Consider the following 70,438-nt stretch of genomic DNA (forward strand, 5'->3'; position numbering starts at 1 on the left):
TCCCAGAATAAATGAAACCCCTTTAATGGGTAACTGCGAACTCACGGCAACTTTAACATGCCCCGTTATTACGGGCGAATGGAAATGCACCTTGTGTAGCGGCGCCCGAAGAACGCTCATCTTAATTCCCCAGACTAACACGTCTGAATCACAAGCAGTTTTATCTGACAATGGCAGTACACTGGCCAACATAAATGACTGATGCGCACCTGTGTCCTGAAGAATAGTAACAGGCACCTTATCCTTCTCTTCTCCCGTCACAGAAACAAAACCGTTGGTGATAAATGGATTAAAACGCGGCTCTATTTCAGCATCCGTATGGTGCAAATCACGGGTGGAACGCATTTCGGGCAAAGGCACAACTTTAATAAGACCTACGCCGGCTGGATTTTTAGAGCCTTTTCGCTGCTCTTTCCTCCGGAGCGCGGGACAAACAGCGATCAGATGTCCGGGTTCGCGACAATAAAAACAGTCGCGATTTCCACCATCCTCCTGTCTATCCTTCCGTCCTACCTTTGGTGACTTTATTTTCCTCTCCTGTCCCACCCTGATTTTATGTGCGACAGCGGCTGAAAATATAGTTTTGTGAGTGAGAGTAAACTCATCAGCCATCACTGCAGCTTTGGCAAGTGACGTCACCTTCTGCTCATTCAGATAGATGACTACTTGGTCCGGCAAACATTTTTTAAATTCCTCTAACAAGAGAAGTTCCTTCAGCCCCTCAAGATCCTTCACTTTACTGGCCTGCAACCATCTTTCAAACAAGCGACTCTTTTCACGGGCAAACTCCACAAACGTCTGATTGGCAGTTTTTTCACAGTCTGTAAATGATTCTTTAAATCAGCTGTGTTTAAGTATGGAAACATCTGAAACTGGGAGGACAGGAGCCTTGAGAACCAGAACTGCACATCCCTCCATTGAACATGGCACAGCCATTTCATGGGGTGATTTACACTATTCATAACATGGAGCTGGCAGATAGGATAAGTAATGAGAGAAATTAGCTAGACCGCACAGTGTAGTGTAAGTGCTGCCTTATGGTCAACTTTGGTAATATTGATGTATAAAGAACAACACTGGCTGATGATGAAATACAGTCAGCTGGCATGGTGACACTGCCAGTATTAACCTGCAACCAAATCTGCAGCTCCATACAGCAATGTTATGACTTAGATTATATCTTATAACTCATAACTCTTATGCTAGCTCCCCCCAGTAGCCTACTGTCTGAAATATTCGACGGTTGCAATAATTCTTTAAGTGTTATTTTTTCCTTGGTATTGTAATTTCACCGAAGTTTACTAAACTCAACAAACTTAAGATTACTTACTGGGACATTTATTCTCTCCTCATTTTCTTTCACCGAAAAATTGTTTTCTGCGGTGCCGTCTTTCGTGCTTCGCTCTCCTTCCTTTGCTAACGTGATGCTCATAGCGCAGAAGCCGATCCTGCATTCACTTACACTCAAATCCCTGAGCTTCACTGTGAAAACATAATCGTACATTTGATATTTGATTGAATTTTACTGTTTTAGCTTCGGGGTGGCACCTGGGGTGGCCAGTCTGGTTGAGGGGGTGGCCTGTGCCCCCCCAGGCCACCCCGCTGGACACGCCACAGGAGACAGCGGTGGATGTACTAGGATGACTAGAGGCAGATGTGGAGGGCTTTCGCTCTAGCTCCAAAGCTCTGACACGGAGGTGCATTGCCTGTACCTCAAGCTCTTTAGCACGGGTTTCCACCTCCCTTATACGGAGGGTCAAACGGAGATCCTCCGTAGACCGCCCCGCCAGGGGTTCCCCGGCCGTACCAGACTCAGGCGCTTCAGACACCGCCTCAACCGCATCAGAGTCCACCTCAGCTGCATCAGACTCCACCTCAGCCGGGAGCACGTTAACAGGCCCTTTGGCATCCGGCTCCGGCCCAGTCTCTGGAGCCACCTTCACACCCCTGCCGCCAGGCTGCTCTACAGCTGCCTTCGGGGCAGAAAGGATGCCTTGCTCCACCAGACCTGCACACAAAGCGTCCTTAACCTCCGCTTTACGGGCACCATAGGACACTTGAACATCATAAAAAACTAGCAATAATCAGCAAATTCGCTTTCTTGCACCTCACTATTTTGTCCCATGAAAGCGAAGTAACAAAATCATCCAAAGAAAACTCCATAATCACACACACACACCTACTACCCCCACAACAAGAAAACTGCCAAACAGACCAAACCACATGAGAACAACCACAGAACAAGGCAGAGGACGAGCCCCCAATTCATGTTACGACCCGTCTAGGGCCAGGCAATAACATGAATGAGGCACTCGCTTCCCCCCCAAGACCCAAGCAGCCACAGGAAACAAATCCGTTGGTTATATTGTGATTTATTTACAAAGTGGAAGAAAGAAGAGGAACAACAGAACGGGAGTGTCAACACTTCAGGGTGAGCCAAGGCCAAAATAATAAACAAAACAAATCTACACAAATCCCGCACCCCTGACCTTACCAAAACAAAGTCAAAAATAAAGACAGAGTCTGACCTCCTTAACTAGTTCAAAACAGGAGAAAACTGGTGATCAAAAGAAACGGCAGCTCACCCCTACCCACTCCACTTCCAACACTTTCAAGCCGCACTGCAGCCAGCGGCTGCCACAGTAACACTGCTGGGTAATGAGGAGAAACGCGAGGACCTCTCCAGCCATAGCACTCCAGCCTCCTTTTAATGGGCGGGTCCTCCAGCTGGAACCAGTCACGTCGTATCCACGCACCAATCGGAGCAGAGCCCTGGCACAGCTGAATTAACATAAACAGATATTACCTGCCCAGAACAAACACATGAAAAATACAAGATACAAGTTTGTAACAAGTATGAGAAACAAAAAAAGAAAATCAGGAAGGGGACAAACACTTTTGTAAATATGTAAATCTGAAGTGAAAAAAGTCATTACAATAAAATAAATCATCTTAGTTAAGTATTCCTTGCCGGTGTATTCTTGTCAGTCTGAAAATTATTGTTAAATTAAGTAGTCCATTATAATATTATAGTGACTTTGACCTTCAAATCAGTCTATTGACCTTAAAGGAAAAGTCAGAGGTCAAATGTGATATTAAATATTTGAATCTTTAAACCTGGGCTAATCCACTAAAATTTAAAGAGGTGTACTTGGAAATTTATTGATCATAATATCAACTGTTAGAAAACATGTGGTTATCCTAACTGGGCATTCATAAAGTCAGCAAAGATGCACAGAAAAGAAGATCAGACACCAGCGAGGGAGGATAAGAAAGACAGACGCAACAACGTTGTCATCCCCTATGTAGCCGGTGTATCAGAGAAACTCAGGAGAGTTTTCTCCAATCACGACATCCCAGTGTACTTCAGACCCAGCAACACACTCAGACAGAAACTGGTTCACCCGAAAGACAAAACTGCAAAACACAGACTGAACAACGTGGTGTATGCTGTACAGTGCAGCGAGGAATGCCCAGACCTCTACATTGGAGAGACCAAACAGCCACTTCACAAGCGCATGGCACAACATAGAAGAGCCACCTCCACAGGACAAGACTCAGCAGTTCATCTACATCTTAAGGATAAAGGTCACTCTTTCGAGGATGCCAATGTTCACATATTAGACAGAGAGGACAGATGGTTTGAAAGAGGAGTGAAAGAGGCCATCTATGTCCACTGTGAGCGACCATCTTTGAACAGAGGCGGGGGTTTACGACACCAACTGTCTGCCATCTATAATCCAGTTTTGAGTTCCCTCCCCAGACGCCTTAACGCCCACTCACATCCTGGGCCATCTGACCTCAGGAATTCACATGACAAGGTGGGGCCAGGTTTCACAATGAGCTCACCCGAAACCCTGGCTGATTAGGTCCCACACCCGCTTTCACACCTTGGCGCATGTGATTAGAGGATCACCAGGGGGTCCTTTGTCCCTCCTTGGGGGGGATACTCCCACTGGGTTTAAATCTGGGACTCTCGGCCATTTGACCTTAGAACTGAAGAAGCTTCTCGGATGAGAGGTGAAACGTCTTCAAGCAACGTAAAGAAGTCCAGACGCTTTTCTTTGCAAACTCCTTTGACTACGATGACCTGGATGACTGAGAATCTTCACAGACATCAACTGTTAGATTACATACACACGCACTTAACAACAACATTTGACAAGTAATTTGACAAATAGTTCAAAAACTATTTTTCATCACCCAACATAGAAGTGAACAAATTTCAAATTGTGGATGTTCAAATGAAGTGCGTAACTTCAGAAAAATGAAACAAAAAGGGAGGAAAAGCTTGAATTTCCCTCTTTTCCACTTTCTGATTAAACAATCTCAACCAACTTTGCAGATAATAAATCTCAACAAAGCTTAGAAATTTGAAACGTGTCAGAGCTTCTCTTTCTTCTCTCCCTGTTAATTAGAGAGAAACGACCACACGTAAAAACTATTTTACAAATGCTATGCTCAAACCTGAATACTGATATTTTATGCAAAATTTATTAAGTTCAGCTTCATGAATTTGATCATTTTCTCTTCTAAAACCCTTTCTGTCTATAAATGATCTACGCACTTTGTTCAGTTCAGAGAGAAGAAAAATATGCTGAAATTACACATTTTCACAATTTTTTGTTAAACTGTTAGAATAGAATTTAGTTTTACATGGCACCATTGACCTCCAACTCTCCAAACTGCTCAGAGTGACAAAAGCTGCCGCACCCAAGCTGTACACACTTTAATTGCATGTGGTAAATAATAAAATAATTGCGTGGTAAAAGCAGAATTTTTATTATCATTACTATTATTTATTATCTTTTTTTTTTATTGGTCACAAAGTTGGGGGAAAACCCCAGTTTCCCTTATTTGGTTTGAATCCAGTGTCCAGCTCACGTTTCATGTCTTGCACCTTTCATATCGGGATGACGCCTCTCACATCACCATGGCAACCATAGTACAAACCTGCCTAGCCAGGCAAGATAAGAAGTCTTCCGTGCATGATGCTTATCATCAGTGTAAAGTGGCATTTTTAACTGATATTTTTAACTGAGTGGTGTCCAGTTTAGTATGCATCTTTCTGCCATACAGGAGTTCATAGGGACAGAAGGAAATAGTTGCATGTGGTGTTCCACAGTAAAATTGAAGCCAATCCAAAACAGTCTCCTTCCATGGCTGTGACTGCTAGATTGCTGTCTGGATACAAGTGCAGAGAGCATGATGAAATGGTTCAATCGCTCCATTTGCAGTTGTGTAGTAGACAGATGTTCTGCTGTGAGAGATGCCTGTATTTTGGAAGAATGAGGCAAACTCTTTAGAGTTGAACTGTGTGTTATCGTTATCTGTTACAATGTTTTTTGGGTTGTCATGATGGCATGATGACTATAGACACTATAGACAAGAGAAACTGAATAACACCATTAGTACTAGCACAAGGTAAAAAGGCAAGCTCGGGTCAGACAGAGAAGTAGTCAGTCAATTATATGGCAAATCTATAGGCAGGAATTGCTGCATCAGAGGGTTCAACAATGACGAAACCTAGTTTTATTTCATGGTCCATCAGCCAGTGGGATGGGCTGGAGAGGAGCAGTGTGTGTATATGCAGTTTTGTCATTAGTCAGGAAAAGGAGACATGAGGTTATGGCAGACTGAACTTGTGAGTCTATTGTTTAGCCGCCAGTAGACGTCTCTTAATCTTTGTTTCGTGCACAAAACAAAGATCTGAGGATCTTACATGGTCAGTACACATAAACAAAACAGTGAAGAAGGCGCAGCAGCGCCTCTTCTTTCTCAGGAGACTGAAAAGATTCAGCATGAGCCCCCGCATCCTCAGGACCTTCTATCGCTGTGCCATTGAGAGCATCCTCACTGGATCCATCACCACCTGGTATGGCAACAGCACCACTTACAACCACAAAGCTCTCCAGAGAGTAGTGCGGTGCTCTGAACGGATAATTGGAGGTGAGCTTCCCTCCCTCCAAGACATCTACAGGAAGCGGTGCCTGAGGAAAGCGGGGAGGATCATCAAGGACTCCAGTCACCCCAGCCACAAACTGTTCAGACTACTTCCATCGGGAAGGAGGTTCTGCAGCATCCGGTCCCGTACCAGCAGACTGAGAGACAGCTTTTTCCACCAGGCCATCAGACTGCTGAACACTTCATAGACACCTCACCTTCACTTACCAGAACTTCAACATTATGCACTCCATGCTGTATATAAATGCCACTTGTATATAGATATTTAGTATACACATTCAGTAATGCACATACACTCTTATATTGTACATATATTTATTCATATAATTCTCAGATTTACCCATTCTTATATTTTGCTTGTTCTTATGTTACTGTATTTTTGCACAGCTCTGTTGCTTGTTAAGCTTGCACACAAGAATTTCACTCGCATGTGCTGTACCAGTGTACCTGCACATGTGATGTAACAATTAAAGTGATTTGATTTGACTTGACAATCCCTTTGGTGACTTTCATGTGCTAGTGCAATCAGTTTAGGTCTCATTGATTGTGGAACAATGAGCCTCTGAGAACATAATCACTTAGAGTTGAGAGTTCATTAGGGACTTTGATATTAAGGTGCAAGTCTAACCTCAAGTGATTTGACTGAGGCAGGCCAGCCACTTTGTATTTGTAAGCACAAAGCAAACGATGATTGAGAATGCATCAAGACACAAAGCAAACAGTTCAGGGCAAGTCGAACAGGCAGAGTCAAAATCAATAACTGGAAGTGAGGACATGGCAGCAGAAATTTGAGCTGTCATTCCACTCTGCATCTGATGTAAGATGGGAAGCAATCAGCAGGGGCAGGTGAGACAGGGAATCATCTCTATAGTTCTAAAAATTTGAGTTGCAAATAACATCATAATCAAAACACAGCAGGTGGGCAGTCCAGCGGGCGATATATATGCCAACCCTATTAATTCCTTTGATGCACAGCAGCGTTGACAAAGCTTGGTGGTCTGTCCACAGAGTGGAACGCTGGCCCCACATATTCGTTTTGCATATCTCTGCAGCCCGCACATAACCAAGCGATCTCCTTTTTAACAGGAAGCAATGCCACAGGCTTTTATGTGCCATCAGATTGGACTTGAGCAAATACAGTAACAAGCCCATAGTCACTTGCATCGTAGAGATCACAACATGCAAGGAATGTCAAACAATGCTAGTGCAGGACTATTCACCAGAGGTTTTTTAACTGCTTCAAAGCTCGCTTGTGTATTTGAAGTTGATGTGAAAGTTTTCTTGTCACTGGCACCAGCATGCATAGGAGCAACAACAATCGCAAAGTTTGGCAAGAACATGGAGTACTATGACACCAAGCCGAGAGATCTCAAAGTAGCATCATCATAGGGGGAGGGGCTCTCAAAAAAGAATCAATTTGCTGTTTATAAGGAAGAATGCCATGTGCAGTGAGGTCAGGTCTCTGCTATGCCATGGTGATGCATCAATTCATTTATTAACACCAGCTTTAAGTAGACGATCCAGTTGCGCTGAAAGTGAAAGCTTCACAGCAAATGGGACACATTATGGCTTCTGGTGGACAGGTTTGACTGTGGGGTCAATTTCCATTTTTCACTTGCACACAGTCAATATCTGGTGCAACAGGAATGCAAAAAGCAGGTGATGGGTTAGTAGACATCATAGACGCAGCAGGACACGGGAGTACAACAGTTTTTTTCACAACAAGGAACACAGCTGAGTTGTTCTGCTCGCTGTGACATGTAAGCAGCCTTACACAGGAAATATTTTCTTTTTGTATGTTGAAGGTAGAAGGTTTTAGTGGTGCATCGCTGAAGTGTTCTTTGTAGATGAAGCAAAACAAGTACTGTTCGTCAGTTTACAAGTAACTTTGCAGCAGGACACTGAGGAACGTTAGCTTGATGACTTATCCGCATCTAAAACAGGTCTAAGATTATTTTGCAGCATGAGATCACTTTGCAGGTTGAGGACTGTATGTATTTTCCCTCTGCATGGAGTGTGAATGAGACTGAACAGCTTGAGTCCCTGTCTCTCTGTTCCTAAGTAGTCAGTAAAATAGGTCTTATTGTGCTGTGCTTCGTGCCAGGCCTCCCTGTTGTATTGATTACCAGCAAATAACTGTTGAACATACACATCTGCATTTCGAAGGTCAAAACAGGCCCTCCAGGGCAAGGCAGAACCATTGGCAGTGGATGAACATTGCAGCCATGATTACTCAGAAAAAAAATCACAGTAAACAGAAAAAAAAAAACATGCAGGGTCATTCGTCGTCTAATGGTGGCTGATAATGGAACAAGTCCTCAGTAAGGAACAAGTCCCTTTGTAATGAATGCAGCACATATGTTGCTATAGTTAAATGTAGCAGTGTCTTACATGCATGTTTATTTGCCATTTTAACTATATTTGTGTTTTTCCTCTTTGTTTTTACAACAGCACCATCTAGTAGTGTAAGTTGTTATATAACATTACAGGACAACAAAAATAAATGGTGACTCACATTCAAGAAGAAATATGAAATGAAACCAACTAAATATCCAAACAATTACTCTGGCAAATTAAACATAAAATGCCCATCTTATCTCATGATGAAAATGATTGTTTGAAAGAAGAGTGAAATAAGCTATCTATGTCTAGTGCAGGGGTCTGCAACCTTTTACACACAAAGAGCCATTTGGACCCAGTTTCCACGCAAAAGAAAACTCTGGGAGCCGCAAATACTTTTTAACATCTAAAATGAATATAAATGAGTATATATTGCTTTTTGCTTTTATGCTTTGTGTGAACAAATAAGGTGTGTTGCTTATGAAATCCACGAAGTGCTACAGCGAAAATTACATTTTATTTATGTAATTAACACATTTTGAACTCTTAAAGAAATATAACAAAAGGAAAAACACCCAGCTGAACTAAAATGATCCATGTAGGAATGTCAGGCTCAGGAGAGACTCAGAAGCAGACCGTCTCAAAAGTTCACAATTTTCACTTTCTAGAATCGCCTGCACTGATAGTTAAGTTATTTATTCTCCAGGATACAGTCATTTATATTACTTCGTTAGAGTTATTGATACTATGTCTTGCACTATCCTACTGCTGTATATTAATTCAATTTTCAATTCGATTTTATTTATATCACAACAATCAGTCGCCTCAAGGCGCTTTATATTGTACAGTAGATCGCACAATAATAAATACAGAGAAAAACCCAACAATCATATGACCCCCTATGAGCAAGCACTTTGGCGACAGTGGGAAGGAAAAACTCCCTTTTAACAGGAAGAAACCTCCGGCAGAACCAGGCTCAGGGAGGGGCGGGGCCATCTGCTGCGACCGGTTGGGGTGAGAGAAGGAAAACAGGATAAAGACATGCTGTGGAAGAGACAGAGGTTAATAACAGATATGATTCGATGCAGAGAGGTCTGTTAACACATATTGAGTGAGAAAGGTGACTGGAAAGGAAAAACTCAGTGCACCATGGGAATCCCCGGCAGCCTACGTCTATTGCAGCATAACTAAGGGAGGATTCAGGGTCACCTGGTCCAGCCCTAACTATATGCTTTAGCAAAAAGGAAAGTTTTAAGCCTAATCTTGAAAGTAGAGATAGTGTCTGTCTCCCGAATCCAAACTGGAAGCTTGTTCCACAGAAGAGGGGCCTGAAAACTGAAGGCTCTGCCTCCCATTCTACTTTTAAATACTCTAGGAACAACAAGTAGGCCTGCAGAGCGAGAGCGAAGTGCTCTAATAGGGTGATATGGTACTACAAGGTCATTAAGATAAGATGGGGCCTGATTATTTAAGACCTTGTATGTGAGGAGCAGGATTTTGAATTCAATTCTGGATTCAACAGGAAGCCAATGAAGGGAAGCCAAAACAGGAGAAATATTACTGTATACTACTATTCGTATTGTATATATTGTATATCCTATTTATCTGTTGCTCTCTCTCTCCTGCTGCTTTGAGCATGTACACGACAAAAGAATTTGCCTCGGGATAAATAAAGTTATTCTTATTCTTAATTTGTTCACAAAATGACACCAAGTGCAGATATATACAGGTGAAGGTCACAGGAAGGGGGTCAGGTGTAAGGGAAACTCACAGGGCTATGTACAATGATCCTCCTCTGACGCTCAGGTTAGCTCTCTCACTCTGGCTTTATAGCTCACCGAACACCCCTCCCCCACCGCTGAGAGTCCATAATGCTGGTGATGTTAAACACTTCCTGCCCATCCACGAGCCGGGCGGGCGGAGGGGGCCTGAAAGTAGGGCACAACGGGCTGGAGAGCACGTGTTTGACCTGGGAGACATGAAATACATTATGTATACACATGTTGCGAGGCAGCTTCAGATGGACAGACACAGGGTGGACCAGGACCTCAATCTCAAACGGGCTGATGAATGCTGGGGAAAGTTTCTTTGTCTCAGCACGAATGGGAATGAAGCATGAGGAGAGCCATACCTTTTGCCCAACCGTATAGTCAGGAGCAGGGACCTGGCGGTGGTCAGCGTCTTGTTGCACTCCGCTGTCTGTAGCAGAGCGGCTTCGGTGGCACGCCAGGCCCGGTGGTACCTGCAGAAATGGTGTTGCACTGAAGGGATGGTATGCTCACCCTCCACGGCTGGGAACAGTGGTGGTTGGTAGCCCAGAGAGACTTCGAACGGCGACAGTCCAGTGGCCGATGAGGTCAGGCAGTTATGCGCGCAGGAGGAGAGAGAGAGAGACGCAGCACAACAGGAAACACTTCTAGCAATACAGAGTCAGCTGAGAAGGCACAGGGACCATGACAAGCAAACAAAAACTGTTGTGAGCCGCCACCCTTATTTCGCCTTTGGACTTTTGGAGACTTGACCTGGCTTTCAAAAGATATGGGGAAAAAAAACATCATGCAAACATCGTCAGGTCTGCCGTGGTATGTTTACAATGGGACTTCTGCTCCAGAACCTCTACACACAGCGTCTGCAAATCGGGGCTGTACTTTCATCTTTACGCAGGACTGTAAGCTGCCATCTGTGAGGCGCGAGCGGTGTTTGTTTTTAACATAATTCACGGTGGAGAATAGCTGCTGACATAATGTGGATCTGAAGATCCATAATAGACCCTGTGCACAAGAAAATGCTAACTTCCTGGTTTGAGACCGGATGTGGGGTTGTACATTTCCGGTAGCTTTACTTTGCGGTCAATCGCTACTGCGAAGATATACTCCAAAATCATGTCCAAAACTCAAAAACGGAAAGATTGCGTTACGTTACAAAGAGCATAAGGTGGGAACACTCACAACTGTTGTGTCATAAAAAATCTAATGATCAATTTTGACATTTAAAGAGTGTAGATCGATCAGTTGTTTACATCACTCAACACAAGCAGAACTGCATTACAAAATCAGAAGACACATCGTCCACATTCAGAAGCACATCTCTGTATAGTGACTGGTCTTATGACTTAAACAGGCAAATGTTCAGCATTCAAACTACAGGTGAGGAATAGTCAAACCAGATGTTTCCCCCGTTGTGTCGATATCAGCTAGTCAAGTACACACCTACACAGCATGTTGACAAACAAAAGCCACACAAAAAATGAATGATTGCTGGTAAGGGTTTCTATACATTAGTATTTACGAAGGGTATGTTGTGACTTACCTTCAAAATTACAGTGGTCCCTCGCTATAACGCAGTTCACCTTTCACCTCGCTTTTTCGCAGATTTTTTTAGTGCAAGTTTGCATTTTTTTTACATCACATTGTGTCCTGCGTCCTGATCGCTGCAGACGATCTCCTCCGTGACGTCTCTCCTGTACAGTACAGAATCGCTGCATCGATCGCTAGCAGTGTGACTCTGAAGTGCAGTACTGTATGTCCATGATGTTGACGAAACATTTTGCACCGTCAAAAAAATAAAATTGGCTGCGGGATACATCAAAGAGAGGCCTGCTCAAAATGAGACCCTTGAGCGAAAGTTGGATCACATCGCAGAACGGATCACTGCAGTTGTGGGGTCTCAGAATCAAAAGAATGACAACACCACGGAACAGAAGTTTGATACCATTATGGGGAGGCTCGCGGCTATCCAACGGGAGATTGAGAGACCAGTGTCGGAGTGTTAAAGAACAGCTTTGAAATTCTCCTGAGCTGCTCGCAGAAAAGAAAAATCAATGACATCAACATGCGGACACCACGGCGCCAGCTGCAGGTCCAAGGCTGGTGCCGAACAAAATAATTCCCTTATAACGACTGTGTGTTGACTATTCTTCCCATTCTATGCAAGGCCACCTGGGTTGGCTGGCAGACTGTTTACTTAGCCTGATAGGGCGAAGGACACTGTCCCAGCTGAGCTCTGGACACGCACACACATACATTTACACTGAAAAGCAAACACTAATCCCCCCCCTTTCCAAACGCCTTCGATGCTTTTTTCCTGTGGGGGAAGACGGCGGGTCTGTGTGCCGCGCTGGAATGGTAGCGCTGTGCAGGATGACTGCTGTGTTTTCCTTCGGACTACTCCTCACCCCCTGCCCAACCCTGTGGCTTGTCACGTGCGTTCTCATGCTGTCCTTCCATAGGTGCCCAGCATGAGCAGAGGTCTCTTTTTTCCTCTTGTACTTTCCCCATTGTTGTGTACTTTTTCAGTGTTTTTTTTTTTTTCTGTAACGCTGCCGATCTCCGACCTGTACTCCCATGTGTTGTCTATGTTGTGTGTGTAAGTCGGGGGGGGGGTTCTATTCCTCTGTGGGGCAACCTGCATATGGCCAATAAAGCATGCATTCATTCATTCATTCATTCATTCATTTCACCTATCACTGGTTATTTTTAGAACATAACACCCGCGATAAACGGGGGACCGCTGTTTACAGATACTGAGAAATATAACATTTGAATCCCTTTTGTCTTTTGCTCTGAGGCGCGGGGGAAAAAATATCGACAAGTCGATGAACATCATTTACAGATATATTGGGTAAATGCCCAAGACATCTAGAGAAATGTAAATCTCCGCTTGATTCATTCATTTGCTTAACTTGTTTTGGACCGTAAACAAGGTGCCAATAGGACACCGGAAACAAAGCTCCCCACAGGAGTTTCCGCACCGGAAGTAGCATATGCTAACGTGCACACAGTCTATTGGCCTACCTGGGGTTGAAAGTCTCGATAAATGCACGGCGTTTCGGCGGGTATACCGGCTTCCGCGAGTGTGATGCTTATTTTGAGCTATGAAAAAATAATATAACATAATGCACAAGTAAAAAGTATGTACGTAACTGCTTTCTTTTACAACAGCTCCTACATCAGTCCCGGGAAAGGCCGGTGCAGTCAAACTCTTGCTGTGTGGCAACAGTGTTAATCACCACACTGCCGTGCTGGAGTAAACTGCTAAAGCTATTTACGCTAATAAGAATTAATATTCATATTTTTACTTTTACATTTTCAAAAAGGGTTAAAAAGAGAATGTCCAAAATGTAGACTTTAGTTGAAGGATTTTTATTAAAGAAATTTAGCAGCACCAGAGCTAAAGCAGAAACAAACGATAATAACAGTGACAGAACAATAATGAAATAACATCAGTTATACTTGTCTAACTAACCTACTCTGAGCTAATGCTGACTCTGTTCCTATCTTTGAGAGGAAAGAGGTTGGCGAGGAGAGGGGCACCTGAAGATGTCTCAGTGTTTCATGTTAAAGAAAATAATCCAGGAGGAAAGCAATGGATTCTTTCTGAAAAATTCAACATGTCAACTTTGATGACAAAATGCAATCGAAATAAAGTGTCCAATACGAGGATATCGAGTCAGTCTAAGCAGAAACAGGACATGAACAGTACAATGTTTTGGTATCCATCCTGACCTCTTACGGTGTGTTCACACCGAACGTGATAGACGCGATTAAAATGCGCCAGAGGCCCCTAGCGTTTGAAGAGACGGTTGGTCCAAGCATCGCCTGCCTAGACACCAACTACAGGCGCTCTATCCCACCTGCAGAGCGCCTGTCCATCTGCCTGCGGTTAGTAAAAGTGTTTAATTCGGTAGTTCTTTATTGATGCCTGTGCCAATATATGCTAAACTATCGTTTATACACTGCTAACATGGATGTGGTATGCTAACAGTGAATGCCGTCGGTGTTTACTGATAGCAAACTGTGGTATGGAGACGACTGTTTATAATATTTCTAGTGATACTCAAAAGGTCTCATCAAGTCCTGATTTAATTCGATTTATGTTGTTATCAGTGTTGGCAATGATAGCACGGCTGTGGTGTCATATCAATGTATGCTCTCGGTGTTTGCTGATATCAAACTGTGGTATGAGGACCACTGTTGGTAATCTTTGTAGTGATAGTCAAAAGATCTATCTTATAAAGTCCTTTTTTTTTAATTTAGACTTGGTTTAATTCTGGTATAGAACCAGTTGAATATTTGTATATAATCCCTGCAGCTGTCAGACTCTATAGCAGGGGTCAGCAGCCTTTCTTAAAATTGAGAACTAGATTAAAATTGTGAACCGTTTGATTTATCTTTAGTTTTATAGTAACAATTCTATCTTGATATGGTATGTCTTATTACAGGTTAATTTTTCAAAAAAGGCCTGGGTCGTGTAGCAGCCAACAAGCCCTCCAGAGAGGCTGTCCTGGTGAGGGCCCACTTCTCGGCCGAGGGAGCAGTGTATTGGCAGCCAAAAGAATAGCTCATTTGAAGTCCCAGTGACTTCCCCACAATGGCTCTGATCCACCCGCAAACCTCTAAAGAGCGTTCCTGCCTTTTTAAAATTTTCTTAATAAATGGAGCTCTACTCCAAAATGAACTAACCTCTGTTTATTCTCTTAAATAATTAGTCTTCACTATGTTCCTATATAGTAGTATATGTTTTCATTAGTATAATATGAAATAAATTGCACATCTGTCAAGCTGTGTGCCAATATTTGCTGTGTAGTAGAACTGAGACTGAGAAAATTTATTTCAAATAATATTAAAATTCTCAAACAGAAAAACATTAAACATAAATATATAAATTATAACTATTTACAGAGAGACAGGAATAAAAAGGACCCAGCTTAAAGTGGAAGAGCCTCAGGGAGAAGGAGGAGAAAAATAAGAACATTGTTTCTGCCCTGGAGAGCCTGCTGCCTCATCAGAAAACTGAGTACGCAAATATTGTCAAAAAAAGTAAGAAATCTTTGGGGGTGCTTTGATTCATTCATAAAATCGCCCCCGATTATCTCTTTAATAAAGTTCATGCGTTTATACAAAGAATACCCTGATTATTGAACAAAAACCCAAAGATCGGATGTTAATCTGATTTATTTGCTCTCTCTCCTCCTTAAACATGTTTTTAATGTTAGTTATAATTCAGAATTGGCGACTGAAACATGTAGGACATATGGGCAGACATCTCCGAAATCATCGAAGCACTTATGCAAAGAGGCTCTCTCTTGACAAACCAGCCAGATATCTGAAGATTAAACGAGTGAGAGGAGCCAAAAACACACATTTACAATCCATTTCACTTTTAAAAGTCTGTCACAAAGTACATCCACCCTGGTTGTGAGCCTGGATTACACTCCCAATGCTGTGGAACCTGAATAATAACCAGAACAAAGTCTGAAATAAAAAACTGCCAAACAGCTGCACCACTGAGTCACACTATGTTTTCTGAGTTTGAGAAAAGGTTTCGTTTCTGACCTGCAATATCACTCTGCGCTCTGCTGTCACACTCACACATTTATAAGAGGAAGTTGAATGAAGCTCCGCCCCCCACATTACTCAAATGCAACAAACCAGGAAACAGGCTGTTTTTCTTCCTCAGTGAAGAGAGAGGCACAGACGATCAGACTGAGTTCAGACCAAACTAGCAGCTTCATCTGAGTGAGTCCAGCTACAGGAGAGAAAAGTGGAAAAATCCAACACTGCTGCTTCAAGCTGCTGACGCTCCACACACTGAATGTGAGTTTGAGCAAAAACACGACTCAAAGGAAGTTTCAGTGAAGGTAGTAGAGGAGGGAGGGGAGCCAGGACTGACTGCACTGCCTGTCTGCTGTTTTCAGCTTCACTCACAGACTCAATGGCTTCCAGATCAGAGGAGGATCTCTGCTGTCCGGTCTGTCAGGAGGTCTTCAGAGATCCTGTTCTTCTGTCATGTAGCCACAGCTTCTGTAAAGACTGTCTGAAGAGACGGTGGAGAAAAAAGCGGGCACGTGAGTGTCCAGTTTGTAAGGAAATATCTTCAAAGGAAGAACCACCTTTAAATCTGGCTTTAAAGAACCTGTGTGAGTCGTTCTTACAGGAGAGAGATCAGAGAGCTTCAGAGGCTCTCTGCAGTCTGCACTCTGAGAAACTCAAACTCTTCTGTCTGGACCATCAGCAGCCAGTGTGTGTCGTCTGCAGAGACTCAGAAAAACACACCAACCACAGATTCAGACCCATCGATGAAGCTGCACAACAACACAAGAAGAAACTTCAGGAAACTCTGGAGCCCTTAAAGAACAAGTTAAAGGTTTGCAAACGAGTTCAAGTGAAGTTTGATCAAACAGCAGAACACATTAAGGTCCAGGCCCGACACACAAAGAGGCAGATTAAAGAGCAGTTTAAGAAGCTTCACCAGTTTCTAGCAGAGGAAGAGGAGGCCAGGCTGGCTGCACTGAGGGAGGAAAAGGAGCAGAAGAGTGGGATGATGAAGGAGAAGATGGAGGCTCTGAGCAGAGAGATAGCAGCTCTTTCAGACACAGTCAGAGCCACAGAGGAGGAGCTGAGAGCTGAAGACGTCTCATTCCTGCACAACTACAAGGCTGCAGTGGAAAGAGTCCAGCGCTGCCCCCTGCTGGATGATCCACAGCTGCCCTCAGGAGCTCTGATAGACCAGGCCAAACACCTGGGCAACCTGACCTTCAACATCTGGAAGAACATGAAGGACATGGTCTCCTACACTCCTCTCATTCTGGACCCAAACACTGCTCATCCACACCTCATCCTGTCTGAAGATCTGACCAGTGTGACTGAAGGAGGAGAGAGGCAGCAGCTTCCTGATAATCCAGAGAGGTTTGAGTTATTCAGCTCTGTCCTGGGCTCTGAGGGCTTTAACTCAGGGACTCACAGCTGGGATGTTGATGTTGGAGACAGTAAATGGTGGGGACTGGGTGTGTTAGCAGAGTCTGTGCAGAGGAAGGGAATCATGCTGTCTGGATTATGGAGAATAGGTTTCTTTTTAGGTAAATATTCAGCGCGTTCACCATCAGCAGAATCTGCTCTCTCAGTAAAGAAGAAGGCCCAGAGGATCAGAGTGAATCTGGACTGGAACAGAGGAAAGCTGTCGTTCTCTGATCCTGATACTAAAACACACATACACACCTTCACACACACTTTCACTCACAGGATGTTCCCATGTATTAGCACTGTTGGTAAAGTGAAGGTGTGTCCACTGAAGGTGTCAGTGTCAGTGGAGCAAATGAGTTGAGGATGATGATATTTCTAATGTTGTTTCCTGTCAGTGAATTGAAGCTGTTAAACTGCAGCTGTCCTCCTGCTGCCTTGTTGTTCCAAAGCTCTTTGTTTCTCTTTTAGTTCTCACTGTTTCTTTCTTTCTGATTTAGTTTGCTGGGATATGGACTGACATGTGTTGAATGGGAGGAGCAGTTTCTTGTTTTCTTCTTGTTTGTTTATGACAACAATAAATAAATTGTTGAAACAATGATTCATGTTTAACTCCATACATGAAATGTTTCTGATATTTGAATTGTGGTTGTTTGCATTTGATTTACTTTGTCTGATTACAATGAAATAGAGATCCTTCTATTGTGGAAGTAATGAGTCAGTAAACTGCAAAATGAAAAGGAAATCATGTTTAGGCAAAACCTGTTAAAAAACAATTTTAAAAAATCAAGTGCTTTCTTTGAACTTTCAGGTGTTTTCTTTTGTGTCCTCTATATTAAAAGTGTTAACATTACAACAATATGAATTGGGACCAATTTGAAAACCCAAGAAAGCTTAACAGTGTTTAAAGGGAACCCCGACTATTATGACAAGTTACTCTAACTATGTTATTCTCCACTACATAAAAACATACTTGAGAATAACTACAATTGTTTTGTTATTCATGAAATTGTTGTTGTTTAAAACTATTTTGGAGCTGTGGGAGCAGCCATGTTTTTTTTAGCGCACGATGCATTCTGGGACATGACGTGTTTTAGTTGTCGGCAGTATAGGTGATTATGTTCAGCTGATCTGTTTTGTTCTATAAAGTGTAGCAACGATACTATTTAACTTGCCTATTAGTTACCTGGTTACGACGTGGTAGACCAGCACTATCCGGTCTTTGAGTCTGACGTTATTAGCCATGTCTGTGCCCAAACTCCACTGCAAAAGTCAAATGATCACTGCAGCATTACTGAGAGTTGAAAAACTGTCTAAATTTGTTCATCTGTAATAATATGATCAGTGTGGCTGCTCTGCCAGGTGTAACAATTAAGTTTAACATCCAGGCATCCACGAAAACAGAATTTATGAAATTTAAATGAGTTAGAAGTTAGCAGCGAGTTAGCTCGCTAGCGAACGGTGGACTTTTTTCTACTCGATAAAAGTTAATATGAGAGTTCCTAATAGTTAGGAGCAATGCTCCCTCTAAGCTGCGCGCTTGCGCTAGTGATGTGTCGGTCACGAACAAAAAGGCTCTTAAAGCCGGATCTTTGACGTGAACAACGAGAGCTGGCTCCTTATTGGGAGCCGTGTTTTTTTTTTCTTTCTCTCACCCTCTCTCTCCCGCACTTTTTTCCACGTCACTCCGCACGCGAGCCTTGTGCTTTGCGCTGGGCAAAGGGGGAAGGGGCGGTAGTTACACTTGCAATAGCACAGGAACAGAGCGGGAGGGAGAGAGAGAGAGCCAGGGACAACAATGTCACATTAGAAGGGTATATTAATCATACACAACTATTTTCAGTTGCAGATGATAAAGGATTCAGAAAGTTTATTCATGCAGGCCCATATGACTCAGGCCCTCAGGGTCCGCGAGGGTTCATATGGTAAAAGCAGATCTGAGAGATAAGAAGGCCCAAGACCATTAAGACATTTAAAGACCAATAAAAGAACTTTAAAATCGATCCTGAAACACAGGGGGAGCCAATGCAGCGATTCTATAACCGGTGTAATGTGGGCCCGCCCTCTGGTCTTCGTCAGCAAACGAGCTGCAGAGTTTTGTAAAAGTTGTAAAGGTGAAATATTCTTTTTGGGGAGACCAGAGAGCAGGGCATTACAGTAATCAATGCGACTGGTAATAAAAGCATGCATCAGCATCTCCGTGTTGGCCCGAGAGAGAATAGGGCGGACTCTGGCTATATTTTTGGTTACATGTTTAATATGTGGGATAAAACCAAGCTCAGAGTCAAAAATAACACCCAGGTTTTTCAGTTGTAGCGAAGGACAGTGAAAATGCCTGTACTTTAGACAAGAGTTTCTCTCTCTGAGCCTCAGGACCGATGATTAAAACTTCAGTCTTGTCCTGGTTAAGCTGTAAAAAATTTTCTACCATCCAAATTTTATATCTAGAATACAGTTAAAAAGAGCATCCATTGGTCTGGTATCAGGAGACACGGAGATGTACAGCTGAGTGTCATCAGCGTAACTGTGGAAGTTCACTCCATGCCTCCTGATGACGCCGCCAAGAGGGAGCATATACAAATTCAAAGTTCAGGGCCTAAAACTGACCCTTGGGGCACACCACATGTAATTTTATGGATCTTAGAGGAGCATGTATCCATATTCACATAAGTTCTGTCTGAGAGATAGGAAGTGAACCAGTTGTGTGCGGCACCAGAGAGGCCCACCATGTGTTTCAGTCTGTTTAAAAGTATAGCGTGGTCTACTGTATCAAAGGCTGCGCTTAGATCCAGTAGCACCAGGACTGAGAGCTTTTGGGAATCCCAGTTACATCTAAGATCATTTAAAACCTTTAGGAGAGCGGTCTCTGTGCTGTGGTTCACCCGAAATCCAGACTGAAATATCTCTAGGATCTGTTTATCATTCAAAAAGTCATTAATCTGAGTAAGAACAGATAAGTTGGATACAGGTCTGTAGTTATTAAAATCATTACAATCCAAATTGCTCTTCTTCAGAAGGGGCCTCACCAAAGGCAGCAAGGAAGACATCCAACTGAAGAGAGCAATTCATCATGTATAAAAGCTCCGCTTCAAAAAATCCATAAAGTGTTTTAAAAAGTGAAGAGGGGATTGGATCTAAAAGACATGTGGTGAGTCTCACTGTGGAGAAAACTTTCTTAAGGTTCTCAGCATTAACCAGGACAAAGCTGTCCAGTGTCTCCTCAGGTACAATCGAGCCCTCAGATGTGTTTAAAATCATATCACAAGAAGATTAAAATATCACATCTGATGGTGCTTAATAAAACCGGTGATGTTAAAAACACACAGTAGTGGTCAGAGACCGCCAAGTCAACAACAGAGGACACACTGGTGGACAGCCCATGGGTGACCAGGTCCAGAGTGTGTCCTTTGTTGTGAGTCGGCTGCGTGACGTGTTGGGTAAAATCCATACAGTGAAGAATGTTTAAGAATTCTTTTGATGCAGGGTCAGAAGGATTATCTATGTGCAGGTTAAAATCATCGGTTAAAATTATCATATTATATTTTGAGTATATGTTTGTTAAAAATTCTGAAAATTCCTTGTTAAAAGCAGCACTGTCTTTAGGTGGTCTGTAAATTGTGACAGATAAAACTGGAGGGCTGCAAAAAACAATAGCATGGAATTCGAAAGTGGTAAAATGGTCAAATAAAATTAAATTTGGATATCAGCTTGTCTCACAGCTGCTAATAGGACCAAAGCCCTATTAGGCTAATCGTTGTGTCACTTCCGGTATTTCAGACAATCCCTTTCCGTCAAGGATTTTTAATTTTTTTGCAGTTTTTTAATTTGTTGCGGTTTTTTAATTTGCTGTGGTTTTTTAATTTGTTGCGCCACCCAGCCACCGTAGAAAACGCTGGAAAGCACTCTCCGCCTGTGAGCAAAAAGAAAACCAAAACCCCCACCCTTTCCTATTGGTAGAAAAATGTACCATGTTGACCAATCAAAAAATGATTTGGCAACATGCCATTTAGTAGTGATGGGTAGATGAGGCCTCGTGAAGCGTTTCAGCACATTCCCCAAACTGTATCGGCACTGTGTCGATACAGTTTTGCTGTTTTGCTCCATACTGACACCTGCTGGACCTTAAATATCATTGCAGGCAACTTACTTGAGACTCACAACATTTCACAACAATTCAATGACCTAGTCATACTTATACATTGTAAGGTATTGTACTTTCTATGGAATAATGTTATATCTTTTATATTGCAAGTATTGTAGACATCACCAGTATGTGAATGGGTGGATAACTGGATGTGTAAAGCGCTTTGGGGTCCTTATAGTAAAGTGCTATACAAATACAGGCCATTTACATCTTTAAAATATATTGTGAATGACATTAAGTGAAAATTAAAATGAAAGTATTGTGAATGTAATATTACCCATTCGACTCAGAGTTTATTATAAATTTCTATTCAGAAAAATAAGTTTATCCAATCTTTTTGCATTCAGTCGATTGCGTTTTTTTTTTTTTGTTTGTTTGTTTGTTTTACACCATTTCCCCAGGTTTGGAAAACTCACAGGCACAGATGAAGCTGGGGTACACAAAAGCTGTAAAGTCAGGTGGAAAAGGTTCTGATAAGATGTCTTCCTATTCCCCCAGTACGTTAAAGGATCCTCTGATCTTGGAATTTTTCTCTCTGACACGCTCCACAATACTAAGGGGTTGGCAGTCCTTTATAATAAAATTCAGGACTGCCTGGTCCAGAGCAGTCTTCCTAGATGCTTGATTTGAAAAATAAAACACATATTAATAAAAAAAATGATGATAAAGCTGTTCAGTGTCAGTATAGGCCGACCTGTGTTCATTCTCAGTGTGTTTGTCTCCTCATTTTCATGTTTGGCTCTGTAATGCCTCTGTAACACTGAGGAGGTGCTTTTGTTTGTAAGAAAGCTCCGCAGAACAGGTGCAACATTTAGCCTGCATAAAATGAAATAAATAATTTACACAAGTCACATTGCTGTTTTTCCTATTCTGATAGATTACACTGAAACAAACAGTTACCTTATTTGCAGTTAAAAGATCAAAATGATCCCACACAGCAGAAACGTTTCTTTTTCTTTCAGGCTCCATTTTATTATAGAGAGATGTGTATTTTTTTTTTCTTTGCCAGAGTAATTTTGTGTGTGTGGGGGGGGTTTGGTGGCGACTCATTCCGTTGACAGATGCGGTACCTTTTAAACACAGTTTGGCGCGTTGGCAATGAGCGATACAGCAGCTGTATCGATCACGTGACCTTTTCTTAAAGTGACGCACGCACCGATACAGGCATCGCTAGGTGAGCTTGATACATGCGTCGGTGCGTCAGTCTTGCAGGACCCATCACTACCATTTAGTTGTTTAGGGAGGAAGGAAGTTTTAGGAGTAACGGTGGTGTTTTGAGATGTAAGAGATTTGAGACGTTTAGAGCAAATCTTGTGTAGTTAGTGTGTAGTGTAGTCAATAGTTCTGTTGTGTGTGTTAGAACAATGAGGCGACTGTTGAATGTCACAGGTGCTAAAGGATTGATACAGGTATCAGCCTGTTGTTCCCCTTTATCTCATAGCGGACAGAAATAATTTTTTGGAGTGGCACAAATAATTTGATGCAGAACAGCTGATTGTTCTGTAAATAGTTTGAAATGTTTATTTAAAAAACCGCCTTGGCTGCATTTTTAGGTAAACAGCTGCAAAAAACTTTGTTGTTTGCATAACTCAGTTACTTTTTTGAAGAAGTAACTATATACTCATGTGACGGATTGTTTTCATCTTCATCTAAACTAAGTGCTGGTTGACTGTTTTCATTATCTCTGTTGGTTTGCTCTGGTTCAAACTGGAAAGGTTGAACAGAAGTCATTTCCAGTGCACTGCTAACTGTGAACTGGATGCGGTGCAACTGTATGATGTCACCACCCAGAGTGCATTGAGAAGTAAATAACAATGGTGGCCTACTGGTAAATTGGTTTTATATAAAATGTGCTTAAAATGAAAACATTTGGCGTATTTTAATACCACATATGTGTTATTGAAAGCACAGTACATATTTTAGCGCAAACATGTCTTAATAGCCGGGGTTCCCTTTATGAGAGCACTCGGACACTTGGTGGACTGACAGTACAAGCTCTTATGAGCTTAACAGGAAAACTTCAAAGTGTAAGAAGCGATTTGTAGATCACTGGTGCTTACACACTTATCTGTAGTTTGTCACTCATCAAGCCTGGAGACAGGGAGGAGAAATCTGATGCTATCCAAGAATACAACGACCGGCGCTTTGAGGATATAATTATGAAGAAAGCCCAGGATGCAGATTCCTGGGCCAAAAATGCAACTTCGTCATTAAAAAGAAGTCACCCAGCAGACTCCCTTCTAACTGAGAATGTGACCCATCTTAATATAGAAAATTAAAAAATAAAATGGACTGCTATTGATCTGTAGGCCCGCAGCATGAGAGATAACTTTTCTGGTATCTCAGAGTCTGCTGGAGAGAACGCAGAAGCAACTAATTAAAATCTGCGATCGAATCCATCGTCTCAGACCTAAGAGGCTGGGTGCCGGGAGACCGCATCCTATTGTGGCCAAATTCGGACATTTCAAATAGAAGAACCAGTGAAGAGTTGTGTCAAGGAGGTGAAAGGGTTGGACTTTAGCTTAAACCACCATTTCCCTAAAGAGATACTGGAGCAAAGCAATGCCCTGTTCCCAGTCTGACACACCTTCATTAATAAGGGCTCTACGTGGACAGACAGCTCTATTGACGAAGGCGGTCACACTTTCTCACTCTCCCTTCCCTTATCTTTCCTGCTTGACTTTCTTATGTCTCTGTCTAGTCTTCTCTAATTCTCTCCCTTTACCCTGGAATAGTCTCACAGTCTGTTATGTAAAACCTAAAAGAGGAATTATGAATTTGATCAACTGGTCCCTGAATGCAATTGACACCCTGACGAGAAGCCTGGGTTTGGGAGAGCTCGCGACAAGACATTATAGACATCTTTTCGGAACCATGATAACAGGGTTCTTGCTGATTGGCCCTGGCTTATTGAAGAATAAAGAAAGCGGAAATGGCTGTTCAAATACCATTAGCATGCTGCCTGCTGTAACCCATTATTTCCTTCGGGATTAATAAAGTATTCTAATTCTAATAAGAATCTGAGATGTTGCTTCAGACATCAACTACACATACACTTCTTGTTGTAGAAACAATTAAAAAATATTCAACTTAAGGCAAGTCAACCACTTCACTACAAATTAGTTTGGTTTGGTGGCATCCTAGTGTTCATGCAATGCGATACATTTTACGGTGCAATACTGTTTTTCTGCCCAGCCGCTCGCAGGCGGGCACCGGCCTCTGGTGGAGGTGAGGCCGTTCTGCCAAGCCCGCTAACCTCGGGCTATGGTGGTGCGGACTCCCCTAGCACGGGCACCTCCGACTTATCCCGCGGCTTCTCCGCCCCTCCCGGCTGGAGCAGCTCCCCGCACTGCGCTTCCACCGCTGCCTGCTCCTGCTGCATGGCTGCCAGCTCGGCCACCATTCTCGCCAGCTCCTCCCTCTGCTGGCCCACTCCTGGATCTGCCGTGCCTCCCGTCCTGGGTTTCGGCACCACTGTAAACGAGCACGGCAGACCTGGTGACATCAACATGCTTTGCAATCCTTTTATTGACACACGGTTGCTGTTTACAAGGCACACAGAGCTGCAGCTCTCCCGCTGCCAGCTCAACATAACGACCACAACAACAACGCCAACCACAAGACCCAGTATAATATTTAATTCGGCGGGTCGTGATTGCGGATGCCGTGCAGGTGCGTCCGCCTCCTCTGCACGGCACCGCAGGCCACGCCCACCACAGACACCCCTGATTTACACCAGCGGTCCCCAACCTTTTTCGTGCCACGGACCGGTTCATGCCAGACAATATTTTCACGGAAAGGCCTCTAAGGTGTCGTGGATAAATACAACAAAATAAAACTAGTACCGGTACCGAAAAAAGAAGATTTATTCATAACACACGTGAAATCACCAAGGAAAACCGAGTTAACGATAAAAACGATAACAAAATAACGCTAAAAACCGATAAAAATCCTGAAAAACATTCATTTCACACCTGAGCCTCAACTCTCGCGGCCCGGTACCAAACGACTCATGGACCGGTACTGGTCCGAGGCCCAGGGGTGGGGGACCGCTGATTTACACTATAATAACCTGCCTGGAACGTCAGCATCTGTCCTCTGGGAAGCAGGGAAAGCTGTGATGAGGTAAAATAATTTCATTTTATTTTACAAAGAAAAAAGAAAACAAAAATACTCAAGCATTGGAAAAAAAACCATAAAATCCTTTAAAGAAGCCTATGTGTCTCACCAGGAACAGGAAATACTAAACAAAATATATAAAACAAAACTAAAATTAAATGAAATCACTATTTTGAGAAAAAACACAATTCTTTGCACAAAGACTTTGCTTGCAAAATTTCGAACATGGTAACAAATCTGGTCAATTTCTAACTAACCAGTTAAAAATAAATACTAAAAAACAACTATAAGCAGGGTTTCACATAAGTGGTCCGCAGGTGCGCATGCGCTGTCAAACTAAAAAATGTGCAACGCGCGTTGTGTACATAAGATTTTCTGGAGGAGGACAGACATTTCTTTAGAACTCTTAAAGATGTCGAAGAACCAAGCTCCTTTAAGCAATTACTTTGGTGTTCCTCCACCTCCAAAGAAATGTCAGAAGGAGTCCGAACCGCAAAAGAAGCGCCTATTCTCAGAAAATACCCCAAAGTAATTGCCGGTAATCTGGTGTGCGTTTTTTGTTTTGACAGTGCATGCGCACCTGCGTACCACTTATGTGCACCCCTGACTAAAAGTTCTTTTAAAGATTTATCTGGGAACAAAGTGTGTGTGTGACCCTGAAAGAATGAACAACACTGTTAGGGATTTTTACAACTTCAGATTCAATACAAAGTAAACAGACATCGAGCAATAACACTGGATTCACCGCTGATATCAGGTGAACTCCAGCAGGAATTAGACAACCTATAGTGATTGAGGGCTTAAGATGCAAGAATGTGGAACATAAAATCAGTCTTCAGGCAGATGATGTGTTACTTTTTCTCCCAAACTCACAAACCTCTCTCTGGGGTAATTACATTAATAAACTCTAATTCATTGGGGGGGTTTTTTCAGATCATTCGATGAACTGCAGTGATGGGTCAATCACGACCGAAATTGCTCTTAGAGCCGGATCTTTGAAGTGAACGACAGGAGCCGGTTCCTTAATTGGAGCCATGTTTTTTTGTTCTTTCTCTTACTCTCTGAGGGGGGAGGGGCAGTAGTTACACAGCAGCAGTAGCTGAGGAACAGACCAGGAGAGAAAGAGAGACAGGGGCAACAACAAGAGACAACATCGACACATTAGAAAGGTATAGCAAAGAAAATAAGTGACAACAAGAAAAGATGCAAAATCTGGCACCATTTCAATTTTATTGACAAAACAAATGGCAGAGTGTAGAGTCTGCAAGAAAAGGAGCTGACATAGAGTAACTCCACAAACAACCTGCACTGACACCTGAGAACAGTCCACCCATCAGTGCACTGGGAAGATAAAACACAGTCAGTTATGTGTGATATGACAGAGAACGTGCATCACTGCGAGAGGGTTAAAAGAGCTACAGCAGTCTGTCTAACAACTGACAGCTGGACATCCCAAACCACCACATCCTTCTTGTCAGTTATGTGTCACTTTATTGAAAATTATAAAACGGTGTTCTGTCTTCTAGATTGTTTTGAGATCAGCAACAGACAAACTTCTGAGAACTTAGCAGAACAGCTCAAAGTGGCAAAAGAGTGGGATGTGGAAAACAAAGTGGTTTTGCTTATAATATACTGCTGAATTTTGAAAAAACAAACATAAATAACTTTGAGACTTGTTATTTACCCTTTTTCAGCCATGTCACGGCCTCCAGATTGTTGTGCAAGGGTCTGCAGACAGTGAAGCTGAGCGTCAAACCAGAGTAACTACAGGAAAAGTGAAGTAGTTGGTGGATGCTCTCTGTGCATCATGGACAGAAAGTTCCACAGAATGGAATATAACGCTGTTCTCTCTGAAACCACCATTCTTGATCCAAGATTCAAGAAGCTGGTCTTTAATGACAACAGAGCGGAGGATGAAGCTCTTCAGAGAATAACTGCAGCAGCAAGATCCAGCAAACCAACTCCACTGCCAGGGGACCAAGAGGGAGAAGAGGGTAAACAGAAGGAGCAACAAGCATCTGCTCTTTGGAGGTTCTTTGAAGAACAAGCAAGTACAGACACTACCAGAAAGAATCCCTCAGCAAATGCGAAGTGAGATCCTACATTGATGAGCCCCTTTGGCAGAGAAGTGCAGACCCACTGAGCTGGTGGGATACCAAGGCTTCAATTTATCCAAGTTTTGCCAAAGTGACGACACGGACACTGTGCATTGTGGCAACATCGATACCCTCTGAGAGAATCTTCTCCAAAACAGCATTTTATCTACTTACACTTGTATACTATACTATTGGGATGCTGATTGAAAGAAGATCAGTAAGTCTAATGCAGATTAAAGCCCAACTTAGGCATTCATTAAGTGGTTCCACAACTCACTGTTGCTGTATCACAGGACACTTTATTAAAGTGGATGAAACAGCAAAGCACAAAAAACAGCACTGCAATCAGTGAACTTGATTCTGAATGTAATGTGAGGTATTTTAAACTTTTTTGTGAGTACAGAAAATTGGCATGCTACTATACTTGTGGGGACCAAACAGACACTTATGAGGTCAAAGTGCCGTCCTCATGAGTTTGAAGGTATTTTTGAGAATCAGAATGTGGTTTCAGTGTCAGGGTTAGAGTTAGGTTATGGTTAGATTTAGGCTCAGGGTTACATTACAGAATTAAAAGTCTAACTAAAAGAATTAAAATTAAAAGAGTGACAATACAGAGCTTGGGCACTACATCATCATCTTATTTATTTGTGGATATTTGCTGCCATCTCCTGGAGAAATACAGGCAATAAAAATTAAAATCCATAAATTTGATCCATCAAGAAACCCATTCTACTCTTGGGGCCAAGCATCAATATAGGTGAAAGGAGAAAAAATATATCATAGTGATAAAAAATTTTGGAAACAGAGGGACCAACATACAAAAATAATTTTTTACTTGTAATCCAAAATTAAATTATTATTATTATTATTAGTAGTAGTAGTAGTAGTAAATAGAAATGCAACCACACTTTACACATAAACAGTTCTTGTTGTACAGCAGTCAGTTTTCTAGTACATCAAATAGAATAGTATAGAATTCAACTTTATTGTCATTGCACATGTCACAAGTACAAGGCAATGAAATGCAGTTTGCATCCATCCAGAAGTGCTTTAGCCATAATATAGATATATTACAAAATATATATTAGCAATAATATAGATATATAGATATATTTCAGAAATGGGTCTGTTATAGATATGTTACAATGTACATGGTATGAAGGTATGTTATGAATATGCTATAACTATAAGTATGCACATGCTATAGTGGGTGTACAAGCTATGCACAGGCTATGAACAGGTTATAAATATGAAAAATATATACTGTCAGTTTCCTGGTGACTTGTGATGGGAGGATTGTATTGAACTCTGAATTATTAACTGTCTATTAACAGCATTCTGGTGTAGGGGTTGTTATTGTCCAGGTGTGAGAGGACAGGGTGCTCTCTGTGGAGGCTGCATCCTTTGTGCTTCTATCCTGACGGTATGCGAATTTGTGAGGGTCCAGGGTGGGGGGGAGACAGGATTTGAAGTGTGCTAGGACCAGCTGCTCTAAGCACTTTGTAATGGTCGGGGTGCGGATTACTGGGCGGTAGTCGTTGAGGCTTGATGGGTTGGAGTTTTTGGGTATCGGAACGATGAAGGTGGATTTGAAGCAAAGCTGGTACCACAGCATGGGCCAAGGACAGGTTGATTATGTCTGTCAGCACCCCTGCAAGCTCCCAAGAACACACTCTGAGAACACGCAGACCTGCATGTCTGCTTTAGTTGAAGCTGTTGGATTCCCTCACTCAAATCTAGCATAAAAGTTGTTGAGCTCGTTGAGGAAGGAGACATCAGAGGATGCGAGGAAGGGTTTGCTGGTCCTGTAGTCTGTAATGGTCTGGAGTCCTTGCCACATGCGTCAGAGGTTGGAGTTGGAGGTGTTCTTCTACCTTCTTTTTGTAATGGTGTTTGGCCTTTTTGATACCCCTCTTTAGCTTAGCCCTGGCTATATTGTAGGCCTGTGCATCTCCTGACCTGAAGGCGGAGTTGCGGTGCTTCAGGAGGAGACGAACATCCCAGTTCATCCAAGGCTTCTGGTTGGGGTACATGATCTGTTTCTGGGTGGTGACACTGTCTGTAGTTTTGAAGATGTAATCCAGTTCAGATAAGGCATACTGGTCCATATCTGTGTGGGTAAACGTATTCCAGTCTGTGTTTTTGAATCTGTCCTGGAGCAGAGCAAATATGATAATGAAACATTCAAGTACTCAAACATTTATCTATTCATGTAAACAATAATTCAGCAATACTTATGGTAAGTAACCATTGACATTCAAAATACAATAAATCATAACCATTTTAAGACGATGTGCAAATAAGCAACAAAATACACATGCAAGTTCAGTTTAGAGGTATCAAACAGTGTGCTTAATTTCTCCACACTATAGGCCTATTCGTGAGAGAGAACTGCACCAAAAGTTACCCTCTAGGTTACTTTAAACTCATAGTAAGCGGACAAAAAAAAAAAACTAGCTTTAGAGCGGCTAATGACCATGTTTCTCACCGTTGCTCTGTTTCACAAAGCCAAACATACTGGTATCAGAACTGCTGTAGCTATCTGGATGAAGCGTGAGTGGTTAGCCTGTGAGAGACCACGCTAGCGTTAGTATGACCACAACAGTAAGTCTGTAAAAGCTTTTTTCGATCCGAATAAGATTAGTCTTACCGATGTTGCTTCTCTCCTTCATCCAGCCACTCTGAACTTCCAGCAGGTAAGTAAGCTGGCTTTTCTTTTTCCCCAAGTCTGGGTTTTCATCACTTTTGTCTCTGCAGGACCACACACCTTCCTGGTGGCATGCCAAGATGGTGAAGGGAGTAGACGCTCTCTACCAACCTCTGCACAGAAAGTTTGTGAACAACAGTAAAACCTCAACTTTATGCTCCTAACACTAACAATTCACTAAACAGGAGAAGATACAACAATCACAGAGCAATATGTCTGTGAAGGTTCTCAGTCATCCAGGTCATTGTAGTCTAAGGAGCTTGGAAAGAAAAGCGTCTGGACTTCTTTGAGTTGCTTGAAGACGTTTCACCTCTCATCCGAGAAGCTTCTTCAGTTCTAAGGGTCAAATGGTGGAGAGTCCCAGATTTAAACCCAGTGGGAGTTTCCCCAAAGAGGGACAAAGGACCCCTGATGATCCTCTACCCTAATCACATGAGCCGAGGTGTGAAAGTGGGTGTGGGTCCTAATCAGCCAGAGTTTCGGGTGAGGTTTCACAAGGACCCACACCCACTTTCACACCTCGGCTCATGTGATTAGGTAGAGGATCATCAGGGGGTCCTTAACTTTATTTGCAGGGATTTCTTCTTTGTTATTGTGGCACCATTCCTGAGGCCCGTAACAGACGGGTAAATTTCAAGTTTGTTATTTAAGTTATTAGGCTTAGCAACACATCTATAAACTTTCGTTTGAATCCGTTATCAACATTAACAGACTGAACTGGACTTAATAACAGGAGTGCGTATAATTTCAGTAAATTATTATGTAAATCGGGCCATCCAGCCGCAGTGCTGATCGCCACTCGTGCCAAAAATCCTGACAAATGTCACTTGATCAAGGAACAGATCTGCATCAGATGAGATCAGCTGACTTTGCGTGTGCGTGCGCTGTGTACTCTGTGTGTTAACAAGGAAAACGCAAAAAGGAAAAATGCAGAAAGTGGTGCGCAAAAGCAGGGTAGTGACAGAATTGATGCTCATTAGTGATATTTGAAGCATGTGTACCTGCACATTAACACGGGTACTGTGGAATATATTTTTTACTCACCTAAAGTACTCGTGCTGTCGTCCACTCCCCGCAAAAAAATTAGCAGCTGTGCGGCGTCTGTGGCATCGGTGCTCTCATCGCATGCGATGGAGTAAAAATCAAAAGCACAGCTTTATCAGACAGTTGCAGTTTAATGTTGGCTGACGAGTCTTCAGTGCGTCGCACAACTGTACTTCTGGACATGCTGACGTTGTTGAAGTCCTGTACTGTTTCCGGGCACATGCACGATAAACTTTCTTGGCTTTCTGTACAAGCTAAATTATACTATGGCTTACTTGTATTTTTAAAGAAAGCAATACTGGTAAACACACCACACTTTTTTTATGCTCAGTTGCAGTATCCAGATGAAATACATAATCATGCTACACGATTCTCAACTAACCACAATTTAGTAACTCCTCGAGTTAAAAGTAACTTTTTGAAAAACTCTGTTATATTTAGAGCATCTTTTCAGTGGAATAAGTTGCCTTATGCAATTAGAGAATTGGCTTCTATTCATACTTTTAAAAATCACCTAAAAGTCTATTTAGGCAGTTTTTAATTTATTTGTAAATATTGTAAGAGGGTAATGTCACTTGTAATGTAAATTGTGTATTTTGTTTGAGTGTTTTACATATTTTTTTTATATGTTTATATTTTCAGCATTGTAAAACTTTATTGTGGATGTAAGAGCCAAATTATGTGGATATTTTGCATCCAATTCATTGTGTAACATTTTATTCGATAGTATTTGATGGTTTGGGCCCCAGGAAGACTAGCAACCACTGTTGTGGAAGCTAATGGGGTTCCTTATAAATAAACAAACATTATTTCGGTGACTTTAACAAGGCCGTGTTTTATGAGGTCTCCATCAGAAACAGGCTTGCCATGTCTTGCGATGAGTTGGGCGACCTCATAGCTGCTATTGGAGCCTTTTCCCGGACCTTTTGAGCACGAAAAAAATACTGTTGCTGACCCTGCAGGATAGCTACCCTTTGCTTTAATTTCTGCTCTCGCTCAGCACCAGTGTAGGACGCACAGGCCTGATGTTTGGTTTCATAATGACGTCGTACATTATACTCTTTAATAACTGCCACAGTTTCAGTGCAGATCAAACAGACACACTTCCCCTTGAATTCTTTGAAGAAGTATTCACTCTCCCACCGTGTCTGAAATTTTCTGCATTCACTTTCTACCTTTCGCTTCTTTGGTTCTGCCATGTTTAGTAACTTGGGGTAAATTTCTTCTGTGATTGTCCGTTTTGGTGGAGCAACTGCCTTGATCAACAGTAGCTCCCCCTGGTGTTAAAACTAAGAAGTGCAACACACTCAAGCAAAAGTTGAAGTGCGGGCCATATTCTATTCTATTTATAAAATTACTTGCGGGCCAATTAAAACTGGACCGCAGGCCGCAGTTTGGACACCCCTGTAATAAATACATTTCTCCTTTCAGAACTGATCCAAGAATTGAAAACAGTCTGTCCATCCTCTCCCTGCTCTCCTATGCTCTCCTCAGCCTCTCTTTGCTGCCTCATGTCCTCTCTGATGAGGTCTAGCAGCTCATCATCTCTGTCCCTTTTCCTCTTTCTCCCTGTTGTGGGTGGCTGCTCCCCTCCTCATCACTTTCGTTTTGGTCACCCACTGCTGCGCTCTGGCCTGGAGTGTCCTCAGAGAGAGAGGAAATTAGGACAGGAGGCCTAATGGAAGCCCTCTGTCCTATCACCTCATCCATGAGGGCAAACAAGGCCAAGTAGCAGCAGTGGGCTTCCCACTGACTCCCTCTCCTGACCCTGGATACCTGTAATCCTAAAGGCAGAGGAAATCAAAAATGACAGTAGACAAATAAAAAACAACGTAATAACACAAACACTAAATCCTCCTTCTCTTGTGCTGTTTTGTAGCAGTGTATACACCTGAGACTGTCACCTCTCTGTCTGTCCTGCACTCAGTGTTGGGGAGTAACGGAATACATGTACCGCCGTTACGTATTTAGAATACAAAATATGAGTAACTGTATTCCGTTACAGTTACCGTTTAAAAAGGTGGTATTCAGAATACAGTTACTTTGTTGAAATAAATGGATTACACGCGGGTACTTCCTGTTTCATATTGTCGCGGGTCAGGATTGTTTGGGTTTGTTTGACAGCTATGTTCTGTTGTTCCAGGCAGCAGCGTTACGGTTGCCATGGTTACAGGGTGACGCGCTCTCTCTCTCCGTGTTTCCTGGGTGAGAGAGCGCCTTTTTGTTGTTGTTGTTGTGCTAAGCTAAAAGGCAGAATGCTACAGGCATCGCGCTAAAGAATGTAGCCTCATGGGCAGTGTAGTCCGTGCTGCAGGGAGAATGGACTACCATACCCGTTATGTGTCTGTGAGCGAGGGAGGGAGAGAAAGGAAAAGTCCGAGCTCTCACGGAGCAAAAACGGGAGCTGGAAGCATGTAAATATAATAATAACCACAGCAGCCAAGAAGAGTGCCTGACGAGCCCAGCTGTAAGTAAGCTATTAAGACTCAACTGTACACTGTGTTCGTGTTTTCCTCCGGAAAAAATAAGTTCCGTTGGAGCAGCCTTTCAACGCCTCTCTCTGTCTCTGGCAAGCAAAGTTGACCCAGACAACAAAGTAAAGCTAGTTTTCGGCTACCAGCCCGACACGGAACCCACCGTATTAGCCAGAGGTCCCTTTACTACTGTTCGGAGCCGCGGACCTTCAGTATCAGTAATAAATCACAGCAATAGTACATTCACGTAGTTGTAAACAGCATGATAATATATTAAGTAATCCAAAGTATTCAGAATACGTTACACGGAATACGTTACACAATACATTTTGGGGCATGTATTCAGTATTCTGTAGTGGAATACATTTTAAAAGTAACCTTCCCAACACTGCCTGCACTCTCTCTGTTTCTTTCTCTCTGATTGTGGAATAAAAGTATGAACATGTATTTATAAGTTACACTTGTGTTTTAATCCTGCAGCTTATCACACATTTGATTTCCATGTGTGACACCTGCTACAGGGAGTGCAGAATTATTAGGCAAGTTGTATTTTTGAGGAATAATTTTATTATTGAACAACAACCATGTTCTCAATGAACCCAAAAAACTCATTAATATCAAAGCTGAATGTTTTTGGAAGTAGTTTTTAGTTTGTTTTTAGTTTTAGCTATTTTAGGGGGATATCTGTGTGTGCAGGTGACTATTACTGTGTATAATTATTAGGCAACTTAACAAAAACAAATATATACCCATTTCAATTATTTATTTTTACCAGTGAAACCGATATAACATCTCCACATTCACAAATATACATTTCTGACATTCAAAAACAAAACAAAAACAAATCAGCGACCAATATAGCCACCTTTCTTTGCAAGGACACTCAAAAGCCTGCCATCCATGGATTCTGTCAGTGTTTTGATCTGTTCACCATCAACATTGCGTGCAGCAGCAACCACAGCCTCCCAGACACTGTTCAGAGAGGTGTACTGTTTTCCCTCCTTGTAAATCTCACATTTGATGATGGACCACAGGTTCTCAATGGGGTTCAGATCAGGTGAACAAGGAGGCCATGTCATTAGTTTTTCTTCTTTTATACCCTTTCTTGCCAGCCACGCTGTGGAGTACTTGGACGCGTGTGATGGAGCATTGTCCTGCATGAAAATCATGTTTTTCTTGAAGGATGCAGACTTCTTCCTGTACCACTGCTTGAAGAAGGTGTCTTCCAGAAACTGGCAGTAGGACTGGGAGTTGAGCTTGACTCCATCCTCAACCCGAAAAGGCCCCACAAGCTCATCTTTGATGATACCAGCCCAAACCAGTACTCCACCTCCACCTTGCTGGCGTCTGAGTGGGACTGGAGCTCTCTGCCCTTTACCAATCCAGCCACGGGCCCATCCATCTGGCCCATCAAGACTCACTCTCATTTCATCAGTCCATAAAACCTTAGAAAAATCAGTCTTGAGATATTTCTTGGCCCAGTCTTGACGTTTCAGCTTGTGTGTCTTGTTCAGTGGTGGTCGTCTTTCAGCCTTTCTTACCTTGGCCATGTCTCTGAGTATTGCACACCTTGTGCTTTTGGGCACTCCAGTGATGTTGCAGCTCTGAAATATGGCCAAACTGGTGGCAAGTGGCATCTTGGCAGCTGCACGCTTGACTTTTCTCAGTTCATGGGCAGTTATTTTGCGCCTTGGTTTTCCACACGCTTCTTGCGACCCTGTTGACTATTTTGAATGAAACGCTTGATTGTTCGATGATCACGCTTCAGAAGCTTTGCAATTTTAAGACTGCTGCATCCCTCTGCAAGATATCTCACTATTTTTGACTTTTCTGAGCCTGTCAAGTCCTTCTTTTGACCCATTTTGCCAAAGGAAAGGAAGTTGCCTAATAATTATGCACACCTGATATAGGGTGTTGATGTCATTAGACCACACCCCTTCTCATTACAGAGATGCACATCACCTAATATGCTTAATTGGTAGTAGGCTTTCCAGCCTATACAGCTTGGAGTAAGACAACATGCATGAAGAGGATGATGTGGACAAAATACTCATTTGCCTAATAATTCTGCACTCCCTGTAGTGTCCAGAGTGAGGACAGACTGAGGGACCCACTGCTGCACATCATCTGTGAGGCTTTGCACCCCTGATGATCCACCAGGACAAACTCAGCAGTGTGTGAGGAAGAGGAGGAGGAAGAGCCAGCAGCAGCTGACAGATGGAGAGAATAGACAGACTGTTCCCTGTTTGTGAAGGACTGCTAGGAAAGTTTAACATAACTAATTGTCTGTCCTGAATCAGTCTTATTAGGTAATGTTCAAATAATTTGATCATTCCAGTGTTTTCAGTGTGGGAGAAAGTACTCAGGGCCTTCAAGTTACACACTATGAAAGGCAGCAGCAAGTTTAATATTCAGAAACCTAAAGTATGTATCAGCAGCAGAATGGAGCTAAAAATAAATGTTTGTTTCAGTTCTATGAAGCTTTGAGTATTTTGGATTAGTAGCACTGCTGTGTTTGTTGCATCATATTGCTGTAACTGTTTATATGTTTTATATATTCTGAGGTAAGTTGATCTATAGTGTTACATCATATTCTATAAGGATGTTATGTGTTTGTATAGTTTCTGCCCAGTTTGACCCATTTAGCAGAAGTCAGCCTGTTTAAGGCTCTGATATCTATTCTGTACGACTTAAAGCAGTTATGACATGGTCTGATTTTCTCACCCAATAAAGGAATATTTAATATATCAGTCTACTCTTCATTCTATCAGAAACAATTATCACAGCTTGTACATTTCCTTTTTATACATATATGTAAGCATTGACCCAAATTTAGTAATGCCAACATATTAAACGAACAATATTTATGTCTCATATATATATATGTATATATATTTCTGTTTTCCAATCTCAGTAACTTTGACACAGTAATATCTGCTTCAATATTTACACCTCTGATGAAATTTCACAAGTGTTAGCTTTATTTTGATACCAAGATTGTAAGGACAATTGCAGAGAAATAATCAATTAAATTTGGGCATTGCATTTTCAAGCAGAAAGCTCAGAAACACCCTTGGGGCTTAAAAAGTTAACAGATTGTTGAGGAATGTTTTTGAGTCATTATACTTTAAACTATTGTGTTAATGTCAGGTGATTTTCTAATTTTCCACCATATAGTTTTTACAATTCATCTTGGATTTTTCTCTTGTTGTGACTTGTTTTACGGCTGCTGCCAGATGTGAAACACACCCATGTTACAGGACCGCACCTCACATGACTCAGCTCAAAGCAACCAGGAAACGGGCTGTTCCTCTTCCTAAGAGAAGAGCACAGACGATCAGACTGAGTTCAGACCAAACTAGCAGCTTCCTCTGAGTGAGTCCAGCTACAGGAGAGAAAAGTGGAAAACTCCAACACTGCTGCTTCAAGCTGCTGACGCTCCACACACTGAATGTGAGTTTGAGCAAAAACACAACTCAAAGGAAGTTTCAGTGAAGGTCGTAGAGGAGGGAGGGGAGCCAGGACTGACTGTACTTCCTGTCTGCTGTTTTCAGCTTCACTCACAGACTCAATGGCTTCCAGATCAGAGGAGGATCTCTGCTGTCCGGTCTGTCAGGAGGTCTTCAGAGATCCTGTTCTTCTGTCATGTAGCCACAGCTTCTGTAAAGACTGTCTGAAGAGATGGTGGAGAGAGAAAGGGGAACGTGAGTGTCCAGTTTGTAAGGAAATATCTTCAAAGAAGCATCCACCTTTAAACCGAGCTTTAAAGAACCTGTGTGAGTCGTTCTTACTGGAGAGAGCTTCAGAGGCTCTCTGCAGTCTGCACTCTGAGAAACTCAAACTCTTCTGTCTGGACCATCAGCAGCCAGTGTGTGTCGTCTGCAGAGACTCTGAAAAACACACCAATCACAGATTCAGACCCATCGATGAAGCTGCACAACAACACAACAGGAAACTTCAGGAAACTCTGGAGCCCTTAAAGAAGAAGTTAAAGGTTTGTGAAGAAGTTCAAGTGAAGTTTGGTCAAACAGCAGAACACATTAAGGTCCAGGCCCGACACACAGAGAGGCAGATTAAGGAGCAGTTTAAGAAGCTTCACCAGTTTCTAGCAGAGGAAGAGGAGGCCAGGCTGGCTGCACTGAGGGAGGAAGAGGAGCAGAAGAGTGGGATGATGAAGGAGAAGATGGAGGCTCTGAGCAGAGAGATAGCAGCTCTTTCAGACACAGTCAGAGCCACAGAGGAGGAGCTGAGAGCTGAAGACGTCTCATTCCTGCACAACTACAAGGCTGCAGTGGAAAGAGTCCAGCGCTGCCCCCTGCTGGATGATCCACAGCTGCCCTCAGGAGCTCTGATAGACCAGGCCAAACACCTGGGCAACCTGACCTTCAACATCTGGAACAACATGAAGGACATGGTCTCCTACACTCCTCTCATTCTGGACCCAAACACTGCTCATCCAATCCTCATCCTGTCTGAAGATCTGACCAGTGTGAGAGGAGGAGGAGAGAGGCAGCAGCTTCCCGATAATCCAGAGAGGTTTGATCATTTCTGCTCAGTCCTGGGCTCTGAGGGCTTTAACTCAGGGACTCACAGCTGGGATGTTGAAGTTGGAGACAGTATAGTGTGGTTAGTGGGTGTGTTGGCACAGTCTGTGCAGAGGAAGGGACGCATACTGTCTGAATTTTGGGGAATAGTGTTCAATACAGGTAAATATTTTGCATTCTCACCATCTGCTAAAACTGCTCTCTCAGTAGAGAAGAAGCTCCAGAGGATCAGAGTGAATCTGGACTGGAACAGAGGAAAGCTGTCGTTCTCTGATCCTGATACTAACACACACATACACACCTTCACACACACTTTCACTCACAGGATGTTTCCATACGTTTGCACTTATGGTAAAGTGAAGGTGTTGCCGTTGAAGGTGTCAGTGTCAGTGGAGCAGATGAGTTGAGGATGATGATGTTTCTAATGTTGTTTCCTGTCAGTGAATTGAAGCTGTTAAACTGCAGCTGTCCTCCTGCTGCCTCGTTGTTCCAAAGCTCTTTGTTTCTCTTTTAGTTCTCACTGTTTCTTTCTGTTTCTGCTGTCCACCTTTTCACATGGAAAATCATTTCACTGTTTCTCACTGAATGACTCCCCAAACTAGATTTGAAATTCTATCAAGTTTCTAATCATTACAATTGATTCATGTTTCTATTTGATGTGTGAACTATTAAGCTTCAGTAAGCTATTATTAAGTTCTTATTTCATCATTTACAAAGCATTACTTCTCCTTACTGTTCATTTCTAAATGTTTATTCTTGATTAATAAAGCCCCATATAACATGTTCATTGTATCATTTTTAAGTAAGTGATAGATAGATATGCATCTAAATACTTTATCTGTCTATCTACATTTATTTATATGTATACATATACGGAGCTCGATTAACAGATGAGCTCCATGTTTGTGTGTTAAATGTTTTATAAATGGTTATTTGAAAATATAATTTTGTAATTCATTGTTTTCGACACTTACAGGTTATTAAGTAGTTTTTGTGACCTCATCTAAAGTGAAGTGTAATTTTGCCTTAAACTGTTTTTATAGTTGACTCAAAAAGTCTCACATATCTTCACAACAGAAAAATGTCACAAAACACAAAGAGATGCAAAACATTCAAATATTTTTTTACCAGATTGAAACAAAGCCCACCTGAGGTTTGCAGGAGAAGAGTCCGAGTTTGTAGGAGGAGTTTAAGAGCGAAAGATGCACTGAGCCTCAGGATAGCCCAGCTTAAAAATAAAATATGAATAATGTTATAACGAAACAATATTTCACAAATAAGTGTAAACACCATAAACAAATTATCCATCATGGCATTTGATTGACTTTGTTTGATATAATGAATTTGAGATCCTTCTATTTTGGAAGTAATGATCAACAAACTGCAAAATGAAAATGAAATCATGTTTAGGCAAAACCTGTTTAAAAAACAAAAAAAAAAATCAAGTGCTTTCTTTGAACCTTCAGGCGTTTTCTTTTTTGTCCTCTATATTAAAAGTGTTAACATTACAACAATATGAATTGGGACCAAAGGATTACGAGAGTTACCAATTCTGAGAGAACTGGGTGAGGTAAGGAGAGGGAAGTGACGGAAAATGCCGTAGGTCACATTAGATGCTGGAGAGTTGACAAGGAAAAAAAAACCCCTAAATGTTAGCTCACAAAGCTTCAGTTATAGTATACAATCAATTGACAAATAATAAACCAAATTTGTATAATCATCTCCATCAGCCTGGAGCACAGGGAGGAGAAATTAGACGCTCTCCAAGAATACAACGACTTTATCGAACTCCTGGAGTCAGTTGATAGATCCTTGCGATGTAGTTAAGTCTCTAACTGAGAATATGACCCATCTTAATACAAAAAAAATAAATGCAGGCCTGTAGTATGAGAGAAAACTATGTGTTTTCTGGTATCTCAGGTTATGCTGAAGAGGATGCAGAAGCAACTAATCAAAAGCTACGATCATGTCCATCCTCTCAGACCTAACAGGTTGCCGGGAGACAGCATCCTGTTGTGAAAAGACCAGCGAAAAGTTTCATCAAGGAGGTGAAAGGATTGAACTTCAGCATAAACCACCATTTCCCTAAAGAGATCCTGGAGCAACGCAATGTCCTGTTCCTAAGTCTTTGTTAATAAGGGCTCTACGTGGACGGACAGCTCTATCGTGACCCTGCATCACTCCCTGGTTATATTAACATCACTGCAGATTAGAATCTGAAATGTTGCTTCAGACGCAAATTACACTTAAAACAGTTCTGTAAAAAGGAATTCTTGCTGTAGAAAAAGTTTAAAAAAATATTCAATATTCACAGCTTCACTAAAAGGATATTTGATTAAATATGAAGATTTTCTAATACACTTGTACTTTGTATGAAAACAAAGTGAAAAAACATGGACGTAATATTATTATTATTCATGGGTAATTATGCCATGATTGTACTGCTTTGGCCCACTTTACATCTAATTAGGCTGTATGTTGCCCCGTGAACCAAAACAACTTTGACACCCCTGATATACACTATAATAACCTGACTGGAACATCAGCATCTGTCCTCTGGGAAGCAGGGAAAGCTGTGATGAGGTAACATTATTTCTTTCTTCTTTTTTTTAATGAAAAAAAGAACAAAAATATTCCTGAATTGGAAAAAAAAACATCACGAGGGGTGGTAGTTACATTCATAGGTGGAGATCGAGAGAGAGAGATCCAGGGGCAACAACAAGAGACAACATCGACACATTAGAAAGGTATAGTAAAGAAAATAAGTGACACCAAGAAAAGGAGCAAAATCTGAAACCACTTCAATTTTATTGACAATACAACGGCAGAGTGTAGAGTGTGCAAGAAAAGGACATCACATAGAACTCAAACAACCTGCACAGAGACCTGAGAACAGTCCACCCATCAGTGCACTAGGAGGATAAAACACAGTGACATGAGTGTGATATTAATGAAGGCGCCAGTGTGTCTATTGCAACTGTAGCTGCTGCAGTATCTACAGCATCATGCAGTATACCACCACAACCACCTAAACCAACCCAGAGCCCTATGAGAAAGTTTCTGCAGAAGTCTGTGACCCCAGCAAGACAGGACTTAATTGATAAAGACCCGACCAAAATGATTGCACTTGATTTCCAACCATTTTTAGCTGTAGATGATAAAGGATTCAGGAACTTATTCATGCACTCAATCCTATGTATGTTTTGTTGCATGCAGATTGAGGATAGTTTCTTGCTGATGGTTGAAGTCCTGCACAGTCTTGATGTTTATTTTACAAAGAAGCGCATCTTCCACCACAACACGATGCTGGATTCGCTCACAGTGGAGGTTATCAATGGTGAGAGTAATGTGGGGAAGGACAGCATCCAGCAGTGTCGCGTGCCTCCTCGTCACTCTGCAATGTTTCATCGGGATCATCTGGCTCGGGTTGCTCAGGCTAAACCACCTCCTCCCCAGGACCAGGTCCATCACTGACGATGTCCTACAGAGAGAAAATTACAGAGTCTCCTCTGCTCTGGCTGAACAAGTACTCCAGTCTGAATAATTCAGTGAATGTGAGATCAGCTGGGCCACAGATGTTTACTTCTACAGGTTCTCCAAACAGCTGCTGACAGCGAGTGTTGAGGCGACTGATCAGAGCTGCAGAGTAAATCATTTACCACCAAATACAGCATCTGAGCTCCTGTCAGAGTTCCACCTCGCAATGCCACTCATTGATGTCCCTCACTGAGCTGTGATTAAATTGCTGAACTCCAGCCAAGCCACGAACCCACTTTTCCTCCTCTGCCACTTCTGTCACAAGTATACAGATTACAGCCGTATACCTGGAATCATGTTAGGAAGTAATTCGTGAAAACCTTCCAGGCTGTTGCTTCCACGCAGACATTTTTAATCGGGAACATCCACGTTGTTTTTTCTTGTGGTAGCCACCCTGTACATGTTTGTGTCTGCTGGGTCCTGAATGCACTCCAGGTGTCACTGCTGTGCTGCCCACATCTCAACAGGGAGCCCTGGAAATAAACAGAGAAACTTTGTGTGATCTTCAGTTTTTCCCAATTTAAATTCATGTTTTAATAACCTTCTGGATTGAGGACTTTCCTACCAGGTGTTTTGAAGAGACTCACTCCACCCTCATCCAGCCCAGCTGGAACTTTCAGCTCCTCAATAACCAAATGGATGATCCAAAATGTTTCCCGAGGTGTCAGTGTGACCCTCCGCACATGCTCTTTTACCTGTCCCTGGAAATGTACAGAAAGACAACTTCAGACACAGACTGCATTGTTACTGGGTCCTTTGCTCTGGCGACCCTTATAAGCAGCTCGAGGTCTTCACCGTTTTAAGGCAGCAGCGCCCCAGCTAGTGCAGACTTAAATGCAGAGTGCTTTGCATGAGACTCTGTGCGGATGGCTGCGTCAAACCAGGGGATCCAGTGAAAGATGTCCAGACACACAACCATCCCACAGTCCACCCAAGGCTGAAACAAGGCCTCTACTACTGATGGTCCCTTTGCATGACAACAAACACGGTCCACATCCAAAATGTTGTTAGTTCTTTTTTTAACTCGTAGTTCTAAATTGGAAGATTATTGTGATATTGAAATATAAATATAAAATTATATTGTATTAGTTTTTGATCGATCAAAATAAGCGTCACATTTGCGGAAGCCGATATACCCGCCGAAACGCCGTGCGAGACTTTCAACCCCAGGTAGGCCAATTATGGATCTTCGGATCCACATTATGTCAGCAGCTGTTCTCCAAAAACAAACACGTTCACGCCTCACAGACGACAGCTTACAGTCGTGCGTAAAGATGAAAGTGACTTCGTACAGCAGACGCTGTGCGCAGAGGTTCAGGAGCGGAAGTCCCATTGTAAACATATCACGGCAGACCCGACTATGTTTCCATGAACACGCTTTTCAGCATCTTTTTATTGACCACTTTTCACACATGGTTGCTTTACACATACAGCCAGTGTTAAAGCTCGCAGCCCGACACACACCAACACAACAGTATAGGTGGCGAGGCGTGTATTGCAGGTACCGCTAAGGTGCGTCGGCCTCCCCCGCAGCGGCGCTGTAGTCCACGCCACACACATTAACCAGGTAAAATACATACTTAGGCGGAATTTTGCAAAGTTCAAAATGTGTTAATTACATAAATAAAATGTAATTTTCTCTGTAGCACTTCATGCATTTAAGCAACACACCTTAGTTGTTCACACAAAGCATAAAGGTAAAAAAAACCCCCAATATATACAGTGTTATGTTTATTTAAGATGTCAAAAAGTATTTGCGGCGCCCAGAGTTTTCTTTTGCGTGGAAATCGCATCCAAATGGCTCTTTGGGTGTTAAAGGTTGCTGACCCCTGCCCTAGACAAACGCTACACAGTGCCGTCCCGCAACTATTTTTCTATTGTTGCACTACCTGCTCTATACACGCAGTGTCGAGCAACGGTGGAGACGGAATTTCAAGCAGTACAACATTTTGCGGCAAAATCAAAATGTGAGGCATTTATTGTTTTTATGTTTATTTATTGTTTTTATGTTCAGTTTCAACTGTTACGAAGTTGATGTGCAGTTAATAAGTGCAATAAATATTTATATTGGAAAAGAAAATCGTGAGAGAATCGTGATCTCAATTCTAAGCAAAAAAAGCGTGATTCTCATTTTATGCAAAATCGTGCAGCCCTAGCTCACACTCACACTTATCAGCTTGAGGATACTTCAAGGAGCACTTTCACACTCCAGCAGAGTGCCACAAAAAGACTTGTCAGACTTCACTCCAGAGGTTAACTTGCAGACGAGGAGTGTTGGGCCTTTAGTACATCTATAAATGGGATGAACAAGTAGTTTTGTAATTACGATTACTTTGTAGAAAAAGGTGGTTCCCCATCTCTCCCTTTCTTTGTGGATTTGTCAGCTCTGTTCTGCACCTGTCAATTATGCTGGAATCATGCATACCGTCAGCAATATCATCGTGAATGTTACACACTTAAAGAAAGTTTACAACGAGCAACATATGCTGACAACAGCCATTCGCAGGTAAATGTGTATTAATGGTTTAGTAATCCTGCCTAGTATGATATTAAATATATGATACACTTACTACTTCATTTATCCCACATCGTTTGTAACGAGCCATCGAAGCGGTGCCTTTTCATATTGTCCTAATGGCACCACCAGCTCTCCCAGACACTGCTGACGTGACGTGGATACCCTCTGCTCGGAGAAGCTTCTCTGCGTGAGTCAATGCAGTGATTTGGCTGAGCAGCTCCAGTGGAGGTTTGGGGAAGACCAAACTTCTCACCCGGTACTAACGAGCCTCTTTGGTTGTCTTAAGTAGGGCCGAGTGACGGTGTGCACGGGCATCTGGATTAACAACTCGTATTTCTGGTGTCGCCACTGAAAAGAGTAGAAATGGGAGTAATATATTAGATATTGGCCATGAAGTAAAAGGGTTAAATGAGCTTTTCATCCTCATGTCATTTCAGCTAAATCCAGATCCAAATATCTTAAAGTCGATAACTTACTGTAAAGATAAAAGAAATGCGACTTTCCAAACATAGCGATGGCAGTGTTGCCAACTTAGCGACTTTGTCGCTATATTTAGCGAGTTTTCAGACCCCCTAGCGACTTTTTTTCTATAAAAAGTCGCTAAAAAAAGACGTGAAAGCGCGTATCGCTTTTACTCTCAACAAGCAGCGGGTGCTGTAACGCAGTCAGTTCTTCTTTTAATCTTTTACTCTTATGCTGTTTTGTGGATCACAAGGTTTAAAACTACTTATAAACACACACAAACACAAAGTAACTCCACCAGAGTGCCTATTTCGGGTCACTTTTGCCGGTCCAAGCCCGGGTAAAGGAGCAGGGTTGGAATTGTGACATTAAAAAAACAATAATTGCTAAAAGAAATTTAATTTGTAGTTCTAAATAAACTCTAAATGCATTTAGGACGTTTTTTACTCACTTTATGTCTCTTCCACGATGTTATTTCTGTCTCCAACAACATAGGTTACAATTATATTAGCGTGAACAATTATGCAACTTAGGTGATGACGTCATTTAGCGACTTCTAGCGACTTTTAGGACAGCCAATAGCGATTTTCCTTACTGAGGAGTTGGCAACACTGAGCGATGGTGCCGTTGTTTTCTGGTGACGCAACTTCCGTCGACAGGCGATTGGTAGTCTACAGCTGGCCAGCTCTCCTATTGGTCCACAGTCTGCGGGCGGGGCGAGCTCTTCTAATAATCAGAAGAAAGTTTGAAAGAAAAACTGCCAAACAGCTGCAACACTGAGTCATACTTTATTTTCTGAGCTTCACAAAATGTTTCACTTTTGACCTGCGGTGACAGTCTGCGCTCTGCTGTCACACTCACACATTTATAAGAGGACGTTGAATGAAGCTCCGCCCCCCCACGTGTTTAAAACGCAACAAACCAGGAAATTGTCCGGTCTTCGTCATCAGTAAAGAGAGACGCCCAGCCGACCTGACTGAGTTCAGACCAAACTAGCAGCTTCCTCTGAGTGAGTCCAGCTACAGGAGAGAAAAGTGGAAAACTCCAACACTGCTGCTTCAAGCTGCTGACGCTCCACACACTGAATGTGAGTTTGAGCAAAAACACGACTCAAAGGAAGTTTCAGTGAAGGTCGTAGAGGAGGGAGGGGAGCCAGGACTGACTGTACTTCCTGTCTGCTGTTTTCAGCTTCACTCACAGACTCAATGGCTTCCAGATCAGAGGAGGATCTCTGCTGTCCGGTCTGTCGGGAGGTCTTCAGAGATCCTGTTCTTCTGTCATGTAGCCACAGCTTCTGTAAAGACTGTCTGAAGAGATCGTGGAGAGAGAAAGGGGAACGTGAGTGTCCAGTTTGTAAGGAAATATCTTCAAAGAAGCATCCACCTTTAAACCGAGCTTTAAAGAACCTGTGTGAGTCGTTCTTACTGGAGAGAGCTTCAGAGACTCTCTGCAGTCTGCACTCTGAGAAACTCAAACTCTTCTGTCTGGACCATCAGCAGCCAGTGTGTGTCGTCTGCAGAGACTCTGAAAAACACACCAATCACAGATTCAGACCCATCGATGAAGCTGCACAACAACACAAGAAGGAACTTCAGGAAACTCTGGAGCCCTTAAAGAAGAAGTTAAAGGTTTGTGAAGAAGTTCAAGTGAAGTTTGATCAAACAGCAGAACACATTAAGGTCCAGGCCCGACACACAGAGAGGCAGATTAAGGAGCAGTTTAAGAAGCTTCACCAGTTTCTAGCAGAGGAAGAGGAGGCCAGGCTGGCTGCACTGAGGGAGGAAGAGGAGCAGAAGAGTGGGATGATGAAGGAGAAGATGGAGGCTCTGAGCAGAGAGATAGCAGCTCTTTCAGACACAGTCAGAGCCACAGAGGAGGAGCTGAGAGCTGAAGACGTCTCATTCCTGCACAACTACAAGGCTGCAGTGGAAAGAGTCCAGCGCTGCCCCCTGCTGGATGATCCACAGCTGCCCTCAGGAGCTCTGATAGACCAGGCCAAACACCTGGGCAACCTGACCTTCAACATCTGGAACAACATGAAGGACATGGTCTCCTACACTCCTCTCATCCTGGACCCAAACACTGCTCATCCAAACCTCATCCTGTCTGAAGATCTGACCAGTGTGAGACGAGGAGGAGAGAGGCAGCAGCTTCCTGATAATCCAGAGAGGTTTGATCATTCCTGCTCAGTCCTGGGCTCTGAGGGCTTTAACTCAGGGACTCACAGCTGGGATGTCGAGGTTGGAGACAGTATACAGTGGGCACTAGGTGTATTTGCAGTGTCTGGGCAGAGGAAGGGAGTCATACAATCTGGATTATGGAGAATAGGGTGCAGTTCAAGTAAATACTACTCACTTTCACCATCAGCTGTCACTGATCTCTCAGTCCAGCAGAAGCTCCAGAGGATCAGAGTGAATCTGGACTGGAACAGAGGACAGCTGACGTTCTCTGATCCTGATACTAACACACACATACACACCTTCACACACACTTTCACTCACAGGATGTTTCCATACATTAACACTTACGATAAAGCTAAAGTGTTGCCATTGAAGGTTCAGTGTGAGTGGGGCAGATGAGTTGAGGATGATTATATTTCTAATGTTGTTCCCTGTCACTTTTAGACCTCTGCCTCACCATGACATATTTCAAATACAACAAGCGTTTCTACAGACAAAAACATGGCTGTGCCATGGGCTCTCCCGTGTCACCTATTGTAGCCAACCTTTACATGGAGGAAGTGGAAAGAAAGGCTCTTGGCTCTTTTAAAGGGAGAGTACCCAGCCACTGGTACAGATATGTAGACGACACCTGGGTCAAAAATCAAAACACAAGATGTGGAATCCTTCACTGCGCACATTAACGCCGTGGATAAAAACATCAAGTTCACCAGGGAAGACACAAAGGATAACTGCTTGCCTTTCCTGGACTGCGCTGTGCACATTGAAGAGAACGGCAACCTCAACATTGAAGTTTACCGGAAGCCCACACACACGGACCAGTACCTCCTCTTTGACTCCCATCACCCTCTGGAACACAAACTTGGGGTAATTAGGACCCTACACCACCAAGTAGAACATGTTCCCTCTAAGCCTGAAGGGAAAAAGAAGGAACACACACATGTAAAGGAAGCACTCAAAACATGTGGTTATCCTAATTGGGCGTTTATAAAGTCAGCAAAGAGGCACAGAAACGAAGATCAGACACCAGCGAGGGAGGATAAGAAAGACAGACGCAACAACGTTGTCATCCCCTATGTAGCCGGTGTGTCAGAGAAACTCAGGAGAGTTTTCTCCAAGCACGACATCCCAGTGTACTTCAGACCCAGCAACACACTCAGACAGAAACTGGTTCACCCGAAAGACAAAACTCCAAAACACAGACTGAACAATGTGGTGTATGCTGTACAGTGCAGCGAGGAATGCCCAGACCTCTACATTGGAGAGACCAAACAGCCACTTCACAAGCGCATGGCACAACATAGAAGAGCCACCTCCACGGGACAAGACTCAGCAGTCCATCTGCATCTAAAGGACAAAGGTCACTCTTCCGAGGATGCCAATGTTCACATTTTGGACAGAGAGGACAGATGGTTTGAAAGAGGCCATCTATGTCCACTGTGAGCGACCATCTTTGAACAGAGGCGGTGGTTTACGACACCAACTGTCTGCCATCTATAATCCAGTTTTGAGTTCCCTCCCCAGACGCCTTAATGCCCACTCACATCCTGGGCCATCTGACCTCAGGAAATCACATGATAGGGTGGGGCCAGGTTTCACAATTAGCTCACCCCGAAACTCTGGCTGATTAGGACCCACACCCGCTTTCACACCTTGGCTCATGTGATTAGGTAGAGGATCATCAGGGGGTCCTTTGTCCCTCTTAGTGGGTGGGACACTCCCACTGGCTTTAATCTGGGACTCTCCACCATTTGGCCTTAGAACTGAAGAAGCTTCTTGGATGAGAGGTGAAACGTCTTCAAGCAACTCAAAGAAGTCCAGATGCTTTTTTTTCTTTCCGTGCTCCTTAGCCTCCTGTCAGTGAATTGAAGCTGTTAAACTGCAGCTGTCCTCCTGCTGCCTCGTTGTTCCAAAGCTCTTTGTTTCTCTTTTAGTTCTCACTGTTTCTTTCTGTTTCTGCTGTCCACCTTTTCACATGGAAAATCATTTCACTGTTTCTCACTGAATGACTCCCCAAACTAGATTTGAAATTCTATCAAGTTTCTATCATTACAATTGATTCATGTTTCTATTTGATGTGTGAACTATTAAGCTTCAGTAAGCTATTATTAAGTTCTTATTTCAACATTTACAAAGCATTACTTCTCCTTACTGTTCATTTCTAAATGTTTATTCTTGATTAATAAAGCCCCATATAACATGTTCATTGTATCATTTTTAAATAAGTGATAAAGTATTTAGATGCACGTCTATCTCCATGTTTGTGTGTTAATAAATGTTTTATAAATGCTTATTTTAAAATATAATTTTGTAATTCATTGTTTGCGACACTTACAAGTTATTAAGTATTTTTTGTGACCTCATCTAAAGTGAAGTGCAATTTTGCCTTAAACTGTTTTTATAGTTGACTCAAAAAGTCTCACATATCTTCACAACAGAAAAATGTCACAAAGCACAAAGAGATGCAAAACATTCAAATATTTTTTTACCAGATTGAAACAAAGCCCACCTGAGGTTTGCAGGAGAAGAGTCTGAGTTTGTAGGAGGAGTTTAAGAGCGAAAGATGCACTGAGCCTCAGGATAGCCCAGCTTAAAAATAAAATATGAATAATGTTATAACGAAACAATATTTCACAAATAAGTGTAAACACCATAAACAAATTGTCCATCATGGCTGATAATGCAGGAGTTTGGAATGTCTTTAGTTGATTCCACCTTCCTGTGGTTTGTAGTCGGTTAGCTTTAGTCAGACAAGACAGCATCCAGTCAGGTTCAGTTTCAAAATGCTCCTGAAGTAAAAGAAATACATGGAGACGATTTAATTTGCTGGGATTTGGACTGACGCGTGTTCAATTGGAGCAGCAGTTTGTTGTTGCCCTCTTGATTCTTTATGACAACAATAAATATATTTTTAAACAATGATTCATGTTTAACTCCATATATGAAATGGTTCTAATATTTGAATTGTGGTTGTTTGCATTTGATTCACTTTGTCCGATTATAATGAAATTGAGATCCTTCTATTGTGGAAGTAATGAGTCACTTCCCTCTCCTTACCTCACCCAGGTAAGGAGAGGGAAGCATCTAATGTGCCGTAGGTCACATTAGATGCTGAAGAGTTGACAAGGAAAAAAAAAACCCCTAAATGTTAGCTCACAAAGCTTCAGTTATAGTATACAATCAATTGACAAATAATAAACCAAATTTGTATAATCATCTCCACCAGCCTGGAGCACAGAGAGGAGAAATTAGACGAACCAAGAATACAACAACTTTACTGACATCCTGGAGTCAGTTGATAGGCGATTGTCCAGCTTCGATGCGATGTTGTCCCTGCTGAAGATTTTACAGCAGGAATTTAAATCCCTGCGGGAATCTCTGGAATTCAGCCAGAATAAGGTGGAAACGGTCGCTCCTAAAAAGTCCTCGCTACGCGACTGAGTTAAGTCTCTAACTGAGAATGTGACCCATCTTAATACAGAAAATAAATGCAGGCCTGTAGTATGAGAGAAAACTATGTGTTTTCTGGTATCTCAGAGGATGCAGAAGCAACTAATTAAAAGCTGCGATCGAGTCCATCGTCTCAGACCTAAGAGGTTGGTTGCCAGGAGACAGCATCCTGTTGTGGCCAAATTCGGACATTTCAAATAGAAAGACCAGCGAAGAGTTGCGTCAACGCTAAAGGATTGGACTTCAGCATAAACCACCATTTCCCTAAAGAGATCCTGGAGCAACACAATGTCCTGTTCCTAAGTCTTCATTAATAAGGGCTCTACGTGGACGGACAGCTCTATCGTGACCCTGCATCACTCCCTGGTTATATTAACATCACTGCAGATAAGAATCTGAAATGTTGCTTCAGACGCCAACTACACTTAAAGAAAACAGTTCTGTGAAAATGAATTCTTGCTGTAGAAAAAGTTAAAAAAAATATTCAATTTAATGTAAGTCAACAGCTTTACTACAAATTAGTTTGGTTTGGTGGCATCCTATTGTTCGTGCAATGCCATGAACGTTAAAGTGCAATACTATGTTGTCAGTTCCAAATGCCTTTGGCTTAAACTTTTGTTTGTATTTGTGCAACACTTGAATTTAGAAAGCGAAGGTTGTTATATGTTTTGAAAAGGGATATCTGATTAAATATGAAGATTTTCTAATGGACTTGTACTTCTTTGCATGAAAAAGGTGAAAAAACATGGACTTATTATAATTATTAATATTAATAGGTAATTATGTTAATATTGTACTGCTCTAACCCACTTGACATCTAATTAGGCTGTATGTTGCCCCGTGAACCAAAACGACTTTAACACCCCTGATTTACACTATAATAACCTGCCTGGAACATCAGCATCTGTCCTCTGGGAAGCAGGGAAAGCTGTGATGAGTTAAAATAATTGCATTTCATTTTAAAAAGAAAAAAATATATTCAGGGATTAGAAAAAAAACATCAAATCCTCCAAAGAAGCCTTCGTGTCCCAACAGGAACAGGAAATACTGAACAAAATATGTAAAACTAGAATTAAATGAAATTATTAATAAGACAGTCAAGCAATAACGCTGGATTCACCGCTGACAACAGGTGAACTCCAGCAGGAATTAGACAGGCTATAGTGATTGAGGGCATAGGATGCAAGAATGTGGAACATAACATCTTTATGCGGATGATGTTTACTTTTTCTCCAAGACTCACAAACCACTCTCTCTGAGGTAATTATATTAATAAACTCTTTTTCAAGATTTTCAGATTATTCAGTATCTATACTTCTTCTGATTAATTGCTCGTTTCATAATTCTTCTTCTACACCACTGCAGTCTAGAAATATAAACCCCCGTGTGCTATCTTAAAAAAGCTACAAAGGACAAAGAAGGACTAGATCTGCCTAACTTCTTAGCCAACAGGCTTAGGATGGTTAAAACATACCCTTTCAGATGGGCCCTGGCTAGACGTAGAACAGGCTCTAACAATAACAGAGATTTTGGAACTACCATTTATCAGCTCAAACATCAAATGACATCAATATCAGCTCCTTCCTGACAGCATGGTGGGAGTTTCTAAAAATGATGAGTCTTCATTAATCCCATGCAAACGTTCACCTATCTGGAAGAACCCTGACATATTACAAAACAATAATATAATTAACTTCCCAGATTGGAGTTGTAAATGAATTAAATACTTGGAGCATATATTCTAAGGAACAGACTAGTCCATCTAATAGACTAGCTATACAGTGTGGGACTAACAAGAATAGATTTTTAGAATATCAACAAATTAAATCTATAGTAAAAAAAAACAAACAAAAAGGAATTTAAGGCTAATGAAGTTAAATAACAAACACCATCACAATTCCTTAATCTTAAAACCCCCAAAATACTGTCTAAAATATACAGGACAGTCTCCAAAATAGATGAATCAATATCTCTTCCTATTGCAAAATGGGAAGCAGATTTATCAGTCAGTTTAGACCAAAAGTTCTGGTCTCAGATATGCGTAAAAAGCTTTAAATTAATTAGAAATCCCAGTCTACAACCAATACTACGCAAAACACTACAGAGTGCACTATACAGGTCAGTGGATAGTGCTAACCCCTCTTCTTCAGAACAGCTGTTATGATTAACTTCAGCCACAAGATGGCAGCAGCTGGTCTGAGATCCTTTATCGGAAAGAAGAATTCAACTCTCAGGTGTCATGAGACAGTCTTCACTTTCAGAGATGAATTCATGCCTGCACTGCCTTGTTGGTCCTAAACCTGGGATTATAAGGTTCTTTTTCTTACAGAAAAAGCAAAGACAAAGAGGAGCCGGGAGGCGTGTAGAGAAAAATATTGGAGCTTTATTTAGTATCAAAGCGGAGCGTGTCGTCCAGCCGAAGGAACGTCTCCGACTGCTTCACATGGAAACGTCAGCAGGAAGTTTGTAATGACGGAGCTCGTTTCATCAGCTTGTTTTACTTCATTTACAGCAGAAGAACTGAAAGTGTGTGGAGGGGAAGGGATTTAAAGGAGCAAAGCGCTGTTTTTAGAGCCTTAAAGAGAAATCACATTTCCAGTCTGAATCCTGTAAACTTCACATGATGATCCAGCATGAACCTGCATTCACAATCACTTCCTGTGTGCTTTAATTCAACATCTTTTCACCCTGCTGACAGTCTGTTCATCACTTCATCTGCACGTCAGATGACGCCCAGGTTCATTTACTTTGAACGACTTTGGACCTCTGAAAATCAGAGAGCTAAAAGAAGAATTTACAAGGCCCTGTGAGACATTTGTAACTAGCGCTCACAGTTAGAAGATGAAGTTTTGACGTCTTCATGCGATTCATGTATTTCCTGTTTCACACTGAAAAAAAGTGTTGTTTTGGATGAGAGACGTGCTGCTGATAGACACAATCTGCAGATTTCTACCCTGAGTTCAAAATAAACATTTTATCTGTAACTTAACTGTTTCTTTAATTCATCATAAATATAACCAATCACAGCTCATGCAGGGTTTATTGTGAAGAAGATGCACTAAATGTAAGTGAAAGTTACCAGAGGAGAGATTAGAGTAACAGCTGTGGTTGAAACTAAAGAGCTCCAGAGGAAAAGCTAAAATTGTTTCTTTAAAGTAAATGTTTGTCTTTAAACCGTTTCTAATATTAACACTTATGATATGTGACTGAATAATCAGCGGAATGAATTAAACGGCTCTTCAGAAATAAATAGATTTGTTCTTTTTGTCTGTTTCACATTTGAAACACTAAGTAATAAGCAGTCATTAAACAAAACAGCGGTTAGCAACAGGACTCAAAATCACATAAATCACTGAACTATTATTGACAAAAATACAAAATTCACAACAAATACACTCAATATGAACTGAAACTAAAACAGGTGTGTGTTAGACTTTTAATTTGGAAGACATTCTTTTTTTTTTTTCACATTAAAAGTCTTCCAGGCTGGGCTGCTCTTCTCAGGCTTCAATGTACAAAAAGTTTAAAATCTGAGGCGTGCTGCATGTAAACATCTGTCTGAACTTAACCTTTGTCCTGTTATTAAAACGATTCACAGTATGATGTCTTTCTGAGTAAATGAGCTCAGACTGAAAATCACGAGGGTCCTAAAGACTGAGTGACGGTCTGAGAAACGAGGCGCGTTCACAGGATTTATGATTAATGAGCCGACAGCAGGAAGAACAGCGCTTTGTCCCTTTAAACCGAGGACTGAGAAAAGCAGCAGAGACGAGAGAGAGCAGCTGGACGACCGACAGGAAGAGGATTTAAGACTTCATCTGACAGGAACCAATTATCAATATGTGATCGATCAGCTTCATCGAGAGAGACGGGAGTAAACAAACAGACGATGTGCTGCAGAGAGAGAGGGAAGAGTCCAGACTCCACAGGTACAAGTGTGTGTGAGAGAGTGTGTGTGTTTGTGTGTGTGTTTTGAAGGCGATGTGCCCCTCCCTCCATGCATCAGGCTCAGCATCTTCGGGGTCAAAGGTCATCACATGCCCTGCCTGATGCTCTGGATGATCTGGAAGATGGCTGTAACAAACACAAAGGAGGCATTAGCAGCAGGTCACGTGACACAAAACCAGCTCATCCGTAAAGACATCAGAGAGACGCCGACTCCTGTTTCAACTGATTTTATTGCTCAGTGAATCAAACTTAAAAGTTGTGGCACAGACGCTCAAAAAACAACCACAAACCGAAGCAAAGCAGCGAGCCACGATTGCTTCCTGTGTTTTACTCCGAGGGCTGGAGTGCTGTAGCCGCCTGTGTTTGTCACATAACACTAACGACTTTATTTTAAAGAAGATAAATGTTATGAAACTGAGGTACAGAACAAGCTTGTGCAGCACAGATAAGATCGCACGAATCATGCTCGCAGTTTAACGTGTGAACACGTTTGAAATGGCGAGGTGATGTGCACTGTCGTTGGCTGCAAATAGAGAAGTCTCTGTGCGTTATCACTCTGCAGCTGCTCGTGTGGTTTCACACGTGTTTCTCAACAGCGAGCCTTGTCACCAGCTCGCAGTGGAGTCTTAAAAAGAACACTAACCCTCCGAAGACTAAGCACACTCAGTCATGACTGACGTGTTTATAGCAACGTTTCTCTAAGTGTAAATAAAAGCACAGTTTTTGTTTCATAAGCTCCTCGAGTCTGTGAGGGCTAACTATGAAGCAATGATGCTGGGACAGAGTGTGGGTTAGGAAACTCTCGCTGAAATAAGCGCAGGATTCCACCTTAAACGAGCCCGGGCTCAGAGCAGTGTTTCTTCAGGTGTGGATGCCGTGTTGAGCCACGGCTAATGTTCCTGAGCACACACAGAATCGGATCAGTTTCTAATACAGCACTGACACCATCATTCATTAAATGTCTCAGTTATCATTAAAGCTGCATAGTGAAAAGGCTAAATTATTAAACAGTTGATTAAGACCATTTGATAATGTGAAAAAACATATTAGAGGTGTTGACAAGTTTTTATACGCTGCCATCCAGATGTGTTTTCCACTGAAGATTCTGCTTATTTCAGCAACACGATGCCAAACCACATTCTTATAAAAGAGCCCAGCTGCCACTGACCAGCATGTAGTCTTGAACGGTCACCCACTGAACACATACAGAACTATAAAACCACAAATATGAGCAAAGAGCAGCTTGAATTCTAGATAAAGTGAAAAAGTGAAACATTAGGGTTTCACACCACACAAGCTTGCATCCTAAGATCACAAACCATTAAAGAGTTATGTTAGAAGAACATCTGCCACAGCTCAGTGGGAAGCATGCTCCTCTATGTGTGTATCTACCTACACAGTTACCGTCCGAGCTACGTGCAGATTCACCTACCTACTAACTAACCTACTGCATTGTGGCGGGGCGTGGTCGGCGGTGTGAACGCACCTGCAGGGCATCCACAATCACGCCTCGCCAGGTTAAAAGTGTGCTGTGTCCTGCATATCAGGGTTGTTATTGTGTACGTGTGGCTGGCAGCTGGGACGCTGCAGCCGAGAGGTGTTGTATCAGCAACAGTGGAATAATAAAATGGAAAAATGCAATGCATGCAAACATCGCTGGGTCTGTCGTGGTTATGTTACATGCATCCATCTACCAAACTACCTACATAGCCACCCATAGGTGCCTACCTGCCATTATACCTACCTACTCACCTTACTACCTGTCTAATGATCCACATACCCATCTACTGATCTACTTAATGAACTATATGGTTACACTTTATCAACTGTCCTATTTATATTATACGGCCCATCAGCCCACCTACCTACTGCAGGTATTACAGCTAAACACACTGCATTAAATGTGATGAGCAGGTGCTTTAATAAAGGACCTTTTATCAACAGTAATGATCGCTGCTAAACTGTTTTTTCTCTCTTCACCTGGGTTTGTTGTAGGTGAGATGTCTGTTTGACACAACAACAGTGTGTTGAGCCTTATAATACTTTTTATTCACACACATGCGCCTAAATAGATTGAGCAATCTGAACATTTATTTTTAGTCTCAAATATGAGACTTCGCCAGCATCAACTTCCTGTCCTTAAGAAAAGCCTCTTTATTCCAGTAACTCTAATACTTCCTTTAATACGAACACAGTCAACTCTTCTGCTGCTGGTAGAAGCAACATTAATCTGCTAATGAGCAGGAACATCATGAGAAAACCAAACCAGCATCGTGCCTCAGAGCCATGGCACAAACACAGATTCTATTGTGACGTACAATTTAAAAACAGGCTGAGAACAGTAGAACAGCTATTTCCCATCTATTTAAATGTGAGTGTTTTTGACATGTGTTACCAAACACTAGCAGGATGTTAGAGATGGCAAGTCCTGACTGGCTGGCGATAAAAGTGTAATCTGTCACAGGAAGACTCTGACTCCCTAACCTGCAGGCTGAAGACAAAACTTCTGGGAAAAAATGTGACTCAGAGTTTCCAAAGCTGATAAAGTTCCGAAGAAAAGCCACAGAGATGAGATCAGCTGAGCAGGAAGCAGAGCACGTCCTAAATCTGAGTCTGCATCGGCATCTGTATCAACATCTGGAGCACCTATGGGGAAGAAACTCACCTGATCCACAAACCACGAAGACGAACAGAGCGAGCAGCCACGGGCCCACCGGAGACTTCTCATCGTTTACTGGCCGCTGGAAAACACACACACACACACACACACACACACACACACACGGTCAAATATGGTCATTTGCTGCTTTTCTCCTGCACATTGTTAAGTATTCTTGAGTCTGGACGTGCGGACGTGACCACAGCCAGTCACTTGTAGGCTGCTGGGACCCTCATGAAACCACGTGCCGTTAAAAGCCTCCCGTGAGGAACCCTTTCGAGTTTTACTTCTACGTAGAACTTGGCTCTTAATTCTGATGATAATGATTACACCTCATGGTGAAAACAGGCGTCTTTTGTATTTTTACAACACTTCTCTTATGATCCCTTTACACTTTTTACACTATATGCAACTTTGTTTCACACATTTCACTTGCTTAATCCTAAAATGTACTTTTTGTGCATCCTAAAGCCTCGTTTATGCAGCAATGTGAGTAAAGCAGAGAAACATCCAGTAAGACAGTTCTGACTAGTTTGTCTACCCGTGCACACACCTTGAATCAGGTGGGTTACCATGTTGCAGAGACAGACGAGCTGAAAAATTTCAATTTCGTAACAGGTGAGTTGGGAGTCTTGGCAGGTCTGATGCTAACAGGAAAAAATTTAAAGTCCCCAACAAAACCAAAGTCAACCGGAGAAACCGAACTGTAAACGGGACGAACAAACAGAACAGCTAACGTCCCTGCTGTAACCGTTGTCACGTTTCAAAGACTTCTGCTAGTAAATGAAAAGATTTCTGTGAATAATCAGTGTTTACAGTGTTCACCTTCTTCATAATGTCTGTAGTTCATCATCATCAGGGCCAAACCCTGACTGATGGAGATCCATTCATGCCTCAGAGCTCCAAGCTGATCCCAGTTTGATTTGTTTTAAAGACTAGACCTTTAAAAAAGTTTAAATCATGTAACCCTGTGAAAATAAAACCCATCATCTTATTATTTGCAATACGTGGTATAACAGGAAGGCCACTTATAGCTCAAACCGCTAAAGACATCATGTTAATATAATAATAAACGCAGCAATGGACAGTTATGGCACACGTGGTTGCCTAGTAATGCACACTGTTTACACACATTTTGATATGAAGGCTGCAGTAACATAAGCTAAAGTTAGCTCCAAGTGACTGAGCAGCAGGGACCGTGTAAAGGCCCCAGTACAGCCTCAGCATTGGTCGATTGCCGTAACTTCTCATTTGCGCCCTCTGAGCTTCGGTACCGACACATCATTTAGCTTGAGTGTTGTGATGACGATGATTGATGTACTTTATTAGTGAATAATTAAACTGCTAAAATGTGTACGACAGAACAGAATAATCTTTATTGTCATCATATAAGCACAACAAAATTTAAACTGGCACCTCCGCTACGCCCATCAGAAAAAAACAACAACACAAATAGTAAAAATCAACAAATAGGCAATAATAACAATAACAAACGGATTATTAAATCTGAGGCAATGATTCTTGAGAGCCCTGAAAGTTATTATCCGTGCAAGTTATTATAGTATATTGGGTGGAGGTGATGGAGACCACAGCTCAGGGGTAAAAGCTGTTCCCCAATCTATTTATTTCGCTGCATCCGACTGTTAGGCCAGTTTTAAATGTCGACAATAAGCTGTTCAGTCTTTTATTTTAGTTTAACTCATCCTTATCCTTACCTACCATAATTTTAAGAGAGGTTTTGTAAGTATTCAAACATAACATACATCTTCATTCATCAAACAGAAAACACAACAAGTAGTTGTGTTATGTAAGGTGTGACAGACTCTGCATCAACTAAATCAAGGCAAACTGTGGTTTTGTCACAATCGCCCACCACAGAGTGAAAATATCCTGTGCTAGCGTGCCTGCTGATGGCGTACGAAACTCCAGCAACACTGCAGGTGACATTAATAACACCGGTTCTCTGAGGTTATGCAGAGCTCCTGAGTTTTGGGGGTTTTTACATTGTGTTGAAGTCTCAACTGTAAGCTTGTAAGCTGAAAGTACTCTTTTACTGCAGTTACTGTACTGCTCAAATTTAAATGAGATTACACACTCCTGTCTGTGCTAAGAGAGAATGATGATGCATAAAGCAGCTGGACTCATGGTGTCACAGCTCTTTGAGCTTGTTTACACCCTGAAAGAGTGTTTCAGTGATTGAAAATGGGGAGAAAATACCAAAAACACAAAAATATTTACTTATAATTTTGGGTTTCCACCTCTAATCACTTGAATTAGTTAAAAAAAAGAAACTGTGCAGATTTAAAATGAAGATATTCAGCAACACAGAGCAACAAGTACAGCAGCGTTATAAGTAGAAACACACACTGGATAAAAGAAGTGGAAAGTTTTAAGTTATACGTGAAAATACGACGTCAAATCCAGTAGAGACGCCCGTTAAAAGTGTAAAATCTCTCAAATTAAATCGCCTCACAATAATAAATGCTGCCGTGTTGAAATCGCGACTCCCTTGGAGTAGGCCGACTGTGTGTGTGTTAGACTCATAACTGCTCACAGGGAACACACACACAGCTCTGTGTGCTCACACTCTGTTGTTAGACCTGACAGCATCCTGCCAAACAGCCCAGCAGCCAGTCTGCACCAGACTCCGTTCAGAAAACGGGTCATTTAACGCTGCTCTCTGTCTGCACGGTCAAAAGCGAACAGCTGACCTGTATTTAAACAGCGTGAGGCTCGTTCTTAAATTCGGCCTGCGTGTGATTCACCAACAGCAGCTTCTTTGACACAAACTCGTGTTTTAAATGTGCGCACTGACCCGCACGCCTCCGCCCACTTTCTCTGTTTACACCGCACCAAACAGGAGGGGGGTGGACGACGAAAGCCTCCAAAAGCCCCCCAAAAGACGACAGCTTTCTGTGTGCTTTACGACTCGAAAACGGACAATAAAACTTTAAAATGTTAAAATAACTCAAATTACAGCTGAGCAGACGCGTACAGGCGCGTTAAAGCTCCACATTTCCTGAAGCACTCTGGCTCTCTTTAGGCTGACACACAAGCTGCCACTCACAGTGAGCCAGCAGCGGGACCTGTGCTACTATCCCACCATTTTCACTGGTTTTTAAATAACAATTACATGCGGCATGATGGCGACTCTGATGGTAACAGAGCTCCAAGGCTAGCTTAGCGAGCTAGCTGCTAGCTCCCTCGCTGCTTCCTGGCCGCGAATCTCGACCCTAAATAAACTAAATAAACGCATTTACAGGCACACTACAGGAACATCACATCTACGGACCACACGCCGAGTCCAAGTTAACGGGTCAGCTTTTAGCCCTTGTTTCCTTACCGACGTTTTCTGGACGTGTCCCCGCTGTGTGATCGTCTTGCTGTGTCGCTCGTTCGCCACTTTCATCCGCTGCACTGCTGACATGCTTCAGGCTTATTGACCGGTCCGGACCAGGAGGACGGAGGAAGAGGCGGGAACAGCTGGGATCCGGAGGCAGGAGGTGCGCTGGTAGTACAGGAGAACTCCCGGAGGAGAGGACCGTCAGCTCGTTCTGTTTCCGTGTTATCGTTAACGGTTTGCTGGATGTTAGCTGAGCGAGCGCTGACCCCGGAACTACTGACCTTGTCACGTGACAGGGAACAGTCAAATGTCTGCCTGCTGCCCTCCAGAGGCTGGAAAAGTCGGTGCAAAAAAATCATTTTATATCCTTAAAAAAACTAAGAAATATAAATTTAAACTCAAAATAAATGTAATATTATAAAACATACGCTTCAAATGGAAACTACGGTTCAGAATCAGTAAGTCATATAATGTTTGCAGATGATGTTGTGGCCCATAATGAGAGGAGGGAGCAGGTGGAGGAGAGCCTAGAGAGAAGAGGAAGGAAGTAAGAGAGAATGCATGTGTGAGAATGAGGGAGGTGGACAGGTGAACTTGCAAGGAGTAAAAAAAGTGGCAGTAGATGAGGTTCAATACCTGGGGTCAACCATCCAAAGTAACGGACAGTGCACAAGAGAGGTGAAGAAGATAGTGTAGGCAGGGTGGAGAGGATGGAAACGAGTGTCAAGGGTGATTTGTTACAGAAGCATGGCAGCAAGAGTGAAAGAGAAGGTGTATAAGATGGTAGTGAGACCCGCTGTGATGTATGGTTTGGAGATTATGGCACTGATAAAATGACAGAAGGCCGAGCTGAATGTATTAAGATCTTCATTGGAAGGGATGGTGAGAACAAGAAATGAGGTAGAGCAGTTTGGAGACAAAGTTAGAGAAGCAAGGCTGAGATGGTGTGGAAATGTGCATAGGATGTTGAAAATGGAACTGCAGATAAGCTCCACTGTGGCAACTCCTAAAAAGAGGAACCAAAAGAAGAAGAAGACATTAGACATTTTATTAGATGTGTGGATGGATGGTATCACATACAGTACAGCCAACGACACAATTAATCTACTGATATAAATGGTACTTGGTTCATCCTGACCAAAGGAGGATTTGTGTTAATTAAGAAAACTTAGTATTTGCACAAGATATTAATATTTATCCAAAAGAACGTCACGATCAGCTTTCAGTTTTCCAGTACATCGAGTCACGGGTGTGACCAGAGCCACAGAGTAAGTAACAGCACTGTTGTTATCTATATGGAAATTAAAATCAATGACAGTTTTCATTTTAACCCCTTTTGTTCATGAGTGGCTGCTAGAGGACAGCAAACCACATGCTGTCAGTCATAGTTTACACATAAAATTATACAATTTAATTAGCTTTTGTCAGCATTATGTGTTTTGCTATTTAAAATTCCTTTATATTAAAGGTGGTCACATCACTGACTTCAACTAGAAGCTTCAAATTATGAGATAAAAGAGAAAAATTCTGGTAAATGAAAAGAGGCACTGGACTTATCACGAACTGTTCTTTAGCAAGTTTTAGGAAATATGTAAAAGGAAGTCAAGTGATGTCTTCACTGTGCTGCTTTGTTTCAAAATAAGAGACTTCTGTTACACAGCAACAACAGTGACACAACTCCAGTAAACTGTTACTTTCTTTATATGTTTTATAATCTTTAGTTTAATAATTGTCAGGTTTACCGTATATTTGATAGTCGTATGCAAAAAACAACATATTTCTGACCTGAATGTGCAGCACTAACCCGCTTCATTGGACTGTGTGGACGAGGACTCCTGTTATGCCTGCACATCTATATGATGGATTAAAAAAAAATAAAAAACACGGTCAAATAATTTAAATAATGTTTTTGGTTTTTTTTTTTATTTCAATGTAGAAATAATTTGTAACCCTAAAGAGTAAGATTTATGTAAAGGTCAGCAAAATGAACATTTATATAGAGCAACTGTGATAATTGATCAGAAACAGGTTTATGATAAATTAATATTATTTGAGGAATACTCAGACACGTGTTTCTAAAAACACTTTTTTCTTGTTCTAGCTTGGGTTTAGTGAAGCGCGTGGTGAACTAGCTCAGGTAATTGCATTCACTCCCACCTGCCGCATGAGGGCGCACTAATAACACAAACTAAAGGAGTCTCATATGGCGACAACGAGATGATTACCCATTTTCTAAAGAAACAGATAGAAAAGAGTACAGGGTAAAATAACAATTTTCATTATCCTTAAATATTATAAAGTATCTTATAGTCTGCTATAAGGTTTCAACATCACATCACAGATAATAAGAAGTAAGCCTTGTGGTTAGCAAGACTAATAATACAGTCTGTCCTGTTTTCCTGCTCATTTGCTGTGATTCTGTCTTCTCTGTTAAACTGCATATATAAATAACTTACTTTGCTAAATTTTATACAGTTGGATAAACCTGTAAAAACAATCCCAGTGAGCCAAAAGCTCAGGCTTCAGACTGGCTAAACAATCACTTTACACTTGACTTTTTACTTTCATAACAACCTGACATCATCTCAGTGCAGTAAGTACAGCAAGTTGAAAAAAGTAAAAAGTAAGGCTTTTATTTTAAAAATCTAGCACTGACTATTATTTTGGTAATCTCATAGCATTAATGCATCTTCATAACATGCTTGAAGAGATGCCTTGGCACTGAAATGTCGGAATTCGGGAGTGACGTTACTCTTGAGTTAGCATGCTCCAGATAAAGCCAAGTAAAAGAAAAGTAGGATTTCTTTTGGTTCTCAGCAAGGTAGAGCCATTAAGCTATCACTAGCAAAACGGCATTATATATATATCTCTCTATATATAGATATATATATATATATGTATACATATATATATATATGTATACATGACTGTGACTCCCAAGCTAGGCGAGTGGCTCCAGCAGATCCCGGGAACAACATCGGAGATCTCTGTCCAGAAGAGCGCAGTCCTGGGAACAGCTAAGATACTGCGCAGGACCCTCAAGCTCCCAGGCCTCTGGTAGAGGACCCGAGCTTGAAGGATAAACCGCCCGCAGGGGCGTGCTGGGTGTTTTATATATATTAAATGTTAACAGAATAACTGAATGATCATAACTGACTGTTTTATTTTCAAAAAGTTTAAATGGTCTTGTTTAATTCCAAGCTTTTATTTTGAAAACCAGAGAAGAAGAAGAATCCACTTTAAGCAAAAATTTGTGTTACTCTGTTATTCAAGAAGTTCAAAATTGAGATGATGGAGCTTCAAGTTATTTGGGCTAGCTGCACCAATGGGGCTCAAACAACCACCGTCTTCACATGGATACTTTTGGAAACAGATTTTTAACCTCAAAATATTTTCCGGGTTAAACAACAGATGAATACATTTCTGCTGTTACCCTACCATGCATTCCTACTCAGGATTCTTCTTCCTTGTTGGAAACACCAAAATGTTCTTTCACTGTCACCATAGACAGGAGGTTCACACAGTAAAAATCTGAAGTTTTCATTCATTAATGTCGTAATTAATATCTGTTTAAAGTGATGTTTTTTACCCGTTGAACCAAAGCAACAGAAGCCCAGTGAGGTTTCTCTGTAGTTTATTGTTGCCTGCAGTCCGTCCACACAAGCACACACACATACTTGCATGTTTAACACATGGTCGTCTATTAAGCTGTTTTCACACATGCCCCACAGTCATCAGCTTTCCAGTACATCACCCGACAGAGACACATGTAAAAGCACAAAAATATGCAACACAATCAGATCGGACATTCATCTGTCTTTAACCTGCCGTGTCCTGCACACAGTATCCAGACTCCGTCCCTCACTGGAGCTACACATAGTACTTCCTATAGTGAAAAACCTTGTGAAGCGTGAAAGTGTGAGCTAAATGCCTAATGTCCTTACACACACAAATATCTACATGTTTAAAACATGTTCGTCTCTCACACACACAGAGTACTGCTGGCTGCACTGAAGCCAGGCGTCAGAGGTCAGAGGTCAGACGTCATTAGTAGGACTCTCTGTACATTTCCTTTAGTCCTTTATTAGTAAAGTTCCAACATGAAGTCTTTGCCAGTGGAAAAATTCATCCTTCTGGAGGTCAGAGGTCATGCAAAGTCAGGCGAAGCTTAGGTCATAGTGTAGTTACCATAGTGACACATATGTCTAACAGCCCAGACCACTCATGGAGCCAATACGGTCCATCTTCATCCCAAAGCATCCTCTCCCTCCCATCATCGACTTGCGGCTCCACCTCCTCATCTTGGCCTGTCGCCGCAGGAAGTTGAGAAAGAACTGAGGGACTGCCTCCTTTCTGCTGATCACTCGCTTCACAAGGGCGTGGCTCACAGGCAGTACTGTGGAGGGAGTTGTGGAGGCCTTGGCGGGCTGTCCGGCTGATCCCTCTGTGATGTCATCAGATGTGGGAGTGGCCAAGATGAGAGTTGAAAGACGAGAGCCAAACAGAGAGTGTAAGACCTGAAATACAGTGAGTAATCATCTGTGTAATTCACTGCCTTTTCTACTATGTGAATGTCGATAATTGTACCCCAAGTACACAGAGTACTCAAAGTAGTCAGATTACTCAGATTACACACTGGTCCCACATAACAGAACTTAGAGGAAGCCATATTATATTTTTGTTACAACTCTATATTAATCAGTTTTACACTATGGTATCTAACAGTTCCTCGGGTGCTACATGCAACACTAGTGTCAGTGTCAGATACAAATACTGGAGATACCTTCACTTTCACAAAGAAATACAGATTTCTTTTTTTAGTAACTTACCTGCTAGCATTTTAGGGTCATGTCTTCTTTATACCAACAAGTGAATTGTCTTTGTGGTGTTTGCTTTTTGGAGTGTTTTTAAGTCCATTCAACTTTGCCCCATATTTGAGTCTTTTCTTTTTTTAAAAAACAAAAAGTCTTTAAAACATCTAACAGATGACATTTTTTACAGTGTCACATTAACCATCCTGTTATGTGTCACTGATCTCTGGAACATTAAACATTACTTCCACATACTCACATGTGTTGATGACACCCTTCTCTATGATTCTCTGACACCTGGTCAATGAGCTGTTAATCTAAGATCCTTTCTGACTGTGCAACATCCAACTAAAAAACAAAAGTTTGAACATTTTGAATTTCTCACCTTATCAGTAAAACCAGTTTCAGTGTATCTCTTTATTAAGGCTAAAATAATTCATAAAAAGAGAAGAACCTGTAGATGAAGATGAATCAGATTATGATGGATGAAGATGATGAGGACCAAGATAATGACTAAGATAAAGGACGTAAAAGGAGAATGAAGGTAATGAAAGGAAGTTCTCCACTGACCTGTTTGTTGTCTCGTTGAAGTGACGGTTTCAACTCCACAGCAACAGCGAGGAAGAGGAGGAAGATGAGGGAAATGAAAGGAGATGAAGCAGCAGCCATCTTTGTTTGCACAAAAAAAAGATTTAGTTAAAAAACACACCACCATGACTATTTTTAACCTATAACTTTCAAGAAGAACATGAACTAGCTGAGTTACGTCTAGCTCTGACTGAAGGGTATTAAAGCCTACAGCGCCTCCTATTGGTCAGAGGATTGTGGTGACTTAATAAAAGTGAATTTTGTGGTGAAATTACCTGAAAAAACTGATTGGGTCAAAAAAAGTTGAAACAAAAATATATTTTTAATGCAAATTTTAATTTATCTTTACTTTTTTTTTTTTCTTTACTACTTTACTTATTTTTACATGGTGGTCATGAAGCTTTTTAACCCTTCCCCCAAAATTAAACTGGCTGCATTTAATGTTATGAATTAGACTATGTTTAAAAACGTTATACTTTAAAAATGTTTTGATTACAATTATTCTAAAAACTTGATTATTACAGTCTTAGATTACAGATGTAGATTATAGTCTACCAATCTGATGGTGTTTAGATTTTTATTATTAAATTCAATATAACTGGAGTTTTCATATTTTTAAGTAAAAGAAGGCTACTTAGAAAATTTAGACTTAAAATAAATTTGATTAATAGATTTTTATTATTTTATTATTAGAAATGAATAAACCTTTGGGTTATATGTTTTATTAAACTCGATTATTCAGCACATTTAAAGTTTGATTTTCTTTAATTTAATGAAATCTTTTTTTCTGCATGAGTTCAAATTTGCTTTATTGATATTTATGTATTAGTAAATTTGCTGAACAGGATAATAAAGAAGCACAACTTACTGACAGACAGATTCTCAAAAATATTCCAACAAAAATCAAAAGTCAAATATAAGATTCTGCTGGTCGTCCGATCAATCCAAGTGTGTTTCTCCAATCACATTAATTGATTATCTCTCAGAAGAAGTCCTAAAAGTTTTTTGTTTTTCTTTTTTTAAACTATTGCTGGTGTCTGTCCTGTCTCATGTCAGGACCGGTCAGTATCTGTGTGCCTGTGGCGGACTGACACTTTTATACGACTCGGCGCTATGATGTCACACATTCTTACTGTTGTCACCCCAGACAACGGGTTCACACACCCACAAAGACACACAGATGAATGTGGACTGATTGGATGCATGTTGTACAAAAAAGCACTGAAAAAAACAAACAAATAAACAAACAAAAAACAAATCAGATAAAAATATTCAGTCAAAAAATGAAAGTTTAATCACGAAGTCATGGAGAAAGTTCAAGGAATCCTTGAAGAGGTTTCTTCGGTTTAAAATAGTTTCATTTGGTGTTTTAATAGTGTTTCAAAGACCATAGGAGTGTGCACAAGTTTCATGAGTGTCCAGATTGTCCTTGTTGGAAGGCTCCAGGGTCTTTCCTACGTCAGTTTGGGGTGTCTTTACAACATTCAATGACTGAAATGGTTGTGGGCTTCCAGATGTCATCTAGTGACCAGTGACAGGGCTGTAAATGTTTTGTCTTTGAGAGCTTTCCAGGAGGCCTGGAGGTGGTGTGACAAACCCTCAAAACTATCCTCAAACATCTAGATGTTCATGAAGAAGGCAAATGTTTCCATGAGTAATTAAGAAAGCACTAAATGGAAAGGAATAGGCTCATGTAGTCCTTGAAATGTTTCAGGGTTCTTGAGAAGTTTCCAGGAGTCAGCAAATAGGTTCAAGTGGGATTTGAACATGTTCTAAAATTCCTGACAGAAGACAGAATGGTCCATGAGGAGGCTGAGCAGTCCTTCATCATGTTTAAATAGGGTTCCTATGATTTTTTTAAGGGGCTTCTTTCTTCTCTAGTTTCAAGTGTCTATTATTGTCATTGAGAAAGTTCCAGGAGCACTTTCAGAGGTTCTGCAAACAGATGTTGTTAAAGAAGCTATTGCAGTAGGGCTAATTTGAAATAGGTTGTCTGATTTTGTCACTGAAGTACTAAAAGTATAGTAAAGAAGTATAGTCTTTGAAATGTTTCAGGGCTCTTGAAGATTCTGAAGGTCAAAAAAAAAAGTTTCAAGTCCAGGGGAGTCAAACATAAAACCTGGGGGGAAGAATCGGCCGGCTCTATTCTGGCCCACTGTCCATTTTTTGTGAATTAACAAATGACTTTTATAATTAGAATTTTATAATTAAAGGGCAGTCTGAACAATAAGCTACCAGAACTTTATTTTTCCAAACAACATGTATTTCTTACAATTTAAGCCCAAAGAGTTGTGCCGAGAAATTCCCTTCTTTACTCTGAAGAACTTCCAGGAGATTTTGAAGAGCTTTCAGGAGAAAATTGATCCTGGATCCCTGCAGGAGGTTTAGGTATTCTTTGTAGGCTAGTTTCACATATACTTGACAAAATTCATTGAGTTAAATGAAATGTTTCATTGGTTTAAGGTTTCCAGGAAAAAGTTTACAAAGTTACTGAAGAAGTTTTAGATGTTCTTGAGAGAAAGCCAAAGGATGTGATTGTTCTTGAAGAAGTTCTAAACCCTCAAAAGTTCTAGCCTTTCTTGAGAACTAAAAATCAGTAAAGATGTTCATGCAGACCAAAATATGTTCCAGAACTCAGCAACTTCCAAAACATTTTAAGGTACATGGAGATTTTCCAGCGGTTGAGAATAGAGAATATAGCACGGGGAGAATCAATCAGACCTTGACCATGGTTCTTAGGGTCTCTAAGGTAAAGTTTAAGTAACTGATTTGGCTTCCAGGATTCTTCCAGGTAGAATCAATGACTCAATCAGTCTTTCAGGGGCTTCCAGGATTCCTGGAATGGCTTGGGTGCAAATGGTCCTTGAAGTGAGATACTTAAAAGCTTCCAGGGGACCTTGAAGATAATCATGGCGTCCCAGATGAAGTTCCAGATGTTGAGTCGATTCCTGAAATAATCAGGAGCCAGTGTTATAACCGCACCCAAAAGACAGGATAACTTCGCCTTTCCCTCAGTCTTCTTGTGACCCCTGACCCCAGTTGTCCCGTCAGCTCGTAAAGCATCACCGTGGAGACTGAGTCGTAGCTTACAACTATTTCCTGTGGAAGGGGGCGGGGCCACAGAGGTTCACATGCTACGAAGGATAGGGGTGTGTGTGTGTGTTTGTGTGTGTTTAATGACCCCCTGTTGTCTTTGTCCTCATCAGACAAAATCCCGCCTCCCATTCAACCTCACACGTCATCAGCCACACATAAAACGCACACACACACAAGGGCGGGATAACAGGTCATCAATCACCTCATTGGAGAGGAAGATGGGTTATTATGTGTGTTTGTGTGTGTGCCAAAGGAGGCCAATCACAGGTCAGAGAGCAGCTTGTTCTTAATACAATAACACAATATTTACCTTTGTGTCACTTTAGGTGCATTTCAGAACGACCAGTGCTGTAGGGGTGCAACACTGCACTGCAACACACACAGCTGCAGTTTTGTTGTTCTTAAACGGCGATTGTAACAGTGAAAGTAACAAGTAATTATTTCAAAATTAGTTTTGATTGTTTTCAGAGAGAACTTCGGCACGGCTGCTGCTTATATCCAGGCAACAGGCTGCCTTCAGCACAAACTCCTCCACCAATCAGCATTGACGTCACACCAGCATGTGTGTGTGGACATGAATAGTGGACTCCAGTTGAGTGTGAGAAATCTGCCCTTCGTTCACAAGACAGAACACATAAATGTTTCACCTCCTCTCTGTCTCACCACAGGAGTTTATTTAAAGCTTATTTTGATATCAAACCGCTAAAACATGTTTAAAAGCCTTCCAGAATAACCGGAAGCTATCAGCAGACCTAAGAGACCTGATCGTGGGCCAAAATAGGGCCTGGTTGGATTTTTACAACCAGGCCCTACATTGACACTTGGAAGGGGAGGAAGAGGAAATGCAGATGAAGAGAGGTATTCTAATGAAGGTCACAGACCCTGGAAAGCACCAAATGCACCAGGGAAGAGAAACTCATCTCTAAAGAAAGAAATCTCAAAAAGAAGAAACTGGTTGCTTTCCACCACAGGAAACTACCCGTAGAGAATAAGTGACACTGAACTGGCATAGTTTCTTTTTAACTTTCATGATTAAAGCCGAGGCTGTTTGTAGCTGTGGGCAGAGCTGAGCCAAGTGCACTGAAAGAGTTTAAAAGATAAAGAGAGAAAAGATTAAGAGGATTTTAACTTCTGCCTCTCCCAAAGTGTGTAAAAATGTTCAACTAGGAAGTCAGACACAAAAAAACACTAACTGCTCATTAATAAACAGTAATCCACACACTCGCATATACAAGCTGCTTTGAATCAGTCGGTTATTCTTCAGTGTGAAGTGTGTAGCTGTAGTTTATCTGATGATTGCAAATCATTCCTGACATGTTGTTGTAGTTAAAAACAGTCATTACTTCTGTTACACTCGTCACAGACTTCCCCCTCATTTGCATCCTTTCTGACTGGCTGCAGGAAGCTGAGAGAGAACCTGCTGCAGCTCTGCACATCCACTTCTGCTTTAGATGCATTGCTCATAACGCTTATGTACTTTCATGGTATAACTACACTGAATGTGCAGTCTAATGGGATGGAAGCAAAGCTCTTTATCTAACACTTAAAGCTTTTTGTAGAGACGGAGAGATTATACAAGCTGAGGTACTCACTGATGATTATCCAGTTGATTATTTGTATTTCTAATTATTTTGACAGACACATGAGGGTTTTAAATGCTTGTCTTCATCTTATAA

At 41.7% G+C, this 70,438-nt stretch overlaps 5 protein-coding genes and 3 long non-coding RNA genes across 11 annotated transcripts; 3 read left to right on the top strand and 5 right to left on the bottom strand.

The window, feature by feature from the left end:
• Positions 1-9,289: 9,289 nt before the first annotated feature.
• LOC116320991 lies at positions 9,290-11,674 on the bottom strand. The gene is made up of 4 exons (XR_005611898.1): positions 11,614-11,674; positions 10,436-11,513; positions 10,076-10,273; positions 9,290-9,348 (listed from the first exon to the last, which is right to left on the bottom strand). It is a non-coding gene; the product is annotated as an uncharacterized LOC116320991 (long non-coding RNA).
• A 4,095-nt stretch (positions 11,675-15,769) lies between these two features.
• LOC120438399 (zinc-binding protein A33-like) lies at positions 15,770-17,809 on the top strand. The gene is made up of 2 exons (XM_039608806.1): positions 15,770-15,899; positions 16,001-17,809. The coding sequence occupies exon 2, from the start codon at positions 16,018-16,020 to the stop codon at positions 17,404-17,406; it is 1,389 nt and encodes a 462-aa protein (XP_039464740.1). The 5' UTR covers positions 15,770-15,899; positions 16,001-16,017; the 3' UTR covers positions 17,407-17,809.
• An 11,456-nt stretch (positions 17,810-29,265) lies between these two features.
• LOC120438462 lies at positions 29,266-30,321 on the bottom strand. Its single transcript, XR_005611931.1, has 3 exons — positions 30,052-30,321; positions 29,890-29,967; positions 29,266-29,554 (listed from the first exon to the last, which is right to left on the bottom strand). It is a non-coding gene; the product is annotated as an uncharacterized LOC120438462 (long non-coding RNA).
• A 6,521-nt stretch (positions 30,322-36,842) lies between these two features.
• On the top strand, positions 36,843-53,783 carry LOC120438404 (nuclear factor 7, ovary-like). 2 transcript variants are annotated; one of them, XM_039608815.1, is made up of 3 exons: positions 36,843-37,079; positions 37,181-38,602; positions 48,720-53,783. In XM_039608815.1, exon 2 carries the CDS (start codon positions 37,198-37,200, stop codon positions 38,575-38,577), a length of 1,380 nt encoding a protein of 459 aa, XP_039464749.1. In that variant the 5' UTR covers positions 36,843-37,079; positions 37,181-37,197; the 3' UTR covers positions 38,578-38,602; positions 48,720-53,783. The 2 variants fall into 2 exon arrangements, 1 of the variants encoding a protein (XP_039464749.1); XR_005611862.1 differs by having other exon boundaries at positions 36,845-37,079; positions 37,181-38,684; positions 48,802-53,783.
• LOC116329657 lies at positions 40,960-46,203 on the bottom strand. 3 transcript variants are annotated; one of them, XR_005611879.1, is made up of 7 exons: positions 46,113-46,203; positions 45,549-45,994; positions 45,283-45,413; positions 44,278-44,573; positions 43,875-43,998; positions 42,273-42,408; positions 40,960-42,180 (listed from the first exon to the last, which is right to left on the bottom strand). It is a non-coding gene; the product is annotated as an uncharacterized LOC116329657 (long non-coding RNA). The 3 variants fall into 3 exon arrangements; XR_005611881.1 differs by lacking the exons at positions 45,283-45,413; positions 45,549-45,994; positions 46,113-46,203 and adding an exon at positions 45,139-45,194; XR_005611880.1 differs by lacking the exons at positions 45,283-45,413; positions 45,549-45,994; positions 46,113-46,203 and adding an exon at positions 44,702-44,743.
• LOC120438406 (nuclear factor 7, brain-like) lies at positions 45,639-47,296 on the top strand. The gene is made up of 2 exons (XM_039608817.1): positions 45,639-45,774; positions 45,876-47,296. The coding sequence occupies exon 2, from the start codon at positions 45,893-45,895 to the stop codon at positions 47,264-47,266; it is 1,374 nt and encodes a 457-aa protein (XP_039464751.1). The 5' UTR covers positions 45,639-45,774; positions 45,876-45,892; the 3' UTR covers positions 47,267-47,296.
• zgc:85858 (uncharacterized protein LOC405879 homolog) lies at positions 52,681-60,554 on the bottom strand. The gene is made up of 3 exons (XM_031751711.2): positions 60,268-60,554; positions 56,931-57,006; positions 52,681-54,391 (listed from the first exon to the last, which is right to left on the bottom strand). The coding sequence occupies exons 1-3, from the start codon at positions 60,349-60,351 to the stop codon at positions 54,351-54,353; spliced, it is 201 nt and encodes a 66-aa protein (XP_031607571.1). The 5' UTR covers positions 60,352-60,554; the 3' UTR covers positions 52,681-54,350.
• Positions 60,555-63,898: 3,344 nt separating this feature from the next.
• Positions 63,899-65,865, bottom strand: si:ch73-265d7.2 (C-type natriuretic peptide 2). Its single transcript, XM_031751709.2, has 2 exons — positions 65,649-65,865; positions 63,899-64,784 (listed from the first exon to the last, which is right to left on the bottom strand). The coding sequence occupies exons 1-2, from the start codon at positions 65,745-65,747 to the stop codon at positions 64,473-64,475; spliced, it is 411 nt and encodes a 136-aa protein (XP_031607569.1). The 5' UTR covers positions 65,748-65,865; the 3' UTR covers positions 63,899-64,472.
• Between the last annotated feature and the right edge of the window lie 4,573 nt (positions 65,866-70,438).

Source organism: Oreochromis aureus, linkage group 3 (genome assembly GCF_013358895.1).
Source record: "Oreochromis aureus strain Israel breed Guangdong linkage group 3, ZZ_aureus, whole genome shotgun sequence".
Lineage (NCBI taxonomy): Eukaryota > Metazoa > Chordata > Actinopteri > Cichliformes > Cichlidae > Oreochromis > Oreochromis aureus.

Excerpts from the sequence above, each read along its gene's own strand:
- LOC120438399 (XM_039608806.1), top strand. The coding sequence starts at position 16,018 with ATGGCTTCCAGATCAGAGGAGGATCTCTGCTGTCCGGTCTGTCAGGAG.
- LOC120438404 (XM_039608815.1), top strand. The coding sequence starts at position 37,198 with ATGGCTTCCAGATCAGAGGAGGATCTCTGCTGTCCGGTCTGTCAGGAG.
- LOC120438406 (XM_039608817.1), top strand. The coding sequence starts at position 45,893 with ATGGCTTCCAGATCAGAGGAGGATCTCTGCTGTCCGGTCTGTCGGGAG.
- zgc:85858 (XM_031751711.2), bottom strand. The coding sequence starts at position 60,351 with ATGTCAGCAGTGCAGCGGATGAAAGTGGCGAACGAGCGACACAGCAAG. Across the intron at positions 57,007-60,267 it reads GACACGTCCAGAAAACGTCG|CGGCCAGTAAACGATGAGAA; the intron begins GTAAGGAAACAA and ends TGTGTTTTCCAG. Across the intron at positions 54,392-56,930 it reads CTTCGTGGTTTGTGGATCAG|CCATCTTCCAGATCATCCAG; the intron begins GTGAGTTTCTTC and ends TGTTTGTTACAG.
- si:ch73-265d7.2 (XM_031751709.2), bottom strand. The coding sequence starts at position 65,747 with ATGGCTGCTGCTTCATCTCCTTTCATTTCCCTCATCTTCCTCCTCTTC. Across the intron at positions 64,785-65,648 it reads TTCAACGAGACAACAAACAG|GTCTTACACTCTCTGTTTGG; the intron begins GTCAGTGGAGAA and ends ACTGTATTTCAG.